This window comes from Bombina bombina, chromosome 7 (assembly GCF_027579735.1).
Source record: "Bombina bombina isolate aBomBom1 chromosome 7, aBomBom1.pri, whole genome shotgun sequence".
Taxonomy (NCBI): domain Eukaryota; kingdom Metazoa; phylum Chordata; class Amphibia; order Anura; family Bombinatoridae; genus Bombina; species Bombina bombina.
In genome coordinates this window covers 432821893-432893981 of record NC_069505.1, presented here as the reverse complement: position 1 = coordinate 432893981, position 72089 = coordinate 432821893, and positions in this window count along the sequence as shown.

The following is a 72089-nucleotide window of genomic DNA, read 5'->3' as shown; positions in this document are numbered from 1 at the left end:
GCTCAATAACATAATAACACTCAGTAATAATGTGTAATACTCGGTAACGTGTGACAGTGTAACATACATGTTCTATTGCTTAGTAACATAATAACCCTCAGTAATGTGTAATACTCAGTAGCATGTGACACTGTAACAAACATGTTCTATTGCTCAGTAACATAATAACACTCAGTAATAATGTGTAATACTTGGTAACGTGTGACAGTGTAACATACATGTTCTATTGCTTAGTAACATAATAACCCTCAGTAACGTGTAATACTCAGTAGCATGTGACACTGTAACAAACATGTTCTATTGCTCAGTAACATAATAACCCTCAGTAATGTGTAATACTCAGTAGCATGTGATACTGTAACATACATGTTCTATTGCTCAGTAACATAATAACACTCAGTAATAATGTGTAATATTCAGTAATATGACACTGTAACATTCATGTTCTATTGCTCAGTAACATAATAACACTCAGAATTAATGTGTAATACTAAGTAACGTGTGACACTGTAACATACATGTTCTATTGCTCAGTAACACAATAACAATCAGTATTAATGTGTAATACTCAGTAATCTGTGACACTGTAACATGCATGTTCTATTGCTCAGTAACACAATAACACTCAGTAATGTGTAATACTCAGTAGCATGTGACACTGTAAGATACATGTTTTATTGCTCAGTAACATAATAACACTCATTAATAATGTGTAATACTCAGTAACATGTGACACTGTAACATACGTGTTCTAGTGCTCACTAACATAATAACACTCAGTAATAATGTGTAATACTCAGTAACGTGTGACACTGTAACATACATATTCTATTGCTCAGTAACATAATAACACTCAGTAATAATGTGTAATACTCAGTAATGTGTGACACTGTAACATACATGTTCTATTGCTCAGTAACATAATAACACTCAGTAATAATGTGTAATACTCAGTAACATGTGACACTGTAACATACATGTTCTATTGCTCAGTAACATAATAACACTCAGTAATGTGTAATACTCAGTAACGTGTGACACTGTAACATACATGTTCTAGTGCTCAGTAACATAATAACACTCAGTAATAATGTGTAATACTTAGTAACGTGTGACACTGTAACGTACATGTTCTATTTCTCAGTAACATAATAACACTCAGTAATGTGTAATACTCAGTAACATGTGACACTGTAACATACATGTTCTATCGCTCAGTAACATAATAACACTCAGTAATGTGTAATACTCAGTAATCTGTGACACTGTAACATACATGTTCTATTGCTCAGTAACATAATAACACTCAGTAATGTGTAATACTCAGTAACGTGTGACACTGTAACATACATGTTCTAGTGCTCAGTAACATAATAACCCTCAGTAATAATGTGTAATACTTAGTAACATGTGACACTGTAACATACATGTTCTAGTGCTCAGGAACATAATAACCCTCAGTAATAATGTGTAATACTCAGTAATGTGTGACACTGTAACATACATGTTCTAGTGCTCAGTAACATAATAACACTCAGTAATAATGTGTAATGCTTAGTAACATGTGAAACTGTAACATACATGTTCTATTGCTCAGTAACATAACACTCAGTAATGTGTAATACTCAGTAACATGTGACACTGTAACATACATGTTCTATTGCTCAGTAACATAATAACACTCAGTAATGTGTAATACTCAGTAACGTGTGACACTGTAACATACATGTTCTAGTGCTCAGTAACATAATAACACTGAGTAATGTGTAATACTCAGTAACATGTGACACTGTAACATACATGTTCTATTTCTCAGTAACATAATAACACTCAGTAATGTGTAATACTCAGTAACATGTGACACTGTAACATACATGTTCTATTGCTCAGTTACATAATAACACTCAGTAATAATATGTAATACTTGGTAACGTGTGACACTGTAACATACATGTTCTATTGCTCAGTAACACAATAACACTCAGTAATGTGTAATACTCAGTAACGTGTGACACTGTAACATACATGTTCTATTGCTCAGTAAAATAATAACACTCAGTAATAATGTGTAATACTCAGTAACATGTGACACTGTAACATACATGTTCTATTGCTCAGTAACATAATAACACTCAGTAATGTGTAATACTCAGTAACGTGTGACACTGTAACATACATGTTCTAGTGCTCAGTAACATGATAACACTCAGTAATGTGTAATACTCAGTAACCTGTGACACTGTAACATACATGTTCTATTGCTCAGTATCATAATAACACTCAGTAGTAATGTGTAATAGTCGGTAACGTGTGACACTGTAACATACATGTTCTATTGCTCAGTAACATAATAACACTGAGTAATGTGTAATACTCAGTAACATGTGACACTGTAACATACATGTTCTATTGCTCAGTAACATAATAACCCTCAGTAATGTGTAATACTCAGTAACATGTGACACTGTAACAAACATGTTCTATTGCTCAGTAACATAATAACCCTCAGTAATGTGTAATACTCAGTAGCATGTGACACTGTAACATACATGTTCTATTGCTCAGTAACATAATAACACTCAGTAATGTGTAATACTCAGTAACGTGTGACACTGTAACATACATGTTCTAGTGCTCAGTAACATGATAACACTCAGTAATGTGTAATACTCAGTAACCTGTGACACTGTAACATACATGTTCTATTGCTCAGTATCATAATAACACTCAGTAATGTGTAATACTCAGTAACATGTGACACTGTAACATACATGTTCTATTGCTCAGTAACATAATAACACTCAGTAATGTGTAATACTCAGTAACGTGTGACACTGTAACATACATGTTCTATTGCTAAGTAACACAATAACACTCAGTAATGTGTAATACTCAGTAACATGTGACACTGTAACATACATGTTCTATTGCTCAGTAACACAAAAACGCTCAGTAATAATGTGTAATACTCAGAAACATGTTACACTGTAACATACATGTTCTATTGCTCAGTTACACTGTAACATACATGTTCTATTACTCAGTAACATAATAACCCTCAGTAATCATGTGTAATACCTAGTAACATGTGACACTGTAACATTCATGTTCTAGTGCTCAGGAACATAATAACCCTCAGTAATAATGTGTAATACTCAGTAACATGTGGCACTGTAACATACATGTTCTATTGCTCAGAAACATAATAACACTCAGTAATGTGTAATACGTAGTAACATGTGACACTGTAACATACATGTTCTATTGTTCAGTAACATAATAACACTCAGTAATGTGTAATACTCAGTAACATGTGACACTGTAACATACATGTTCTATTGCTCAGTAACATAATAACACTCAGTAATGTGTAATACTCAGTAACGTGTGACACTGTAACATACATGTTCTATTGCTCAGTAACACGATAACACTCAGTAATGTGTAATACTCAGTAACATGTGACACTGTAACATACATGTTCTATTGCTCAGTAACATAATAACACTCAGTAATAGTGTGTAATACTCAGAAACATGTTACACTGTAACATACATCTTCTATTGCTCAGTAACATAATAACACTCAGTAATAATGTGTAATACTCAGAAACATGTTACACTGTAACATACATGTTCTATTGCTCAGTAACATAATAACACTCAGTAATAATGTGTAATACTCAGAAACATGTTACACTGTAACATATATGTTCTATTGCTCAGTAACATAATAACACTCCGTAATAATGTGTAATACTCAGAAACATGTTACACTGTAACATACATGTTCTATTGCTCAGTAACATAATAACACTCAGTAATAATGTGTAATACTCAGTAACATGTGACACTGTAACATTCATGTTCTAGTACTCAGGAACATAATAACCCTCAGTAATGTGTAATACTCAGTAGCATGTGACACTGTAACAAACATGTTCTATTGCTCAGTAACATAATAACACTCAGTAATAATGTGTAATACTTGGTAACGTGTGACAGTGTAACATACATGTTCTATTGCTTAGTAACATAATAACCCTCAGTAATGTGTAATACTCAGTAGCATGTGACACTGTAACAAACATGTTCTATTGCTCAGTAACATAATAACCCTCAGTAATGTGAAATACTCAGTAGCATGTGATACTGTAACATACATGTTCTATTGCTCAGTAACATAATAACACTCAGTAATAATGTGTAATATTCAGTAATATGACACTGTAACATTCATGTTCTATTGCTCAGTAACATAATAACACTCAGAATTAATGTGTAATACTAAGTAACGTGTGACACTGTAACATACATGTTCTATTGCTCAGTAACACAATAACACTCAGTATTAATGTGTAATACTCAGTAATCTGTGACACTGTAACATGCATGTTCTATTGCTCAGTAACACAATAACACTCAGTAATGTGTAATACTCAGTAGCATGTGACACTGTAAGATACATGTTTTATTGCTCAGTAACATAATAACACTCATTAATAATGTGTAATACTCAGTAACATGTGACACTGTAACATACATGTTCTAGTGCTCAGTAACATAATAACACTCAGTAATAATGTGTAATACTCAGTAACGTGTGACACTGTAACATACATGTTCTATTGCTCAGTAACATAATAACACTCAGTAATAATGTGTAATACTCAGTAATGTGTGACACTGTAACATACATGTTCTATTGCTCAGTAACATAATAACACTCAGTAATAATGTGTAATACTCAGTAACATGTGACACTGTAACATACATGTTCTTTTGCTCAGTAACATAATAACACTCAGTAATGTGTAATACTCAGTAACGTGTGACACTGTAACATACATGTTCTAGTGCTCAGTAACATAATAACACTCAGTAATAATGTGTAATACTCAGTAACATGTGACACTGTAACATACATGTTCTATTGCTCAGTAACATAATAACACTCAGTAATAATGTGTAATACTCAGTAACATGTGACACTGTAACATACATGTTCTATTGCTCAGTAACATAATAACACTCAGTAATAATGTGTAATACTCAGTAACATGTGACACTGTAACATACATGTTCTATTGCTCAGTAACATAATAACACTCAGTAATGTGTAATACTTAGTAACGTGTGACACTGTAACGTACATGTTCTATTTCTCAGTAACATAATAACACTCAGTAATGTGTAATACTCAGTAACGTGTGACACTGTAACATACATGTTCTATCGCTCAGTAACATAATAACACTCAGTAATGTGTAATACTCAGTAATCTGTGACACTGTAACATACATGTTCTATTGCTCAGTAACATAATAACACTCAGTAATGTGTAATACTCAGTAACGTGTGACACTGTAACATACATGTTCTAGTGCTCAGTAACATAATAACACTCAGTAATAATGTGTAATACTTAGTAACGTGTGACACTGTAACGTACATGTTCTATTTCTCAGTAACATAATAACACTCAGTAATGTGTAATACTCAGTAACATGTGACACTGTAACATACATGTTCTATTACTCAGTAACATAATAACCCTCAGTAATAATGTGTAATACTTAGTAACATGTGACACTGTAACATACATGTTCTAGTGCTCAGGAACATAATAACCCTCAGTAATAATGTGTAATACTCAGTAATGTGTGACACTGTAACATACATGTTCTAGTGCTCAGTAACATAATAACACTCAGTAATAATGTGTAATGCTTAGTAACATGTGAAACTGTAACATACATGTTCTATTGCTCAGTAACATAACACTCAGTAATGTGTAATACTCAGTAACATGTGACACTGTAACATACATGTTCTATTGCTCAGTAACATAATAACACTCAGTAATGTGTAATACTCAGTAACGTGTGACACTGTAACATACATGTTCTAGTGCTCAGTAACATAATAACACTGAGTAATGTGTAATACTCAGTAACATGTGACACTGTAACATACATGTTCTATTTCTCAGTAACATAATAACACTCAGTAATGTGTAATACTCAGTAACATGTGACACTGTAACATACATGTTCTATTGCTCAGTTACATAATAACACTCAGTAATAATATGTAATACTTGGTAATGTGTGACACTGTAACATACATGTTCTATTGCTCAGTAACACAATAACACTCAGTAATGTGTAATACTCAGTAACGTGTGACACTGTAACATACATGTTCTATTGCTCAGTAAAATAATAACACTCAGTAATAATGTGTAATACTCAGTAACATGTGACACTGTAACATACATGTTCTATTTCTCAGTAACATAATAACACTCAGTAATGTGTAATACTCAGTAACGTGTGACACTGTAACATACATGTTCTAGTGCTCAGTAACATGATAACACTCAGTAATGTGTAATACTCAGTAACCTGTGACACTGTAACATACATGTTCTATTGCTCAGTATCATAATAACACTCAGTAGTAATGTGTAATAGTCGGTAACGTGTGACACTGTAACATACATGTTCTATTGCTCAGTAACATAATAACACTGAGTAATGTGTAATACTCAGTAACATGTGACACTGTAACATACATGTTCTATTGCTCAGTAACATAATAACCCTCAGTAATGTGTAATACTCAGTAACATGTGACACTGTAACAAACATGTTCTATTGCTCAGTAACATAATAACCCTCAGTAATGTGTAATACTCAGTAGCATGTGACACTGTAACATACATGTTCTATTGCTCAGTAACATAATAACACTCAGTAATGTGTGTGACAGACCCTTCTGTCAGGACTGAAGGAGTTAATTGTGTTTAGCTAAGAATCTAATTTCTAAAGACAGAGTTGATGGCCTCAGCTATTGTGTGCTATAATTACATTTAAGTAATAAACAGGCCATTGTTTAATCACCCTCAGAGAGCAGACGCTAGGTGATAAGACAAGCCAAATGTGTTTAAGTTGTTATCTGCCTAAGTAAAGTATTTAAGTAATGTAATTCTACTGTTTCATAAAAGGGCGTCTTCCCCTTTTTATCTAAATGTACAAGAGTCTTTCAACCCCCCCATCTGGGGTCAAACCTGTATAAATACTAGGCATCTAGCCTTTAATAAATGACATTCTGTTTTAAACCTGAAACTGGCTGGGTTGTGAATTGCTGATTCCCTATGCAGGACATTGTTCATCTGGTATTAACCCTTGGTACACTGTTGGTACCGTAACATTGGTGGCAAGCGACGGAATGAACCTTATCGCCCAGAAGAGCAACTACACAAGCCAGTAACCTCAGGAAGAGGGGGATTATTACAATACTGACTAAGATGGAAAGAGTACCAGGGACAGAAGGAACCAATGGGCCCAGCATAGCAGACAGAACCCCCGCAGAAGCAAGCTTTGATCGGGCGGTTAAAATAAGACTGGCACATTATGGCCCCAACCCATCTGCGGAAATTATCGACCGGGTCATAGCAGCTGTGGAGGCCAACCTACTTCGCCAAAGCGGCGCTGCAGCAAACCCAGTGGAAAAGAGAAAAGTAAATTTTGCAGCTTTTAAAAACTTCCTGGAAACAGAAGGAGAGATTGATGGGTACCTTGCGGATTTTGAGAGGCAATGTGCACTACACAAGGTACCCGCAGAGGACTGGGTCATGATATTATCCGGAAAATTATCCGGCCGGGCCAGTGAGGCTTTTCGGGCCATTCCAGATGAGGAAGTCGGGGATTATAATACTGTAAAAGAGGCTCTGCTCTCCAGGTATGCGGTTACACCGGAGGCATACCGGAGGCGGTTCAGAGACACTGTTAAATTAACTGGAGATTCCTACCTTGAGTGGGCATGTAAGGTGCACCGCACAGCAGCTCACTGGATAGCGGGGTGCCAAGCCGTGTCTGGGGAAGAGGTGCTGCAGCTATTCCTGTTGGAACATTGCTTCGACAAGTTACCCGCAGGAGTTCGAGAGTGGGTTCGGGACCGTAAACCCTCCACCCTGCATGAAGCGGCTCGCTTGGCAGATGAGTATACGGATGCCCGCAAACTGGACACTTCTACCACTAAGCCCCCTGCTAGAGTGGAGTACAGACCCCCAGTCACCCCAGCAGCTGCCAGTTACCAACCCCCGGCGCACCGCTACACCACACGGCCTCTGGCCACGAACTACCCTCAGAGAGCCCGGTTCAATTCACGGGGCTACTCACAGCCTATTTGGTGCTTTGGATGTAAGCAACTAGGGCACAAAAGACCAGAGTGTCCCCTAAATGCAGCGAACCAAGCACAGTCCTGGAGAAGACCCGCCGGCGGAATCCCACGTAACTCTCAGCCTGCGGCCCGCTACGTAGAGGCGCAAGAATGCTGGAGCATCCTACATGAGGCAGACCTTGTGCAAGCTGCCCACCGGAATAACCGGCAACTGGTTAAAGTGAATGGGAAGAAGGTCAGTGGTCTACGGGATACTGGTGCTACCATGACCTTGCTTCAAAAGAACTTGGTGTCTGAGAAACAGTACACTGGAGACACTGTGGCTGTGAGGGTAGCAGGGGGCGATGTGTTCAGCCTACCTGTTGCCAGGGTACATTTGGATTGGGGAGTGGGCGCTAGACCTGTGAATGTGGGGGTCAAGAAGGACTTACCTGCTGATGTTCTTCTTGGAAATGACTTGGCTCCCCTTGTTTCTGCCTATGCTCCCATGGGTCCCGCTGATGTTAACCCTGTGACTACCCGTGCTCAGATCCGTGCAGCAGAGACTGACCCCCCTGCTGCTAAGCCCCAGGACGCTGAGCTCAGTAAATCTCTATCCGCTATTGATACGTGGAAGTCCCGTTACAATGCGCTGATGAAGGAGAAGAGGAGCGCAGAGGAAAAAGCACGTTTAGAACGTGAATCTCTGCTAGACAAGCTGCACCGACAGACTGCAGAAAACACCAGCTTGAGAGTGGGACATGAAACATTAAAGACAAACTTAGCGACACTTGAGGAGAAGCTGACGCTGGCTCATAGTGAGGTGCAGCAACTCAAGGGCACCCTATGTCAGTATGAAGGGATTGTGGATACCTATAAAGAGCAGGTACAGAAAACTCGTAAAGAAGCTGATGGGATTTTGAAGGACTGTTTAGCCCTAGTCTGGGCACTGAGGAAGTTGAACCCTTCTTTGTATGGACAGGAATTCTCTCTCATAACGGGAATACAGATGGATTGTCCTGGCAAACTGACATGCCTACCACCTCCTAGTCCGGTCATCCCCAGGTTGACCCGCCAAAGGGTCAAGCCGGGTCTGCCGGAGTGTTCCACAAGGGGGGAGATATGTGACAGACCCTTCTGTCAGGACTGAAGGAGTTAATTGTGTTTAGCTAAGAATCTAATTTCTAAAGACAGAGTTGCTGGCCTCAGCTATTGTGTGCTATAATTACATTTAAGTAATAAACAGGCCATTGTTTAATCACCCTCAGAGAGCAGACGCTAGGTGATAAGACAAGCCAAATGTGTTTAAGTTGTTATCTGCCTAAGTAAAGTATTTAAGTAATGTAATTCTACTGTTTCATAAAAGGGCGTCTTCCCCTTTTTATCTAAATGTACAAGAGTCTTTCAACCCCCCCATCTGGGGTCAAACCTGTATAAATACTAGGCATCTAGCCTTTAATAAATGACATTCTGTTTTAAACCTGAAACTGGCTGGGTTGTGAATTGCTGATTCCCTATGCAGGACATTGTTCATCTGGTATTAACCCTTGGTACACTGTTGGTACCGTAACAATGTGTAATACTCAGTAACGTGTGACACTGTAACATACATGTTCTAGTGCTCAGTAACATGATAACACTCAGTAATGTGTAATACTCAGTAACCTGTGACACTGTAACATACATGTTCTATTGCTCAGTATCATAATAACACTCAGTAATGTGTAATACTCAGTAACATGTGGCACTGTAACATACATGTTCTATTGCTCAGAAACATAATAACACTCAGTAATGTGTAATACTTAGTAACATGTGACACTGTAACATACATGTTCTATTGTTCAGTAACATAATAACACTCAGTAATGTGTAATACTCAGTAACATGTGACACTGTAACATACATGTTCTATTGCTCAGTAACATAATAACACTCAGTAATGTGTAATACTCAGTAACGTGTGATACTGTAACATACATGTTCTATTGCTAAGTAACACAATAACACTCAGTAATGTGTAATACTCAGTAACATGTGACACTGTAACATACATGTTCTATTGCTCAGTAACACAAAAACACTCAGTAATAATGTGTAATACTCAGAAACATGTTACACTGTAACATACATGTTCTATTGCTCAGTTACACTGTAACATACATGTTCTATTACTCAGTAACATAATAACCCTCAGTAATCATGTGTAATACCTAGTAACATGTGACACTGTAACATTCATGTTCTAGTGCTCAGGAACATAATAACCCTCAGTAATAATGTGTAATACTCAGTAACATGTGGCACTGTAACATACATGTTCTATTGCTCAGAAACATAATAACACTCAGTAATGTGTAATACGTAGTAACATGTGACACTGTAACATACATGTTCTATTGTTCAGTAACATAATAACACTCAGTAATGTGTAATACTCAGTAACATGTGACACTGTAACATACATGTTCTATTGCTCAGTAACATAATAACACTCAGTAATGTGTAATACTCAGTAACGTGTGACACTGTAACATACATGTTCTATTGCTCAGTAACACGATAACACTCAGTAATGTGTAATACTCAGTAACATGTGACACTGTAACATACATGTTCTATTGCTCAGTAACATAATAACACTCAGTAATAATGTGTAATACTCAGAAACATGTTACACTGTAACATACATCTTCTATTGCTCAGTAACATAATAACACTCAGTAATAATGTGTAATACTCAGAAACATGTTACACTGTAACATACATGTTCTATTGCTCAGTAACATAATAACACTCAGTAATAATGTGTAATACTCAGTAACATGTGACACTGTAACATACATGTTCTATTACTCAGTAACATAATAACCCTCAGTAATAATGTGTAATACTCAGTAACGTGTGACACTGTAACATACATGTTCTATTGCTCAGTAACATAATAACACTCAGTAATAATGTGTAATACTCAGTAACGTGTGACACTGTAACATATATGTTCTATTGCTCAGTAACATAAAAACACTCAGTAATGTGTAATACTCAGTAATCTGTGACACTGTAACATACATGTTCTATTGCTCAGTAACATAATAACACTCAGTAATGCTGTGTAATACTCAGTAACATGTGACACTGTAACATACATGTTCTATTGCTCAGAAACATAATAACACTCAGTAATGTGTAATACTCAGTAACGTGTGACACTGTAACATACATGTTCTAGTGCTTGTTAACATAATACCCCTCAGTATTAATGTGTAATACTCAGTAAACTTTTGACACTGTAACACACATGTTCTATCGCTCAGTAACACAATAACACTCAGTAATGTATAATACTCAGTAACATGTGACACTGTAACATACATGTTCTATTGCTCAGTAACATAATAACACTCAGTAATGTGTAATACTCAGTAACATGTGACACTCAGTAATAATGTGTAATACTCAGTAACATGTGAAACTGTAACATACATGTTATATTGCTCAGTAACATAACACTCAGTAATGTGTAATACTCAGTAATGTTCAGTAACGTGTGACACTGTAACATACATGTTCTAGTGCTCAGTAACATAATAACACTCAGTAATAATGTGTAATACTCAGTAACATGTGACACTGTAACATACATGTTCTATTGCTCAATAACATAATAACACTCAGTAATGTGTAATACTCAGTATCATGTGACACTGTAACATACATGTTCTATTGCTCAGTATCATAATAACACTCAGTAATAATGTGTAATACTCGGTAACGTGTGACAGTGTAACATACATGTTCTATTGCTTAGTAACATAATAACCCTCAGTAATGTGTAATACTCAGTAGCATGTGACACTGTAACAAACATGTTCTATTGCTCAGTAACATAATAACCCTCAGTAATGTGTAATACTCAGTAACGTGTGACACTGTAACATACATGTTCTAGTGCTCAGTAACATGATAACACTCAGTAATGTGTAATACTCAGTAACCTGTGACACTGTAACATACATGTTCTATTGCTCAGTATCATAATAACACTCAGTAGTAATGTGTAATAGTCGGTAACGTGTGACACTGTAACATACATGTTCTATTGCTCAGTAACATAATAACACTGAGTAATGTGTAATACTCAGTAACATGTGACACTGTAACATACATGTTCTATTGCTCAGTAACATAATAACCCTCAGTAATGTGTAATACTCAGTAGCATGTGACACTGTAACAAACATGTTCTATTGCTCAGTAACATAATAACCCTCAGTAATGTGTAATACTCAGTAGCATGTGACACTGTAACATACATGTTCTATTGCTCAGTAACATAATAACACTCAGTAATGTGTAATACTCAGTAACGTGTGACACTGTAACATACATGTTCTAGTGCTAAGTAACATGATAACACTCAGTAATGTGTAATACTCAGTAACCTGTGACACTGTAACATACATGTTCTATTGCTCAGTATCATAATAACACTCAGTAATAATGTGTAATACTCAGTAACATGTGGCACTGTAACATACATGTTCTATTGCTCAGAAACATAATAACACTCAGTAATGTGTAATACTTAGTAACATGTGACACTGTAACATACATGTTCTATTGTTCAGTAACATAATAACACTCAGTAATGTGTAATACTTAGTAACATGTGACACTGTAACATACATGTTCTATTGCTCAGTAACATAATAACACTCAGTAATGTGTAATACTCAGTAACGTGTGACACTGTAACATACATGTTCTATTGCTCAGTAACACAATAACACTAAGTAATGTGTAATACTCAGTAACATGTGACACTGTAACATACATGTTCTATTGCTCAGTAACACAAAAACACTCAGTAATAATGTGTAATACTCAGAAACATGTTACACTGTAACATACATGTTCTATTGCTCAGTAACATAATAACACTCAGTAATAATGTGTAATACTCAGAAACATGTTACACTGTAACATACATGTTCTATTGCTCAGTAACATAATAACACTCAGTAATAATGTGTAATACTCAGTAACATGTGACACTGTAACATACATGTTCTAGTACTAAGGAACATAATAACACTCAGTAATGTGTAATACTCAGTAACATGTGACACTGTAACATACATGTTCTATTACTCAGTAACATAATAACCCTCAGTAATCATGTGTAATACCTAGTAACATGTGACACTGTAACATTCATGTTCTAGTGCTCAGGAACATAATAACCCTCAGTAATAATGTGTAATACTCAGTAACATGTGGCACTGTAACATACATGTTCTATTGCTCAGAAACATAATAACACTCAGTAATGTGTAATACGTAGTAACATGTGACACTGTAACATACATGTTCTATTGTTCAGTAACATAATAACACTCAGTAATGTGTAATACTCAGTAACATGTGACACTGTAACATACATGTTCTATTGCTCAGTAACATAATAACACTCAGTAATGTGTAATACTCAGTAACGTGTGACACTGTAACATACATGTTCTATTGCTCAGTAACACGATAACACTCAGTAATGTGTAATACTCAGTAACATGTGACACTGTAACATACATGTTCTATTGCTCAGTAACATAATAACACTCAGTAATAATGTGTAATACTCAGAAACATGTTACACTGTAACATACATCTTCTATTGCTCAGTAACATAATAACACTCAGTAATAATGTGTAATACTCAGAAACATGTTACACTGTAACATACATGTTCTATTGCTCAGTAACATAATAACACTCAGTAATAATGTGTAATACTCAGTAACATGTGACACTGTAACATACATGTTCTATTACTCAGTAACATAATAACCCTCAGTTATAATGTGTAATACTCAGTAACGTGTGACACTGTAACATACATGTTCTATTGCTCAGTAACATAATAACACTCATTAATAATGTGTAATACTCAGTAACGTGTGACACTGTAACATATATGTTCTATTGCTCAGTAACATAAAAACACTCAGTAATGTGTAATACTCAGTAATCTGTGACACTGTAACATACATGTTCTATTGCTCAGTAACATAATAACACTCAGTAATGCTGTGTAATACTCAGTAACATGTGACACTGTAACATACATGTTCTATTGCTCAGAAACATAATAACACTCAGTAATGTGTAATACTCAGTAACGTGTGACACTGTAACATACATGTTCTAGTGCTTGTTAACATAATACCCCTCAGTATTAATGTGTAATACTCAGTAACCTTTTGACACTGTAACACACATGTTCTATCGCTCAGTAACACAATAACACTCAGTAATGTGTAATACTCAGTAACATGTGACACTGTAACATACATGTTCTATTGCTCAGTAACATAATAACACTCAGTAATGTGTAATACTCAGTAACATGTGACACTCAGTAATAATGTGTAATACTCAGTAACATGTGAAACTGTAACATACATGTTAAATTGCTCAGTAACATAACACTCAGTAATGTGTAATACTCAGTAATGTTCAGTAACGTGTGACACTGTAACATACATGTTCTAGTGCTCAGTAACATAATAACACTCAGTAATAATGTGTAATACTCAGTAACATGTGACACTGTAACATACATGTTCTATTGCTCAATAACATAATAACACTCAGTAATGTGTAATACTCAGTATCATGTGACACTGTAACATACATGTTCTATTGCTCAGTATCATAATAACACTCAGTAATAATGTGTAATACTCGGTAACGTGTGACAGTGTAACATACATGTTCTATTGCTTAGTAACATAATAACCCTCAGTAATGTGTAATACTCAGTAGCATGTGACACTGTAACAAACATGTTCTATTGCTCAGTAACATAATAACCCTCAGTAATGTGTAATACTCAGTAGCATGTGATAGTGTAACATACATGTTCTATTGCTCAGTAACATAATAACACTCAGTAATAATGTGTAATATTCAGTAACATGACACTGTAACATACATGTTCTATTGCTCAGTAACATAATAACACTCAGTATTAATGTATAATACTCAGTAACGTGTGACACTGTAACATACATGTTCTATTGCTCAGTAACAAAATAACACTCAGTATTAATGTGTAATACTCAGTAATCTGTGACACTGTAACATACATGTTCTATTGCTCAGTAACATAATAACACTCAGTAATGTGTAATACTCAGTAATGTGTGACACTGTAACATACATGTTCTAGTGCTCAGTAGCATAATAACACTCAGTAATGTGTAATACTCAGTAACCTGTGACACTGTAACATGCATGTTCTATTGCTCAGTAACACAATAACACTCAGTAATGTGTAATACTCAGTAACATGTGACACTGTAACATACATGTTTTATTGCTCAGTAACATAACAATACTCATTAATAATGTGTAATACTCAGTAACATGTGACACTGTAACATACATGTTCTACTGCTCAGTAACATAATAACACTCAGTAATAATGTGTAATACTCAGTAACATGTGACACTGTAAGATACATATTCTATTGCTCAGTAACATAATAACCCTCAGTAATGTGTAATACTCAGTAACGTGTGACACTGTAACATACATGTTCTAGTGCTCAGTAACATACTAACACTCAGTAATGTGTAATACTCAGTAACATGTGACACTGTAACATACATGTTCTATTGCTCAGTAACATAATTACCCTCAGTAATGTGTAATACTCAGTAACATGTGACACTCAGTAATAATGTGTAATACTCAGTAACATGTGAAACTGTAACATACATGTTATATTGCTCAGTAACATAACACTCAGTAATGTGTAATACTCAGTAATGTTCAGTAACGTGTGACACTGTAACATACATGTTCTAGTGCTCAGTAACATAATAACACTCAGTAATAATGTGTAATACTCAGTAACATGTGACACTGTAACATACATGTTCTATTGCTCAATAACATAATAACACTCAGTAATGTGTAATACTCAGTATCATGTGACACTGTAACATACATGTTCTATTGCTCAGTATCATAATAACACTCAGTAATAATGTGTAATACTTGGTAACGTGTGACAGTGTAACATACATGTTCTATTGCTTAGTAACATAATAACCCTCAGTAATGTGTAATACTCAGTAGCATGTGACACTGTAACAAACATGTTCTATTGCTCAGTAACATAATAACCCTCAGTAATGTGTAATACTCAGTAGCATGTGATACTGTAACATACATGTTCTATTGCTCAGTAACATAATAACACTCAGTAATAATGTGTAATATTCAGTAACATGACACTGTAACATACATGTTCTATTGCTCAGTAACATAATAACACTCAGTATTAATGTGTAATACTCAGTAACGTGTGACACTGTAACATACATGTTCTATTGCTCAGTAACACAATAACACTCAGTATTAATGTGTAATACTCAGTAATCTGTGACACTGTAACATACATGTTCTATTGCTCAGTAACATAATAACACTCAGTAATGTGTAATACTCAGTAATGTGTGACACTGTAACATACATGTTCTAGTGCTCAGTAGCATAATAACACTCAGTAATGTGTAATACTCAGTAACCTGTGACACTGTAACATGCATGTTCTATTGCTCAGTAACACAATAACACTCAGTAATGTGTAATACTCAGTAACATGTGACACTGTAACATACATGTTTTATTGCTCAGTAACATGATAACACTCAGTAATGTGTAATACTCAGTAACCTGTGACACTGTAACATACATGTTCTATTGCTCAGTATCATAATAACACTCAGTAATGTGTAATACTCAGTAACATGTGGCACTGTAACATACATGTTCTAGTGCTCAGTAACATACTAACACTCAGTAATGTGTAATACTCAGTAACATGTGACACTGTAACATACATGTTCTATTGCTCAGTAACATAATTACCCTCAGTAATGTGTAATACTCAGTAACATGTGACACTCAGTAATAATGTGTAATACTCAGTAACCTGTGACACTGTAACATGCATGTTCTATTGCTCAGTAACACAATAACACTCAGTAATGTGTAATACTCAGTAACATGTGACACTGTAACATACATGTTTTATTGCTCAGTAACATGATAACACTCAGTAATGTGTAATACTCAGTAACCTGTGACACTGTAACATACATGTTCTATTGCTCAGTATCATAATAACCCTCAGTAATGTGTAATACTCAGTAGCATGTGATACTGTAACATACATGTTCTATTGCTCAGTAACATAATAACACTCAGTAATAATGTGTAATATTCAGTAACATGACACTGTAACATACATGTTCTATTGCTCAGTAACATAATAACACTCAGTATTAATGTGTAATACTCAGTAACGTGTGACACTGTAACATACATGTTCTATTGCTCAGTAACACAATAACACTCAGTATTAATGTGTAATACTCAGTAATCTGTGACACTGTAACATACATGTTCTATTGCTCAGTAACATAATAACACTCAGTAATGTGTAATACTCAGTAATGTGTGACACTGTAACATACATGTTCTAGTGCTCAGTAGCATAATAACACTCAGTAATGTGTAATACTCAGTAACCTGTGACACTGTAACATGCATGTTCTATTGCTCAGTAACACAATAACACTCAGTAATGTGTAATACTCAGTAACATGTGACACTGTAACATACATGTTTTATTGCTCAGTAACATAACAATACTCATTAATAATGTGTAATACTCAGTAACATGTGACACTGTAACATACATGTTCTAGTGCTCAGTAACATAATAACACTCAGTAATAATGTGTAATACTCAGTAACATGTGACACTGTAACATACATATTCTATTGCTCAGTAACATAATAACCCTCAGTAATGTGTAATACTCAGTAACGTGTGACACTGTAACATACATGTTCTAGTGCTCAGTAACATAATAACACTCAGTAATGTGTAATACTCAGTAACATGTGACACTGTAACATACATGTTCTATTGCTCAGTAACATAATAACCCTCAGTAATGTGTAATACTCAGTAACATGTGACACTCAGTAATAATGTGTAATACTCAGTAACATGTGAAACTGTAACATACATGTTATATTGCTCAGTAACATAATTAATTAAATGCCCTATCTTCCTGGCTTGCTGGAAAACTTTAATAACTGGAGCCATAAAACTGGCTCAACACATAACTATGTACAAATAATAACTGGAGCCATAGAACTGACTCAACAACTTAACTATGTACAACTATAACTCTTAAATAACTTTGTATAAAACTGTAATACTTGTATAACCACGCAGACACAGATATATGGGAAAAGACCCGAAGGTCGCATTTATTGTAGAACGTGAGAACCGGCTGGACTCAACGGGGCCAGCTAAAACATGTGGCGGCAATCTAGTTAGGAGTAGGAACCCCCTGCTAGGAAGAATGGACCGCGCCCGTGAATGCCCACACAAGCGGAGCTCAGCTGCCGCAGAAGCTTAGGGAGTTCTCGGCATCTTAGAATGGGAGGGACCCCAGGCGCGCGCCTGCAGAGATCACCCTCCCCTGGGCAGCCGTCACTCTACCTCTGATGGCAAACCGGGGCGCGGACCAACCGCCTAACCAGGGTGTAAAGTAACGATCTCCGAACCAGTAGGACCAGGTGTGACTAGACGCGTCTCCATGCCACTACCTGGGGACTCAAAAACTACCGTCCTCGGACTTAAGGAAACAAGCCGCGTAGCTCTCATCCGGCCTCGGACACCTAGCTGAAACACCCTGGTGATGTAGCAGCCTAAAGATTGCCGTATGAACAAGTGCAGGGAGGGAGGGAGGGACGCTGTGAAGACGAGCTGGAAAAGAGGGTTTGGGCCTTGGGAGCTGACTACTTAAAGGTAAGCTAAACCCCACCCTCACTAATGCAACATTGTTGCAACCTTCACAGCAGCACACTCCTAAGGGCCTTAATTATTATGGTCGTTCTGGGCTATGCTGCCCTCCACTGTCTTAATTAATTAAATGCCCTATCCTCCTGGCTTGCTGGAAAACTTTAATAACTGGAGCCATAAAACTGGCTCAACACATAACTATGTACAAATAATAACTGGAGCCATAGAACTGACTCAACAACTTAACTATGTACAACTATAACTCTTAAATAACTTTGTATAAAACTGTAATACTTGAATAACCACGCAGACACAGATATATGGGAAAAGACCCGAAGGTCGCATTTATTGTAGAACGTGAGAACCGGCTGGACTCAACGGGGCCAGCTAAAACATGTGGCGGCAATCTAGTTAGGAGTAGGAACCCCCTGCTAGGAAGAATGGACCGCGCCCGTGAATGCCCACACAAGCGGAGCTCAGCTGCCGCAGAAGCTTAGGGAGTTCTCGGCATCTTAGAATGGGAGAGACCACAGGCGCGCGCCTGCAGAGATCACCCTCCCCTGGGCAGCCGTCACTCTACCTCTGATGGCAAACCGGGGCGCGGACCAACCGCCACAAGAGATAGCCCAACAGGCTTACCTCTTGCCGCCACACCTATAGATGATTAAGTATAGCACGCCTCAAATTACAAAGGAACAGGTCAATGCCCCTCTCAGAGAGGTGCACCGCGTCCCTTCTGTAGAGGCACCTCTCAGCCGTTGATATGTTCCCATGTTCCACAACAAACCCTCCTGACTGCCCTAAGAAAATCCTCACTTCTCTGTTAATTTTCTTGCGGACCTGAAAAGCCGCGCGATGAGACTGCATATGGCGCCATTCTATCCTGGGGATGATGTTAGACCATCCTATCCTGACTTGGGGAATCCATGCCTGAATCGTGCGCAGATCCGACTGAATAACCGCACTGAGCTGTTTGCACGGTAGGAGCCCCATATCATTTCCACCTGCGTGGATGATAAGTACATGGGGTTTCTCCCACCTGCGCAAGGCCCCCTGCAGCAACTCAGGCAGAGCCTGCCACGTAAGCCCCCTGCGCCCTAACCACCTAACAGTGACTCGGGAAGAGGGGAACCCCAGCTGACGCCCATCAGGTCTCGCGATCGCCCGAAGCTCCGCCCAGTGGATGTACGAATGCCCCGTAATCCATACTCTCAGTGGACCGCTCCTTGGTCCTAAGAAAAGAAACAGAGGTTATCCATTGCATCTGCAAAACATAATCATTTCTAAACAGTCAAAGGCCTAACGTATAAAAGATACCTTTGCGACCTCCATCTCCCCAGAGCTCTAATATGGTCAGCCGACCATCCTAAACTAGCGGCAGTGGTGGCCGCGCCCACCCTAAAGGAATGGGGAGCAATCACCCTGGGATCAAGACCTGCCTTTGATGCTGCCCAGGCCAACACCTTCCTAAACTGGAATCTAGTCAACGGGGAACCGTCCTCGTGAACTAGAAATTGTGAGAAACCCTCAGGACGCACGTCCATATAGGCTTTAACCAGTCTGACCAGGCAGCAAACAGATTCAACATGGGCTGGCAAAGCCAACCAGGCACCTCTCCCTTCCTGGTCAGTTTTGGATCTGGGAAGAAAAACCAAGATAGACGACCCGTCGTCTCTGACATGAGGCAGCAAAAGGCCGCCCGTCTTGTTCTTAGAGGGCGGGACAATTTCCCCTACCCTAAGAGCCCCGTGAAAAGCCAGCCCAAAGGCGGCTGAAAATAGGGCAGTTTCGTAGGCGGATGAACAGACCGCCGGCAAAACTCGGCACAACGTTACCAGACGCTCCATGGAAACTGGTTCCCTGAAATCCCTGACCCTGGGGGCCATACGCCCCCAGCCTCGAAGTACCTGCCTAACCAGGAAGGTCTTCGAGGCGTCAACAAGCCCATACAACTTGCAGAAAAAGGACACTGCCGCCAGGCGTGAACCCATCGCAGTCTTCGAAACACCATTACCTTTAAGTTCGGTAATCCATTCAAGCAAGCCCCACTGGTCCCCGTCACAGGAGGGACGGCACCTGAAGTCACAAAAGGCGATCCACTCCGTCCAGTATTTCACATACGTAGCCCAGGTAGACGGAGCGAGGGAAGCCCGCACCATCGCAATCAAGGGGCCCCATCCAGCGCCACCTGCCATAAGTAAGTGGGACAGGACAATCCGTTAGTGTCCGCATCGGGCACCAGAGCATAAAATGCTTCCCATTGAAAACGGGAGAGCGCATCAGCAATCCTATTCTGGACGCCCGGAACATGCTTAGCACGGAACACAATATTCAGGTGCAGACACCTCAGCACCAACAGTCTCAAATACCGCACAACCGGAGGGGAACTAGATGATAATCTGTTAACAGCATAAACAACGCTCATGTTATCTGTCCAGAAAACCACCTCACGGTCGCGAAGCTGATTGCCCCAAATGTCAAGAGCAACCAGTATGGGAAACAGCTCAAGAAGGCATAGGTTCCTGACCAAGCCTCTCTCTATCCACGCGGCGGGCCATGGGCCAGCGCTCCAATGCCCGGCCAAGAAAGCCCCGTACCCGTGGGACCCAGCCGCATCAGTGAACAACTGGATCGCTGCGTTAGAAGGAACAACCTCCCGCCACAGACAGATCCCGTTAAAGTGGAGAAGAAAATCTTCCCAGACCTTAAGATCTTCCACCATTTCAGCAGACACCCGGAACCTCCGGGTCTGCGATCTTTTTCCGCACAGCTGCCTCTCGAGCCTGCGAAGGAATATTCTACCCATAGGAATAATCCTGCCGGCAAAGTTCAGCAAACCCAATAGGATTTGAAGATCTTTTACGGAGCTATACAGCTCTGCTCTCATAGCGCGTACTGACTCCAACATGCGCTGAACTTTTTCATGTGGCAGACGGCACTGCTCTGCCACCGAATCAACTTCAATGCCCAAAAAAGTAAGGCACGTGCAAGGACCCTGGGACTTGTCCTCCGCCAGAGGAACTCCCATTCTATCCATTAGAAACCTAGTGACTTTCATCAGGAAAGCACACTCAGATGATCCTGTCCGCCCAACCAGCAGAAAATCATCCAAATAGTGTGCCAGGCCGTCGAATCCGGCCACCTCCGCAATGGCCCAGTGCAAGAAGCAGCTGAAAGCCTCGAAGTAGGCACACGAAATTGAGCACCCCATGGGCAAGCATTTGTCCACGTAGTACTGCCCCTCAAAATAGCACCCCATAAGCCTAGAAGAGGAGGGGTGAATGGGCAGGAGCCGGAAGGCGGACTCTATATCCAGCTTAGCCATCAGAGCCCCGGCTCCCGCCCTGCGAACTAGCCCCAATGCCTCATCAAATGATTGGTAAGAAACTGAGCTCAGTTCAGGGGGGATGGCGTCATTCACCGAACGACCCTTCGGGAAGGACAGATGTTGGATGAGCCGGAATTTACCCGGCTCCTTTTTTGGAACTACCCCCAAGGGAGATACAACCAGCCCTGGAAGGGGAATATCCTCAAATGGGCCTGCCATACGACCCAACCCAATTTCTTTATTCAGTTTATCCCGCAAAACCCCGGGAAACTGATACGCGGATTTTAGGTTCCTGCGTGACAAGGAACCCTCCACGTGCGATCCGACTGGGATAACAAATCCCGACCGCAGACCGCCACCAAGCAGCAAGGCGGCCTCCTTAAATGGGTATAGAAGCAGCCACTTCTCAATTACGGCCACCCTCAGAGGTGTGGCCGCCCTTTCTGACAGGGAAAGGTTTGGAGCCGGCTGCTGGTCTCTCCTGGGAACGACCCGCGTCCTGGGTTCTGGTACACTCGGACCCTGAGTGGCCGCCACCGCAGGTTCTGCACGCGTGCCGAAATGCGCATGCCGCTCCCCTGGTACATGATTTGTCCTGGAAGCGCCAGCACACCCCTGTGGCCCGCCGTCGAGAGCGCTGCGAGGCCTTAACGCCCCCCGATGCTCCGACTACTGTAGCAGGCGCCGCCTGTTTTTCAGGACCCAATTGCGCCCACAGACGCGAATCAACGTCACCGAAAGTAAGAAGAGGGTTCCCAACCATCTTTCTACGGAAGGCAGCGTCGTAATCCCGCCAAGCTCCATCCCTGTACTTCTCGTACACTGTTTCAATGGAATCCTGATATTTCAGGATGTTTAAGGCTTGATCGGGAAATTTAGAGATATAACAGGACGCATAAACCCTAAAGCACTTGCGCCATTCCTCATAGGAATCAGGACGTTTAAATTTTTTCGGGCCCGTGCCATCATCCGCCATTTCTTTCTGGCGATAAGCCTCCGCAGAAAGCTCAAACATGTGCACGTACCTCCCACCCTGAATGCGCCGCACCATCTTAGATTTGAGATGTTCATGAAGGCTAAACGCAGGCCATGTGTCAGTGTCCCCATGTATAGCTGCCCTGCGCCTGTTCCCCATAACTGGGCTAACTAAGTCTGTTGACGCAGGAGGTGTCAACATAGGAACAGTGGGCTCCATGCGGGATGAACCAGGGGGGAGGGGGAGACCCATAGCCTTCCTTTCTTCCACTAACCATTTCACCATCCTATACATTCTTTTTTGCCCTTTCGCTTCCAACCCCAGGGATCTATCACTTTCCGAACCTGAATCATCCGAGGATGAACTTAAAACACTACGTTCAAAAGTAATAGTGTGCTTACCAGCTCCCAAGAGGCGTTGCACCGGGACAGGACCAGAAGAAGTGGACGGCTGTTCCTGAGACTGTGGCTCCCTTTCCACGGCACTGGGGGTGGCCTGGAGTGGCAGTAATGCAGTTCTGGGCTCCATAATGTTCTGTGGAGAAAAATGTGAAAGAGGAGTACCCAGGGAAGGGGACGAAGGCCCACCAACCACATTACCACGGGACCCTAGGGGACCGGGGCTCCTGTGATCACTGCCACACTCCTCAATACCATCATCAACCATATCAGCCATACGCACATTCATCACTGCATTAGCAAACTGCACTTGTCTATTCTGTTCAGTCGCAGCCTGCGTGCCCTGACATAGACTGGGCGTGATAACTGGGCCTTTCTTTGCTGAAGCCCTAGTAACAACACCTGGCGGAGCCCCGCTGAGGGCCACACCCGCGGGCGCCGCCCGCGCACCCTGTCGGGCGCTACGTTTGCTGCGTGACGCAGTACTACGGCGTCTGCTAGGCCGTGATGTATTCGCGGGCCGACGCTTGCCCCCGGCCTGCGCGATTGCGGCCTGAGGCCCTGCGACTTGTTGCGCAGTAGGCATATTCCCCGTCAGGCCTGCGGCCTGCTCATTAATGCCTGTTTCCCCAATCTGGGCCCTCCCGGGCAAACGTGCCCTTGTTCCTTGCCCCTCAGAAACCACTTGCCCCTCAGACACACCATTTGCCCTGATCGGAGCACCGTCAAGTGCTAACATACCCCCGGTCAGGCTTGCGGCCTGCTCATGAGATCCCTCATGCAACCTTCTACCCCTTTCAATGGCCGTCAAATCAGTGTCCCCTCGCGGGCGCTGAGTAATTGAGCCTCGCTGCGCACCCCCCGCGGGCGTCGCCCCCCCCGGGGTACCCCTCTCTTACCTGCGTACCCCGGCGGAGAAGACGATGCTGCCCGCTTGCCTCTGGATTCCGGAATGGCATTCCCGGACGTGACGTCACCGGAAGTGACGTCACCGGAAACGGCCAAACCGGAAGAGACGGGCTCTGAAGGGGCCATGGAGGCCCACGTGGACGCCGGCGCGCAAACCGAAGCCGGAGGGCCTCCCTGGGATGCCGGCCCCCCGCCGGAAAGCACCGCTGCCAAAGATTGGAGCAGCGCTACCGCCGTGGAGACCGCCTCACCGGTAAGAACGACCGGATCAGATACGGCCTCCCCCCCGCCAAGAACAGGGCCCTGCTCCCCTACCACAACCCCCTCTGCTACTTGGGGACCCACCTCTACTGAAAGGGGAATTAAAGGAGGGGAGGGAGAGACAACCATAACTTCGGGATACAGGCTAGACCCCGGGGGACGACTCACCGGGCGAGGGGGGGAAGGCTGCACCACATCTTCTCCAGAGTCAAACTCATCGATCACCAGCTCATCTAATTCCGACATCTTCTTCCACAGGACTCCTGACAGATGATCCTGACGCTGTGAAGACGAGCTGGAAAAGAGGGTTTGGGCCTTGGGAGCTGACTACTTAAAGGTAAGCTAAACCCCACCCTCACTAATGCAACATTGTTGCAACCTTCACAGCAGCACACTCCTAAGGGCCTTAATTATTATGGTCGTTCTGGGCTATGCTGCCCTCCACTGTCTTAACACTCAGTAATGTGTAATACTCAGTAATGTTCAGTAACGTGTGACACTGTAACATACATGTTCTAGTGCTCAGTAACATAATAACACTCAGTAATAATGTGTAATACTCAGTAACATGTGACACTGTAACATACATGTTCTATTGCTCAATAACATAATAACACTCAGTAATGTGTAATACTCAGTATCATGTGACACTGTAACATACATGTTCTATTGCTCAGTATCATAATAACACTCAGTAATAATGTGTAATACTCGGTAACGTGTGACAGTGTAACATACATGTTCTATTGCTTAGTAACATAATAACCCTCAGTAATGTGTAATACTCAGTAGCATGTGACACTGTAACAAACATGTTCTATTGCTCAGTAACATAAAACCCTCAGTAATGTGTAATACTCAGTAGCATGTGATACTGTAACATACATGTTCTATTGCTCAGTAACATAATAACACTCAGTAATAATGTGTAATATTCAGTAACATGACACTGTAACATACATGTTCTATTGCTCAGTAACATAATAACACTCAGTATTAATGTGTAATACTCAGTAACGTGTGACACTGTAACATACATGTTCTATTGCTCAGTAACACAATAACACTCAGTATTAATGTGTAATACTCAGTAATCTGTGACACTGTAACATACATGTTCTATTGCTCAGTAACATAATAACACTCAGTAATGTGTAATACTCAGTAACGTGTGACACTGTAACATACATGTTCTAGTGCTCAGTAGCATAATAACACTCAGTAATGTGTAATACTCAGTAACCTGTGACACTGTAACATGCATGTTCTATTGCTCAGTAACACAATAACACTCAGTAATGTGTAATACTCAGTAACATGTGACACTGTAACATACATGTTTTATTGCTCAGTAACATAACAACACTCATTAATAATGTGTAATACTCAGTAACATGTGCCACTGTAACATACATGTTCTAGTGCTCAGTAACATAATAACACTCAGTAATAATGTGTAATACTCAGTAACATGTGACACTGTAACATACATGTTCTATTGCTCAGTAACATAATAACCCTCAGTAATGTGTAATACTCAGTAATGTGTGACACTGTAACATACATGTTCTAGTGCTCAGTAACATAATAACACTCAGTAATAATGTGTAATATTCAGTAACATGACACTGTAACATACATGTTCTATTGCTCAGTAACATAATAACACTCAGTATTAATGTGTAATACTCAGTAACGTGTGACACTGTAACATACATGTTCTATTGCTCAGTAACACAATAACACTCAGTATTAATGTGTAATACTCAGTAATCTGTGACACTGTAACATACATGTTCTATTGCTCAGTAACATAATAACACTCAGTAATGTGTAATACTCAGTAACGTGTGACACTATAACATACATGTTCTATTGCTCAGTATCATAATAACACTCAGTAATAATGTGTAATACTCGGTAACATGTGACAGTGTAACATACATGTTCTATTGCTTAGTAACATAATAACCCTCAGTAATGTGTAATACTCAGTAGCATGTGACACTGTAACAAACATGTTCTATTGCTCAGTAACATAAAACCCTCAGTAATGTGTAATACTCAGTAGCATGTGATACTGTAACATACATGTTCTATTGCTCAGTAACATAATAACACTCAGTAATAATGTGTAATATTCAGTAACATGACACTGTAACATACATGTTCTATTGCTCAGTAACATAATAACACTCAGTATTAATGTGTAATACTCAGTAACGTGTGACACTGTAACATACATGTTCTATTGCTCAGTAACACAATAACACTCAGTATTAATGTGTAATACTCAGTAATCTGTGACACTGTAACATACATGTTCTATTGCTCAGTAACATAATAACACTCAGTAATGTGTAATACTCAGTAACGTGTGACACTGTAACATACATGTTCTAGTGCTCAGTAGCATAATAACACTCAGTAATGTGTAATACTCAGTAACCTGTGACACTGTAACATGCATGTTCTATTGCTCAGTAACACAATAACACTCAGTAATGTGTAATACTCAGTAACACGTGACACTGTAACATACATGTTTTATTGCTCAGTAACATAACAACACTCATTAATAATATGTAATACTCAGTAACATGTGACACTGTAACATACATGTTCTAGTGCTCAGTAACATAATAACACTCAGTAATAATGTGTAATACTCAGTAACATGTGACACTGTAACATACATGTTCTATTGCTCAGTAACATAATAACCCTCAGTAATGTGTAATACTCAGTAATGTGTGACACTGTAACATACATGTTCTAGTGCTCAGTAACATAATAACACTCAGTAATGTGTAATACTCAGTAACATGTGACACTGTAACATACATGTTCTATTGCTCAGTAACATAATAACCCTCAGTAATGTGTAATACTCAGTAACGTGTGACACTGTAACATACATGTTCTATTGCTCAGTAACATAATAACCCTCAGTAATGTGTAATACTCAGTAACATGTGACACTGTAACATACATGTTCTATTGCTCAGTAACATAATAACACTCAGTAATAATGTGTAATATTCAGTAACATGACACTGTAACATACATGTTCTATTGCTCAGTAACATAATAACACTCAGTATTAATGTGTAATACTCAGTAACGTGTGACACTGTAACATACATGTTCTATTGCTCAGTAACACAATAACACTCAGTATTAATGTGTAATACTCAGTAATCTGTGACACTGTAACATACATGTTCTATTGCTCAGTAACATAATAACACTCAGTAATGTGTAATACTCAGTAACGTGTGACACTATAACATACATGTTCTAGTTCTCAGTAGCATAATAACACTAAGTAATGTGTAATACTCAGTAACCTGTGACACTGTAACATGCATGTTCTATTGCTCAGTAACACAATAACACTCAGTAATGTGTAATACTCAGTAACATGTGACACTGTAACATACATGTTTTATTGCTCAGTGACATAATAACACTCATTAATAATGTGTAATACTCAGTAACATGTGACACTGTAACATACATGTTCTAGTGCTCAGTAACATAATAACACTCAGTAATAATGTGTAATACTCAGTAACGTGTGACACTGTAACATACATGTTCTATTGCTCAGTAACATAATAACACTCAGTAATAATGTGTAATACTCAGTAATGTGTGACACTGTAACATACATGTTCTATTGCTCAGTAACATAATAACACTCAGTAATAATGTGTAATACTCAGTAACATGTGACACTGTAACATACATGTTCTATTGCTCAGTAACATAATAACCCTCAGTAATGTGTAATACTCAGTAACATGTGACACTGTAACATACATGTTCTATTGCTCAGTAACATGATAACACTCAGTAATGTGTAATACTCAATAACATGTGACACTGTAACATACATGTTCTATTGCTCAGTAACATAATAACACTCAGTAATGTGTAATACTCAGTAATGTGTGACACTGTAACATACATGTTCTAGTGCTCAGTAACATAATAACACTCAGTAATGTGTAATACTCAGTAACATGTGACACTGTAACATACATGTTCTATTGCTCAGTAACATAATAACACTCAGTAATGTGTAATACTCAGTAACGTGTGACACTGTAACATACATGTTCTATTGCTCAGTAACATAATAACCCTCAGTAATGTGTAATACTCATTAACATGTGACACTGTAACATACATGTTCTATTGCTCAGTAACATAATAACACTCAGTAATAATGTGTAATATTCAGTAACATGACACTGTAACATACATGTTCTATTGCTCAGTAACATAATAACACTCAGTATTAATGTGTAATACTCAGTAACGTGTGACACTGTAACATACATGTTCTATTGCTCAGTAACACAATAACACTCAGTATTAATGTGTAATACTCAGTAATCTGTGACACTGTAACATACATGTTCTATTGCTCAGTAACATAATAACACTCAGTAATGTGTAATACTCAGTAACGTGTGACACTATAACATACATGTTCTAGTTCTCAGTAGCATAATAACACTAAGTAATGTGTAATACTCAGTAACATGTGACACTGTAACATGCATGTTCTATTGCCCAGTAACACAATAACACTCAGTAATGTGTAATACTCAGTAACATGTGACACTGTAACATACATGTTTTATTGCTCAGTAACATAATAACACTCATTAATAATGTGTAATACTCAGTAACATGTGACACTGTAACATACATGTTCTAGTGCTCAGTAACATAATAACACTCAGTAATAATGTGTAATACTCAGTAACGTGTGACACTGTAACATACATGTTCTATTGCTCAGTAACATAATAACACTCAGTAATAATGTGTAATACTCAGTAATGTGTGACACTGTAACATACATGTTCTATTGCTCAGTAACATAATAACACTCAGTAATAATGTGTAATACTCAGTAACATGTGACACTGTAACATACATGTTCTATTGCTCAGTAACATAATAACCCTCAGTAATGTGTAATACTCAGTAACATGTGACACTGTAACATACATGTTCTATTGCTCAGTAACATAATAACACTCAGTAATGTGTAATACTCAGTAACATGTGACACTGTAACATACATGTTCTATTGCTCAGTAACATAATAACACTCAGTAATGTGTAATACTCAATAACATGTGACACTGTAACATACATGTTCTATTGCTCAGTATCATAATAACACTCAGTAATAATGTGTAATACTCAGTAGCATGTGACACTGTAACAAACATGTTCTATTGCTCAGTAACATAATAACCCTCAGTAATGTGTAATACTCAGTAGCATGTGATAGTGTAACATACATGTTCTATTGTTCAGTAGCATAATAACACTCAGTAATAATGTGTAATACTCAGTAACGTGTGACACTGTAACATACATGTTCTAGTACTCAGTAACATAATAACACTCAGTAATGTGTAATACTCAGTAGCATGTGATAGTGTAACATACATGTTCTATTGTTCAGTAACATAATAACACTCAGTAATAATGTGTAATACTCAGTAACGTGTGACACTGTAACATACATGTTCTAGTACTCAGTAACATAATAACACTCAGTAATGTGTAATACTCAGTAACCTGTGACACTGTAACATACATGTTCTAGTGCTCAGTAACATAATAACCCTCAGTAATGTGTAATACTCAGTAACGTGTGACACTGTAACATACATGTTCTAGTGCTCAGTAACGTAATGTGTAATACTCAGTAACGTGTGACAATGTAACATACATGTTCTAGTGCTCAGTAACATAATAACACTCAGTATTGCTAGTGATATAAGCAAGTAATAGTGAGTTACATAACTATAAGGCTGAGATAACCACACAACATAATAGTATTAAGTGCACAGTGACAGAGCACATAAAAACCATGCCATGGGATTGGCTGAATGGGACCGTCTGCTGCTTACAGGAACTATAACATTAATCTTAGTTCTGTAAACTGTGTGTGAGATGGAAAGAGGGGGGATACAGATCACAGACGCCGGATACAGCTTCATCTTCTCACTGTAGTATTATATATAAATACAAAATGTCTAATATGATATTATTAAAAGGATGTTGTACAAATGTTATTCTTTGTTCCATTTAATATATATATTTATTTTTAAAACATCTCCCTTTTCTTAATAAACAAATGGGTTTTTGGGGGGTTTGCAGACAATTGTTTCTCACCACCAAATGTGAGGGTTGCTCTCATCAACCAGTGAATATTAGCAGAATGCACACCCTTATTATATCTGTATAAGATTTTGTATATCTTAAATTAGCTTTTGCTAAGGTGCTGCTTGAACGTGGTATTTTGGAAAAATAGTCACTTCATATCAGAGACCTAGTTTTGGTGTCATAGCACAGACCCTGTATAGTTTACCTGTATCAGCAGATGTGTCCCTTCTTGTTGTCAGGCTTTAGTTCTGGGTACAGGTGAGACTAGAGAGAGCTTTAGTAAATAAACTGTATAAAATAATATAGGGACAGGGGAGGCTGGAGGGAGCTTTAGTAAATAAACTGTATAAAATAATATAGGGACAGGGGAGGCTGGAGGGAGCTTTAGTAAATAAACTGTATAAAATAATATAGGGACAGGGGAGGCTGGAGGGAGCTTTAGTAAATAAACTGTATAAAATAATATAGGGACAGGGGAGGCTGGAGGGAGCTTTAGTAAATAAACTGCATAATATAATATAGGACAGGTGAGGCTGGAGGGAGCTTTAGTAAATCAGGTACATAGCATAACATAGGGACAGGTGTGGCTAGAGGGAGCTTTAGTAAATCAGGTACATAGAATAACATAGGGACAGGTGAGTCTGGAGGGAGCTTTAGTGAATCAGGTACATAGAATAACATAGGGACAGGTGTGGCTAGAGGGAGCTTTAGTGAATCAGGTACATAGAATAACATAGGGACAGGTGAGGCTGGAGGGAGCTTTAGTGAATCAGGTACATAGCATAACATAGGGACAGGTGAGGCTAGAGGGAGCTTTAGTAAATCAGGTACATAGAATAACATAGGGACAGGTGAGTCTGGAGGGAGATTTAGTGAATCAGCTACATAGAATAACATAGGGACAGGTGAGGCTGGAGGGAGCTTTAGTGAATCAGGTACATAGAATAACATAGGGACAGGTGAGGCTGGAGGGAGCTTTAGTAAATCAGGTACATAGAATAACATAGGGACAGGTGAGGCTGGAGGGAGCTTTAGTGAATCAGGTACATAGAATAACATAGGGACAGGTGAGGCTGGAGGGAGCTTTAGTAAATCAGGTATATACAATAACATAGGGACAGGTGAGGCTGGAGGAAGCTTTAGTAAATCAAGTACATAGAATAACATAGGAACAGGTGAGACTGGAGAGAGCTTTAGTGAATCAGTTACATAAAATAACAAAGGGACAAGTGAGGCTGGATTGAGCGTTAGTAAATCTGTTACATAGAATAACATAGGGACAGGTAAGGCTGGAGGGAGCTTTAATAAATCAGGTACATAGAATAACATAGGGACAGGTGAAGCTGGAGGGAGCTTTAGTGAATCAGGTACATAGAATAACATAGGGACAGGTGAGGCTGGAGGTTGCTTTAGTGAATCAGGTACATAGAATAACATAGGGGCAGGTGAGGCTGGATAGAGCTTTAGTGAATCAGTTACATAGAATAACATACGGCTAGATTTAGAGTTTTGCGGCCAAAGGGGTGCGTTAGCTACGCGTGTTTTTTTTCCCCCGCACCTTTTAAATAACGCTGGTATTTAGAGTTCTCTGAAGGGCTGCGTTAGGCTCCAAAAAGGGAGCGTAGAGCATAATTTTCCGCCACTTCAACTCTCAATACCAGCGTTGCTTACGGTAGCGGCCAGCTTGAAAAATGTGCTCGTGCAAGATTCCCCCATAGGAAACAATGGGGCAGTTTGAGCTGAAAAAAACCTAACACCTACAAAAAAGCAGCGTTCAGCTCCTAACGCAGCCCCATTGTTTCCTATGGGGAAACACTTCCTAAGTCTGCACCTAACACCCTAACATGAACCCCGAGTCTAAACACCCCTAACCTTACACTTATTAACCCCCAATCAGCCGCCCCCACTATCGCTGACCCCTGCATATTATTATTAACCTCTAATCTGCCGCTCCGTACACCGCCGCAACCTACATTATCCCTATGAACCCCTAATCTGCTGCCCCCAACGTCGCCGACACCTACATTATATTTATTAACCCCTAATCTGCCCCCCCAACGTCGCCGCTACCTTACCTACACTTATTAACCCCTATTCTGCCGACCGGACCTCACCGCTACTATAATAAATGTATTAACCCCTAAAGCTAAGTCTAACCCTAACCCTAACACCCCCCTAAATTAAATATAATTTTAATCTAACGAAATAAATGAACTCTTATTAAATAAATTAATCCTATTTAAAGCTAAATACTTACCTGTAAAATAAACCCTAATATAGCTACAATATAACGAATAATTATTTTGTAGCTATTTTAGGATTTATATTTATTTTACAGGCAACTTTGTATTTATTTTAACTATGTACAATAGCTAATAAATAGTTATTAACTATTTAATAGCTACCTAGTTAAAATAATTACAAAATTACTTGTAAAATAAATCCTAACCTAAGTTACAATTAAACCTAACACTACACTATCAATAAATTAATTAAATAAACTACCTACAATTACCTACAATTAAATCAACTAAACTAAATTACAAAAAAAAAAAACAGTAAATTACAAAAAATAAAAAAAGATTACAAGAATTTTAAACTAATTACACCTACTCTAAGCCCCCTAATAAAATAACAAAGCCCCCCAAAATAAAAAAATTCCCTACCCTAATCTAAATTAAAAAGTAACCAGCTCTATTACGTTACCAGCCCTTAAAAGGGCTTTTTGCGGGGCATGCCCCAAAGTAAACAGCTCTTTTGCCTGTAAAAAAAAACCAATACCACCCCCCAACATTACAACCCACCACCCACATTGGATCAGCCAATCCGATTGAACTTGAATCTGATTGGCTGATTCAATCAACCAATCAGATTTTTCCTAACTTAATTCCGATTGGCTGATAGAATCCTATCAGCCAATCGGAATACGAGGGACGCCATCTCGGATGACGTCCCTTAAAGGAACCTTCATTCGTCGTCTAGTCGTTGGGAGAAGAGGATGTTCTGAGCCGAGGTCTTGAAGATGGAGCCGCTCCTCGTCGGATGGATGAAGATAGAAGATGCCGCTTGGATGAAGATGTTTGCCGGTCCGGATGTCCTCTTCTGCCTGGATAGGATGAAGACTTCTGCCGCTCCTAATGTCTTCTTTTGGTCCATCGCTGCTCGGCTGAGTGAAAACGACTCAAGGTAGGGAGATCTTCAGGGGGGTAGTGTTAGGTTTATTTAAGGGGGGTTTGGGTTAGGTTAGGGGTATGTGGGTGGTGGGTTGTAATGTTGGGGGGTGGTATTATTATTTTTTTACAGGCAAAAGAGCTGTTTACTTTGGGGCATGCCCCGCAAAAAGCCCTTTTAAGGGCTGGTAACGTAATAGAGCTGGTTATTTTTTAATTTAGATTAGGGTAGGGAATTTTTTTATTTTGGGGGGCTTTGTTATTTTATTAGGGGGCTTAGAGTAGGTGTAATTAGTTTAAAATTCTTGTAATCTTTTTTTATTTTTTGTAATTTAGTGTTTGTTTGTTTTTTGTAATTTAGTTTAGTTGATTTAATTGTAGGTAATTGTAGGTAGTTTATTTAATTAATTTATTGATAGTGTAGTGTTAGGTTTAATTGTAACTTAGATTAGGATTTATTTTACAGGTAATTTTGTAATTATTTTAACTAGGTAGCTATTAAATAGTTAATAACTATTTAATAGCTATTGTACCTAGTTAAAATAAATACAAAGTTGCCTGTAAAATAAATATAAATCCTAAAATAGTTACAATATAATTATTCGTTATATTGTAGCTATATTAGGGTTTATTTTACAGGTAAGTATTTAGCTTTAAATAGGATTAATTTATTTAATAAGAAATAATTTATTTCAGAGTAGAGAGAGAGCGGAGCTGCTGCAAGTTACTTCCGCTGAGGACCGGGGGGTGAATGGGCTAGACCAAAACTGAAAGGAGGGGAATTGGTGTGGAGCCAACCAAGTAGCGGCGGACGACCGCAAAAGACTCAGCAAAAGAAAAAAATGGAAGGCTGCTGAGCAAACAGGTAGAAAAAAAGAGACTTTATTCCATTAAAATAGAGAAAACACAAAAATAACAAGGAGGGTAGTTAGCCATCTAACATGTTTCGCGCTGGTGTGCGCTTACTCATAGATGCTAAGTGCAAGTAATGGAAGCTAATGTATTTAAAGGGGCAGCAACCAATAGGAGATTGATCTTTGAATTCTGTAATTTGATCAGTTTCACACATGAATTTTCTCCTAATTAATTTAATATTCAGCCCCATTAAAATGCATTAGGTTGTGTATTTAAAAACAAAAAAGACATATTACTTGTGAAAGTATAGCAATACTTGGCTTATTAGAAAATTGCATCATTAGTTACATCAAAAAATTGTTGTAATTATTCCTAATTACTTAGAAAACAGATTATATGAAAGAAAGAAAATTGACAAAAAATAATAATGAACAAGCAGAAAATGAGAAAAATATAATAAAATAATGTAATAAATAAATAAATAAAGACACTTTGAAGTTAGTCATTTGCAGATGAATGGGAAGTGTGTATGAACACACACATACATGAGGAATATTTGCACACATACATATGAGAGAAGTACATGTAAAAACATGTGTGTAGATGTATATGAATGTCAGCAAAGACCCAATGAATACTATAACCATCCTACACGAAATAACTGCAAACATGTCTCATATCTAAATGAAATTATGACATTACATGTATGTGTCACCACACGTATGATCCTACACAATATATCTTTTCCCTATATTTGAATTATATGGACCCAGACTGAGGTGTTGTATGGATGAATAGGTAGACATATACTGAAAACATACTAATATGAAAATATATGTATGAGTGTACAGTGATAAGTATATGAAATCATGTTTACCTAATCAACAAAATATCTCATGTCCCATTCTAGGTTCATGCCCAATGGTGATTTCGATCTTAACTTATAGATCCAATATAATTCCTTCTTGTCCAGTATTTTTAACACATTGCCACCTCGCAGGGGAACTCTCGCTATGTCTATGACCTTAATTTTAAAACTAGGTACATTCGTGAGATGAAAAGAATTAAAATTTCTTGCAACCGTAGAATCCTTATTGAAATTTTTTACATCCCTCAAATGTTCCCTAGTGCGATCCCTAAGGCTCCTAGTTGATTGACCAACATATTGGGCCTTGCAAAGTTGGCAATCAAGTAGATATACTATATAGGAGGTAAGGCAAGTAGCATAGAAATCAATTTTAAAAATTTCACCTGTAACTGCACTATTAAATGTATTAGTGTAGTCCATTGTTTCACATGTTAAACAATTTGAAAGGTGTGCTTTGAAATTACCTTTACCCCTGAGCCAATTAGTGTTAGTACTTATATTAGATTTCACTAGACTAGGAGAAAGCTTAGTCGCTAGTGTTGGTGTTTTTTTTGCTACAAATTTACAATTTTTAATATGAGGTACTAAAATTTCATCACCTTTTAAAATGTGTAGATGTTTTTTGATTATACCACAAATAGAATTGTATTGAAGTGAAAATTCAGTTGAAAATACAATACTATTTTCATCAAGATAATTCTTCTTTTTAGAATCATCTCTAAGTAAGGTGGTACTACCGGTTGTCCCTGCTGGAAGGGGGGAATCTGTGGGTTTAGGCTTCCAATTTTTAATCTCTTCAAATGTTTTAAATAATTTCGTTAGATTAAAATTATATTTAACTTAGGGGGGTGTTAGGGTTAGGGTTAGACTTAGCTTTAGGGGTTAATACATTAATTATAGTGGCGGTGAGGTCCGGTGGGCAGATTAGGGGTTAATAAGTGTAGGTAAGGTTGGGGGGGCATATTAGGGGTTAATAAATATTATGTAGGTGTCGGCGGTGTTAGGGGCAGCAGATTAGGGGTACATAGGGATAATGTAGGTGGCGGCGGTGTCCGGTCGGCAGATTAGGGGTTAAAAAATATTATTAGAGTGGCGGGGCCTCAGTTTAGGGGTACATAGGTAGTTTATGGGTGTTAGTGTACTTTAGAGCAGTGATTTTTAACCTTTTTTTGCCGTGGCACACTTTGTTACATTAAAAAATCCTGTGGCACACCACCATCCCAAAATTAAAAAAAAATCACACATTGTAGCCTAATACAGCATATATATATACACATACACACAAACACACACATAATGTATGTATTGTGCTGTTATGCCATGCCTCCTACAAACTACCCCTGCACTGGGAGTAAAAAACAAGCAAAGTTTAAAAAATATGTCACACTGTTGTCAGTCTGCCGTGGCACACCTGAGGATCTCTCATGGCACACTAGTGTGCCACGGCAAACTGGTTGAAAAACACTGCTTTAGAGCACAGTAGTTAAGAGCTTTATAAACTGGCGTTAGCCCATAAAGCTCTTAACTCCTGACTTTTTTCTGTGGCTGGAGTCTTGTCATTAGAGTTCTAATGCTCACTTCAGCCAAGACTCTAAATACCAGCGTTAGGAAGATCCCATTGAAAAGATAGGATACGCAATTGGCGTAAGGGGATCTGCGGTATTGAAAAGTCGCGGCTGGAAAGTGAGCGTTAGACCCTTTCCTGACTGACTCTAAATACCAGCGGGCGGTAAAAACCAGCGTTAGGACCCCTTAACGCTGGTTTTGACGGCTAACGCAGAACTCTAAATCTAGGCGATAGGTTCTAGTGAGGCTGGAGGGAGCTTTAGTAAATCAGGTATATAGAATAACATAGGGACAGGTGAGGCTGGAGGGAGCTTTAGTGAATCAGGTACAAAAAATAACATAAGGACAGGTGAGGATGGAGGGAGCTTTAGTAAATCAGGTACATAGAATAACATAAGGACAGGTGAGGCTGCAGGGAGCTTTAATGAATCAGGTACATAGAATAACATAGGGACAGGTGAGGCTATATGGAGCTTTAGTGAATCAGTTACATATAATAACATAGGGACTGGTGAGGCTGAAGGGAGCTTTAGTGAATCAGGAACATTGAATAACATAGGGACAGGTGAGGCTGGAGGAAGCTTTAGTGAATCAGGTACATAGAATAACATAGGGACAGGTGAGGCTGGAGGGGGCTTTAGTGAATCAGGTACATATAATAACATAGGGACTAGTGAGGCTGGAGGGAGCTTTAGGGAATCAGGTACATATAATAACATACGCCTAGATTTAGAGTTCTGCGGTAGCCGTCAAAACCAGCGTTAGGGGGCCCTAACGCTGGTTTTTACTGCCCGCTGGTATTTGGAGTCAGTCATTAAAGGGTCTAACGCTCACTTTGCAGCCGCGACTTTTCCATACCGCAGATCCCCCTACGCCAATTGCGTATCCTATCTTTTCAATGGGATCTTTCTAACGCCGGTATTTAGAGTCTTGGCTGAAGTGAGCGTTAGAAATCTAACGACAAAACTCCAGCCGCAGAAAAAAGCCAGGAGTTAAGAGCTTTCTGGGCTAACGCCGGTTCATAAAGCTCTTAACTACTGTGCTCTAAAGTACACTAACACCCATAAACTACCTATGTACCCCTAAACCGAGGCCCCCCCACATCGCCGCCACTCTATTAAAAATGTTTAACCCCTAATCTGCCGAACGCACACCGCCGCCACCTACGTTATCCCTATGTACCCCTAATCTGCTGCCCCTAACACCGCCGACCCCTATATTATATTTATTAACCCCTAATCTGCCCCCCTCAACGTCGCCGACACCTACCTACACTTATTAACCCCTAATCTGCCGACCGGACCTCGCCGCTACTATAATAAAGTTATTAACCCCTAATCCGCCTCACTCCCGCCTCAATAACCCTATAATAAATAGTATTAACCCCTAATCTGCCCTCCCTAACCTCACCGACACCTAACTTCAAGTATTAACCCCTAATCTGCCGACCGGACCTCACCGCTACTCTAATAAATTTATTAACCCCTAAAGCTAAGTCTAACCTTAACACTAACACCCCCCTAAGTTAAATATAATTTAAATCTAACAAAATAAATTAACTCTTATTAAATAAATTATTCCTATTTAAAGCTAAATACTTACCTGTAAAATAAACCCTAATATAGCTACAATATAAATTATAATTATATTGTAGCTATTTTAGGATTTATATTTATTTTACAGGCAACTTTGTAATTATTTTAACCAGGTACAATAGCTATTAAATAGTTAATAACTATTTAATAGCTACCTAGTTAAAATAATTACAAAATTACCTGGAAAATAAATCCTAACCTAAGTTACAATTAAACCTAACACTACACTATCAATAAATTACTTAAATAAAATACCTACAATTATCTACAATTAAACCTAACACTACACTATCAATAAATTAATTAAATACAATACCTACAAATAAATACAATTAAATAAACTAACTAAAGTACAAAAAATAAAAAAGAACTAAGTTACAAAAAATAAAAAAATATTTACAAACATTAGAAAAATATTACAACAATTTTAAACTAATTACACCTACTCTAAGCCCCCTAATAAAATAACAAAGCCCCCCAAAATAAAAAAATTCCCTACCCTATTCTAAAATTAAAATAGAAAAGCTCTTTTACCTTATCAGCCCTTAAAAGGGCCATTTGCGGGGCATGCCCCAAAGAATTCAGCTCTTTTGCCTGGAAAAAAAAAACATACAATACCCCCCCCCCAACATTACAACCCACCACCCACATACCCCTAATCTAACCCAAACCCCCCTTAAATAAACCTAACACTAAGCCCCTGAAGATCTTCCTACCTTATCTTCACCACACCGGGTACCACCGATCCGTCCTGGCTCCGATGTCTTGATCCAAGCCCAAGCGGGGGGCTGAAGACATCCATCCTCTGGCTGAAGTCTTGATCTAAGCGGGCAGAAGAGGACATCCGGACCGGCAAACATCTTCATCCAGGCGGCATCTTCTATGTTCTTCCATCCGATGACGAGCGGCTGATCTTCAAGACCTCCAGCGCGGATCCATCCTCTTCATACGACGACTAGACGACGAATGAAGGTTCCTTTAAGGTACGTCATCCAAGATGGCGTCCCTCGAATTCCGATTGGCTGATAGGATTCTATCAGCCAATCGGAATTAAGGTAGGAAAATTCTGATTGGCTGATGGAATCAGCCAATCAGATTCAAGTTCAATCCGATTGGCTGATCCAATCAGCCAATCAGATTGAGCTCGCATTCTATTGGCTGTTCGGATTGAACTTGAATCTGATTGGCTGATTCCATCAGCCAATCAGAATTTTCCTACCTTAATTCCGATTGGCTGATAGAATCCTATCAGCCAATCGGAATTTTAGGGACGTCATCTTGGATATTGTATGTTTTTTTTTCCAGGCAAAAGAGCTGAATTCTTTGGGGCATGCCCCGCAAATGGCCCTTTTAAGGGCTGGTAAGGTAAAAGAGCTTTGAACTTTTTTAATTTAGAATAGGGTAGGGCATTTTTTTATTTTGGGGAGCTTTGTTATTTTATTAGGGGGCTTAGAGTAGGTGTAATTAGTTTAAAATAGTTGTAATATTTTTCTAATGTTTGTAAATATTTTTTTATTTTTTGTAACTTAGTTCTTTTTTATTTTTTGTACTTTAGTTAGTTGATTTAATTGTATTTATTTGTAGGTATTGTATTTAATTAATTTATTGATAGTGTAGTGTTAGGTTTAATTGTAACTTAGGTTAGGATTTATTTTACAGGTAATTTTGTAATTATTTTAACTAGGTAGCTATTAAATAGTTATTAACTATTTAATAGCTATTGTACCTGGTTAAAATAAATACAAAGTTGCCTGTAAAATAAATATTAATGCTAAAATAGCTACAATATAATTATAATTTATATTGTAGCTATATTAGGGTTTATTTTACAGGTAAGTATTTAGCTTTAAATAGGAATAATTTATTTAATAAGAGTTCATTTATTTCGTTAGATTTAAACTATATTTAACTTAGGGGGGTGTTAGGGTTAAGGTTAGACTTAGCTTTAGTGGTTAATAAATTTATTAGAGTAGTGGTGAGGTCAGGTCGGCAGATTAGGGGTTAATACTTGAAGTTAGGTGTCGGTGATGTTAGGGAGGGCAGATTAGGGGTTAATACTATTTATTATGGGGTTTTTGAGGCGGGAGTGAGGCGGGAGTGAGGCGGATTAGGAGTTAATAACTTTATTATAGTAGCGGTGAGGTTGGCAGATTAGGGGTTAATTATTGTAGGTAGCTAGCGGCGACGTTGGGGGCGGCAGATTAGGGGTTAATAAATATAATATAGGGGTCGGCGGTGTTAGGGGCAGCAGATTAGGGGTACATAGGGATAACGTAGGTTGCGGCGGTGTACGGAGCGGCAGATTAGGAGTTAATTGTATAATGCAGGTGTCAGCGATAGCGGGGTCAGCAGATTAGGGGTTAATAAGTGTAAGGTTAGGGGTGTTTAGACTCGGGGTACATGTTAGGGTGTTAGGTGCAGACTTAGGAAGTGTTTCCCCATAGGAAACAATGGAGCTGCGTTAGGAGCTGAACGCTGCTTTTTTGCAGGTGTTAGGGTTTTTTTCAGCTCAAACTGCCCCATTGTTTCCTATGGGGGAATCGTGCACAAGCACGTTTTTGAAGCTGGCCGCGTCCGTAAGCACCGCTGGTATTGAGAGTTGCAGTGGCGGTAAATATGCTATACGCTCCCTTTTTGGAGCCAAACGCAGCCCTTCTGTGAACTCTAAATACCAGCGGTATTTAAAAGGTGCGGGGGGAAACATACACGCGTAGCTAACGCACCCGTTAGGCCGCAGAACTCTAAATCTAGCCGATAGTGACTAGTGAGGCTGGAGGAAGCTTTAGTGAATCAGATAAATAGAATAACATAGGGACAGGTGAGGTTGGAGGGAGGTTTAGTGAATCAGCTACATAGAATAACATAGGGACAGGTGAGGCTGGAGGAAGCTTTAGTGAATCAGGTACATAGAATAACATGGGGACAGGTGAGGTTGGAGGGAGCTTTAGTGAATCAGGTACATGTAATAACATAGGGACAGGTGAGGCTGAAGGGAGCTTTAGTAAATCAGGTACATGTAATAACATAGGGACAGGTGAAACTGGAGGGAGCTTTAGTGAATCAGGTACATAGAATAACATAGGGACAGGTGAGACTGGAGGGAGCGTCAGTGAATCAGATGCATAGAATAACATAGGGACAGGTGAGGCTGGGTGGAACTTTAGTGAATCAGATACATATAATAACATAGGGACAGGTGAGACTAGAGGAAGCTTTAGTGAATCAGGTACATAGAATAACATAGGGACAGGTGAGGCTGGAGGGAGCTTTAGTGAATCAGGTACAAAGAATAACATAGGCACAGGTAAGGCTGGAGGGAGCTTTAGTGAATCAGGTACATAGAATAACATAGGGACAGGTGAGGCTGGATGGAACTTTAGTGAATCAGGTACATAGAATAACATAGGGACAGGTGAGACTAGAGGGAGCTTTAGTGAATCAGGTACATAGAATAACATAGGGACAGGTGAGACTAGAGGGAGCTTTAGTGAATCAGGTACATAGAATAACATAGGGACAGGTGAGGCTGGAGGGAGCTTTAGTGAATCAGGTACATAGAATAACATAGGGACAGGCGAGGCTGGAGGGAGGTTTAGTGAATCAGGTACATAGAATAACATAGGGACAGGCGAGGCTGGAGGGAGGTTTAGTGAATCAGGTACATAGAATAACATAGGGACAGGTGAGGCTGGAGGGAGGTTTAGTGAATCAGGTACATAGAATAACATAGGGACAGGTGAGGCTGGAGGGAGCTTTAGTGTATCAGGTACATATAATAACATAGGGACAGGTGAGGCTGGAGGGAGCTTTAGTCAATCAGGTACATAGAATAACATAGGGACAGGTGAGGCTGGAGGGAGCTTTAGTCAATCAGGTACATAGAATAACATAGGGACATGTTAAAAAAAAGTTTTCTTTCAAAATACCAGTGCAACCCAATTAGCGCAAAAATCTTAATTCTAGCTGAGTTTTCGCTGCAGTTAAATAACAAAATATCGCTCCAGTTGTACTCTAGTCCTTACTTTTCTTTTAACACTGGCTATGCCATAAAAGTATTTTGTGCCTTGTCCGAGGAAAGCTTTGATCTGAGAATTTCTCCATTTTCCTTGCAGATTACAGATTTTAGGCCTCTAGTTATCAACGTGTCTACTTACCTGCCATCGCCGGCCCCAATACGCCTGCCTAAGCTCGCCTACCATCGCCACTGCGGACCTGAATACGCTCGCCAAAGTTATCAATAAAGCTGTCAAAAAGCCGCGCACCAAGTACGGGGCAATGAGCAGCGGACTGTGATAGTTATCACTCATCCGATCTCACTGCTCTTCGGCTTTTCTACAGCTTTATTGATAAGCTGTCACTAAGCACCCACACTAAACTACACTGTTTTACCCCCTATACCGGCTACCCCGGAGCCCCCTGCAACTAAATAAAGTTATTAACCCCTAAATCGCCGCTCCTAGACCCCGCCGCAACTATAATAAATGTATTAACCCCTAAACCGCCGCTCCCGGAGCCCATCGCCACTCTAATAAACTGATTAACCCCTAATCCGACGCTTCCGGACCCCGCCGCCACCTACATAATACCTATTAACCCCTATCCTGCCCCCCCTATACCGCCGCCACCTATAATAAATGTATTAACCCCTATCCTGCCGATCCCATACCCCGCCGCAACTAAATAAATTGTTTAACCCCTAAACCGCCGCTCCCGGACCCCGCCGCAACCAATATTAAACTTATTAACCCCTAATCTGCCCCCCCCCCACACCGTCGCCACCTATAATAAATTTATTAACCCCTATCCTGCCCCCCCTATACCGCCGCAACCTATAATAAAATTATTAACCCCTAAACCTAAGTCTAACCCTAACCCTAACACCCCCTAACTTAAATATTAATTAAATAAATCTAAATAAATATCACTCTTATTAAATTAGTTATTCCTATTTAAAACTAAATACTTACCTATTAAATAAACCCTAATATAGCTACAATATAACTAATAATTATATTGTAGCTATTTTAGGATTTATTTTTATTTTACAGGCAAATTTAAATTTATTTTAACTAGGCACAATAGCTATTAAATAGTTATTAACTATTTAATAGCTACCTAGTTAAAATAAAGACAAATTTACCTGTGAAATAAAAACTAACGTAAGTTACATTTAAACCTAACACCACTTAAATAAATTAAATTAATTATCTACAAATACCTACAATTAAATACAATTAAATAAACTAACTAAAGTACAAAAAATAAAAAAAACTAAGTTACAAAAAAATAAAAAAATATTACAAGATTTTTAAGCTAATTACACCTAATCTAAGCCCCCTAATAAAATAACAAAGCCCCCAAAATAAAAAAAATGCCCTACCCTATTCTAAATTACGAAAGTTAAGAGCTCTATTACCTTACCAGCCCTTAAAAGGGCCTTTTGCGGGGCATGCCCCAAAGCATTCAGCTCTTTTGCATGTTAAAAAAAATACAACCCCCCCAACATTAAAACCCACCACCCACATGCCCCTACTCTAACCCACCCAATCCCCCCTTAAAAAAACCTAACACTACCCCCCTGAAGATCATCCTACCTTTAGCCGTCTTCAGCCAGCCGACCACCGATGGAACAGAAGAGGACATCCGCAGCGGCCGAAGTCTTCATCCAAGGGGCGCTGAAGAGGTCTTCCATCCGATAGAAGTCTTCATCCAGGCGGCGTCTTCAATCTTCATCCATCCGGAGCGGAGCGGAGCTATCTTTAAAGCAGCCGACGAGGAACCTTCTTCATCCACCAACGCCTACTCGCAGAATGAATATTCCTTTAAGTGACGTCATCCAAGATGGCGTCCCTCAAATTCCGATTGGCTGATAGGATTCTATCAGCCAATCGGAATCAAGGTAGGAAAAATCTGATTGGCTGATCCAATCAGCCAATCAGATTCAAGTTCAATCCGATTAGCTGATCCAATCAGCCAATCAGATTGAGCTCACATTCTATTGGCTGTTCCGATCAGCCAATAGAATGCAAGCTCAATCTGATTGGCTGATTAGATCAGCCAATCAGATTTTTCCTACCTTAATTCCGATTGGCTGATAGAATCCTATCAGCCAATCGGAATTCGAGGGACGCCATCTTGGATGACGTCACTTAAAGGAATATTCATTCGGCGAGTAGGCGTCGGTGGATGAAGATGGCTCCGCGTCGGCTGCTTTGAAGATGGCTCCGCTCTGGATGGATGAAGATTGAAGACGCCGCCTGGATGAAGACTTCTATCAGATGGAAGACCTCTTCAGCGCCCCTTGGATGAAGACTTCGGCCGCTGTGGATGTCCTCTTCTGTTCCATCGGTGGTCGGCTGGCAGAAGACGGCTAAAGGTAGGATGATCTTCAGGGGGGTAGTGTTAGTTTTTTTTAAGGGGGGATTGGGTGGGTTAGAGTAGGGGTATGTGGGTGGTGGGTTTTAATGTTGGGGGGTTGTATTTATTTTAACATGCAAAAGAGCTGAATACTTTGGGGCATGCCCCTCAAAAGGCCCTTTTAAGGGCTGGTAAGGTAATAGAGCTGTTAACTTTCGTAATTTAGAATAGGGTAGGGCATTTTTTTTATTTTGGGGGGCTTTGTTATTTTATTAGGGGGCTTAGATTAGGTGTAATTAGCTTAAAAATCTTGTAATATTTTTTTATTTTTTGTACTTTAGTTAGTTTATTTAATTGTATTTAATTGTAGGTATTTGTAGATAATTAATTTAATTTATTTAATGATAGTGTAGTGTTAGGTTTAATTGTAACTTAGGTTAGGATTTATTTTACAGGTAATTTTGTATTTCTTTTAGCTAGGTAGTTATTAAATAGTTAATAACTATTTAATAACTATTCTACCTAGTTAAAATAAATACAAAGTTACCTGTAAAATAAATATAAATCCTAAAATAGCTACAATATAATTATTAATTACATTGTAGCTATATTAGGGTTTATTTTACAGGTAAGTATTTATTTTTAAATAGGAATAATTTATTTAATGATAGTGTAGTGTTAGGTGTAATTGTAACTTAGGTTAGTTTTTATTTTACAGGTAAATTTGTCTTTATTTTAACTAGGCAGCTATTAAATAGTTAATAACTATTTAATAGCTATTGTGCCTAGTTAAAATAAATTGAAATTTCCCTGTAAAATAAAAATATATTAGTTATATTGTAGCTATATTAGGGTTTATTTTATAGGTAAGTATTTAGTTTTAAATAGGATTAATTTAGTTAATAATAGTAATTTTATTTAGATTTATTAAAATAATATTTAAGTTAGGGGGTGTTAGGGTTAGACTTAGGTTTAGGCGTTAATTAGTTTAATATAGATGGCGGCGGTATAGGGGGGCAGGATAGGGGTTAATAAATTTATTATAGGTGGCGACGGTGTAGGGGGGGCAGATTAGGGGTTAATAAGTTTAATATAGGTTGCAGCGGGGTCCGGGAGCGGCGGTTTAGGGGTTAATCAGTTTAATAGAGTGGCGGTGGGCTCCGGGAGCGGCGGTTTAGGGGTTAATCAGTTTATTATAGTTGCGGCGGGGTCCGGGAGCGGCGGTTTAGGGGGTAATACATTTATTTAGTTGCGGCGGTGTAGGGGGGGCAGATTAGGGGTGTTTAGACTCGGGGTACATGTTAGGGTGTTAGGTGTAGACAGCTCCCATAGAAATCAATGGGATGTCGGGCAGCAGCGAACATGAACTTTCGCTACTCCCAAAAGTAGTCAGATTGTGCCGAACTTGTGTTCGGAACATCTGGAGTGACGTAAGAATCGATCTGTGTCGGACTGAGTCCGGCGGATCGAAGCTTACGTCACAAAATTCTACTTTTGCCGGGCAGCAGGGCTTGGTAACTTAGGCGAATCAGCCTCGCCACAAATACGCTGCGGAATTCAAGCGTATTTGAGGTTGACGGCTTGATAACTAGAGGCCACTGTCTCCACAGACTTATTTCATTTTTTGCTGACAACTTTTTCATTCACATTGTGCGTTTTGCGATCAGTAACTAACGGGGGGTTCCAAGTTCTTATTGTTATCCTATTGCATTAGCCCAAGACATAACTCAATGACCTTTCACCATAAACTACTGACTATCCTTGTTTTCTTGTCACTGACATGATTCTTAGGTATTTTGTCTGTATTCTCATCTAGCTAGATGAATTGTATAGCATGTAACACACAGACAGACAGAAACACAGACAGTGGAGGGCAGCATAGCCCATAGCAAACATAAGAATTAAGGCCGAGTTGTGCTGCTGTGAAGTTGCATTAATAGGGGTGGGGATTTGGCTTGCCTATAGGAAGCCAAGTTACAGGCCCCAGACCCTCTTTCCAGCTCGTCTTCACAGCCTGCAGGATCTTCAGTTGTCGGTGCAACAGTCTGCTGCACCATGGATCGTTCTGCCAGAGTGCATGTGAGGATAGAAGAGTTGGAGGAGTTGATGATTGGGGATTTCGACTCAGAGGAGGACGTTATTCCACCATCTCCGGTGAGTCGTACCCCGGCCCCTTCTCTGTACACCAAGGTGCTCGTAGTTGTTCCCTCTCATGATCCTCTTAGTGGTCCTGTAGCAGTTCCCCCATCTTGCCCCCCTTCCCTTACCTCTCAAGGTCGTTCGACGGCGGGGCCCCGGGGTCATTTTTTGTCCATCCCAAATGTTGCCTCCCAATGCATCGGTGGCTGGAGCTAGTGGGAGCATGTTGGCCTTACCTCCTCCATCGGTTGCGCTGTCCGGTGATGCTGTGTCAGCCGCAGTCGTGCTCCTTCAGTCGCTGGCATCGGTTCTGTCCGGTGGCATTTTTTCTCCGGCGGTCGCAAGTTCCGGTTCTTCCCTGCCATCTTCTGGTCGTCGGATGGTTGCGGGCTCTTCGTCGTGGTCATGTCCACTTCCGATGACGTCACTTCCGGTTGGGCCACTTCTGGTGACGTCATGTGACGTCATTTCCGGTCCGGGCATTCAGGAGCAGGCATCCAAGCGTGCAGCATTGTTGTCGCCTCCGGGGTTCTCAGGTAGGAGTGGAGTGCCCGGGGGGGGGGGGGGGGACAAGGCCAGCCTGGGGGGGCACAGCTTGGCACTGAGGATCAGCGCTCGCATGGAGGCAATGTGACTGGCACTTTAGGGGGTCGAGGTTGCGAGCCACATGGGGGCATTTCTCAGGGGGGTTGTCCTCCCGATGAGACTATTTCTGGGGCTTATGAGCAGGCTGCAGGCCTGACTGGGGGTACACCAGCGCATTGGATACCTTAGAGTCTCAGCAATTATCAGGTCAGCCAGGCGGTAAAAAACGGGCCAGTGGTAACTCATGGCCTAGTAGGAGCCGTGCGGCCACATCGCGATGCACTCGAAGCGCATCTCGGGGCGCACATTGGTCGTCCGCGGGTAGGTCCCCCAGTGGGGTCTCCCTGGGTGTCACTACTAGGGCCTCTGCCAAGAAGGTCTCTAGCGCGCTTCCCAGTTTATGTCAGGGGATTGCAGTAGGCGCCGAGCAGGGCCTCGTCAGGCAAGTTCAGTTTTCCAATGCGGTGCTGGATGTGCAAGAGAGTGGTATGTCTGAGCGCATGGATTCTGTGTGTGGCGCAGAGCGCAGGAGTGATAGCCAATGGGGGGTTGATGTTATTGTTAATCGGCCCTTGTCCTCCCCCCGTGGTACTCCTCGCTCTCATTTTTCATTCCAGGATAACATGGAGTCTCAGGGAGCTGGTGTGATGAGCATTCTGGTCTAGGCGATTGCGATGATGAGGAGCAGCAGATCCAAAAGCAGCTCTCGACTTCCTCCAGTCCCCTGCCTGTGCAGCGTCCTTTGGGAAGACCACTTTGACTTCGGGGCATAAGGGGTTTAGTTCATCTTCGGATGATTCTGGGTCTGAAAGTGATAGGTCACTGGTGTTGGGGGCCAAGGGTCAGAAGAGAATGTACAGAATGATGAAATGGCTAGTTAAGGAAAGAAAGGCCATGGGTCTGCCCCTCCCCCCTGGTTCATCCCACCTGGAACCCCATGTTCCGCTGCCGTAACCTCCTGTGCCGGTGGGGGTTGCAAGCCCTCAGGCAACCTCGAGACGCAAGGTGGCTATGTATGGGGACATGTATTTGTGGCCCTCATTCAGCCTTCATGAACATCTCAAGTCCAAAATGGTTAGAAGGATTTAAGAGGGTAAATACGTGCAAATGTTTGAACTCTCCGCTGAAGCCTACCACCAGAAGAAAATGGTGGAGGACGGTACAGGCCCTAAAAAGTTCAAAAGGCCAGATACGTTTGACGAGTGGCGGAAATGCTTTCGGGTGTACGCCTCTTGTTCTCTTGTTATCTAACGAAATTTCCAAAACAGGCATTAGATATTTTGAAATATCAAGATGCGATTGAAACTGTTCAGGAGCGGTTTAGAGATGGGGTGTGGCGAGATTACGACTTGGCCTTTCATAGGAAGAAGGTCGGTAACCCTTATTTGTCCTTTGGAGATGTAGACCAGTGCCTATGGGCGCAACTGGGGCCTGAGAAACTGGTTGTGACTGGGCAGCTTCCTGCCGGGCCTGCTGACTACCGAGGTTCTCAATGTTCTCAACTGCATCCTGCAGGGGTCTGTTGGTGCTTTCAAGACAAGCTCTGTGTTAAGGGAGCAGCGTGTGCGTTTCGGCACGCCTGCAGGTACTGCGGAGGGAACAACTCTGGCTCTGAGTGCACAAGGTCCCAGGAAGCCGGTCGCTCTCAAGAGCAACAGGGTTCCGGGCCTAAGCCTCTTGCTACGGGAAAGGGCGGACACCCCACTTAGGGTAGCCACAATTTAAAAATGGCTGATGCTTTATCCTGATAGGGAGGCCACCGACTTGCTTGGCACCGGCCTCTGATGGGGATTTGTTATTCCCATCTGTTCGGAGGTTTTGGGATCCTCGGTTTGCAGGAACCTAAAATCGTCATATCAATTCCCCAGCATAGTAAGGGAGAAACTGGACAAGGAGATTGCTCTGGGATGCATGGCCTCCCCACTTGGGAGATTCTGATTCCGGGGTTGGTCATCTCTCCATTGGGGGTTGTGCCGAAGAAAGAGCCTGGTAAATTCTGGCTCATTCAGCACCTTTCTTTTTTCGAAAGGGCGGTCCATTAATGGCGCTATCTCTCCCGAACTTAGTTCGGTTCACTATCAGTCTTTTGATGATGCACTTGCGCTGGTTAGGAGGGCGGGTTTTGGGGCATACTTGGCAAAACTGGATGTGTAATATGCTTTTCGTCTCCTTCCCATTCACCCTTCATCCTTTCACTTCATGTGTTGTTTGTTTGAGGTGGAGTATTTTGTAGACAAGTGCTTGCCTATGGGTTGCTCCATTTCATGTGCTTACTTTAAAGCTTTCAGTAGTTTCTTGCACTAGTCTATCATGGCGGTAGCCGGCTTTGATGGCATGGCGCACTACCTGGATGATTTTCTGCTGGTAGGGCGAGCCGGGACACCCGAATGCACCTTCCTGATGAAGGTCACTAGACTTCTGATGGGCAGGATGGGCATCCCTTTGGCGGAAGACAAGACCCAGGGTCCTTGCACATGCCTCACTTTTCTGAGCATTGAAATCGACTTTGCCACAGGATAAGATTGCCCGCATGCTGGGGGCAGTCAGGTCTATGAAATCAGAGCCTTACAGGTGCATTAAGGACCTTCAGACCCTTCTGGGTCTTCTGAATTTTGCTGGCAGGATCATTCCTATAGGTAGGATTTTCCTCCGACGGCTCGAACGACAATTGTGCGGGGCTCGGTCCCAAGCGTGTAGGTTTTGCGTGTCGCCAGAAATGGTGAACAACCTTGCAGTATGGGAGCATTTCCTGAGTCATTTCAATGGGATCTGCTTATGAAGGAAGATGGTTTCTTCCAACACAGTGATACAGTTGTTCACCCATGCTGCTGGGTCTCATGGGTACAGTGCTTTCTTGTCCTGGCATTGGAGTGCCCGCCCGTGGCCTCAGTCGGGGATCAACAAGGGACTAGTAAGGAATCTCTGTGTTTTGGAGCTTTTCCCCATTATCGTGGCCTTCAAAATATGGGGCGAACAGTTTCGTGACCGCGAGGTTGTATTCTAGACAGACAATATGAGCGTGGTTTTCGCTATTAACAAACTCACGTCTGGGTCTCTTCCGGTAGTGAGATACCTGAGGCTGTTGGTGCTGAGGTGTCTGCACCTGAACATTGTGTTCCGGGCTAGACATGTCCCTGGTGTACAGAATAGGATTGCTGATGCACTCTCCCGCTTTCAGTGGGAAGCCTTCTATGCGTTAGTTCCTCAGGTGGATACTAACGGGTACCTTTGATAGCCATGATCTGATCTTCACTGGTCCCTCTACCTGGAACACCTACGTTAAGCACTGGTCTGAATGGATCACTTTCTGTGATATAAAAGAGTGACCGTCATGCGATGGCGACCAATGGGGTCTCCTTGACTAGATCGCGGAACTTAGAGGTGATGGGGTGTCAAAAGGGGCAGTCTGTTCTTGTCTGACTGCTTTGTCCTTCTTCTGTAGGCTATACGGTCTTGCTGACTCTTCAAAAACCTTGCAGGTCAGGCAGGTGCTGAGGGGTTGGGGACGTATGGTGCCCAGAACAAGGGATATTAGGGAGCCTGTCACTATTGAGCGATTGGTTAGCCTTTGTCACGATCTTGCCTGACATATGTTCTTCAGCCTACGAGGCAACCCTGTTCTCCGCCACCTTCGGGCTGCCTTTTCACGGGGCGCTCAGGGTGGGTGAATTGGTCCCCCCTCAAGGAACCCCTCAAGGAACAAACCAGGTGGCCTTTTGGCCTCTCATGTTAGGGACGATGAGTCATCCGTTCTTGTTTTTCTTCCTAGAACAAAGACCGACCATGCGGGGCACGTCTGTTGCCCAGTCAGGATCGTTGGGACCTACATGGATGTGCATCCGGAGGGTCCATCACAATTTATTGTTCACGTGGATGGTTCCCCATTGACAAGATTTCAGTTTTGGAGAGTCCTGGGCTGGGCAGCGTCTAGAGCGGGTCTTGACCCTAGGGTCATTGCCCCTCATTCATTCAGTGTTGGAGCGGCTACCACGGACTGGTCTGCTGATCATATTAGATCATTGGGGAGATGGAGGTCTCAAAGATACCTATTGTATGTTAGGCCTTTGACTGTGTGATTGCTTTTGGTAAGTTGCAATGTTCCCTGTTTAACTGTTGTTTCTTTATAGGACCGAGGGATGGTCCATTGAGAGTGTGGATCACGGGTCACTCCTACATCCATTGGGTGGAGCTAAGAGCGATCGGGAGACCTGATGGGCGCCAATTGGGATTCTCTTCCTCTAGGGTTACCGTTAGATGGTTGGGTCGCAGAGAATTGACTTGGCAGGGTCTTCCTGAGTTATTGTAAGGGGCGTTGCATCAGTGGGAGAAACCTCATGTCCTGATCATTCACGCCGGGGGGAATGATATGGGGCTCCTGCCGTGCAAGCAGCTCAGTGCAGTGATTCAGTCAGACCTGCGCACGTTCCATACTTGGGTCCCCAATGCTAAGTTAGGGTGGTCCAACATCATCCCCAGAATACAGTGGCACCATATGCAGTCCCACAGAGCGGCCTTTCAGGTCCATAAGAAACTGAATAGGGAGGTGAGGATTTTCCTGGCTCATTTAGAAGGTTTTGTTGTGGAACATTGAAACATCACAACGACTGAGAGGAGCCTCTACAGGAGGGACAGGGTGCACCTCTCTGAGAGGGCCATTGACCTGTTCCTGTGTAATTTGAGGCATGCTATTTTGTTACACCTATGATGGTAGCAGCAAGAGCTGTGCCTGTTGGGCTATCTCTTGTGTCGGTTGGCCTGTGCCCTGGTTTGCCATCAGAGGTAGAGTGATGGCTGCCCCAGGGGGAGGGTAGTGTTCGCAGGCACACGCCTGGGGTCCCTCCCCCATTTGACATTGCCGAGAACTCCCTAATCCTTCTGCGTACAGCTAAGCTCTGCTTGTGTAGGCATTCACGGGCATGTCCCATCTTCCTAGCAGGGGGTTGCTTACTCTCCTAGCTAGATTGCTGCCACCTGGTGTAGGTTTGCCTTGTTGCTTCCAGCCGGTTCTCTTGTTTCATAATAAACGTATAAACGTGACCCACAGGTCTTTTCCCACACTCTGTGTTTGTGTTTATTTCTAAGTTATAAGTTATATATAAATTATGGTTATAATTCAGTCAGTTCTATGACTGCTATGTTATAATATAGCAAGCCAGGAGGATAGGGCATTTAATTACTTAAGACACATGCACAAAGGTACACTCAGACACACAAACATATATGCACAAACGTACACACAGACACACAATGAGAACGGAGAGACAAATAGGCTAGAAGAGACTTAAGGGTTAAAGCCTTCAGGGAGAGGGAAAGTAAGGAGGGAAGTTTCTGGGTTTGCAACAATGTTGCTGTTTGGGGGGAGTGTCACTCCTACCTTTAAAGAAGGCTCTGCACCAGGCTTGGGGCCTCTTCTTCCTCTGGGAAAGCTGCAAGTCTTTTCCCTCCCTCCCACCCTGAATCTGGGTTGGTGGCGTGATTATTACAGCTGCCATTAGGGCGGTTATAGGTTCTAACAACAACCCCATGGTGAAGTTAGGGTTAATCGAGCCATTCTTTATAAGTCCAGGGCCTATATTGTTAGCTTCCCTTGTTAGGGAACCGGCACTAAACGGCAGGTACCAGCAGGGCCCCCTAAGTGATGAAGCGCATAATTTTACACTCTGAAGGCGGGAGGTCATGGCCTGTTCCTTTGCAGATAGAGGGGTTGGGGTGGAGTAATGGCCCGGACAGCAAAGACCGGGCAATGCCTTAGGTAATTCCGAGGAGCCCCGTCTTTGTTTTTGGGTCTTTGCAACTCCCGACAACCTCATTACCTCTATCCCGAGTGGAGTTTTCCTTCGCTGCTGCCCTTGGCCAGTTTTATGGTTGTCTGTTTTAAAGTTGTATTTAAATAAAATTGCCAGCAATGGTTTTACCCACCACTCTCGTGTCAGTGTTTTATTCAAGTTCTTAGTTAAATGTTAAGTTAACGATGTTATGAATGGCCACCTTACCTGGTAGCGACCAGCGAGGCCTTTTACCCTTAACACACAGACACATGCACAAACGTACACACAGACAGACAAACACACAGACACAAGCAAAAACTGACACACAGACACATGCACAAACGTGCACACAGACACACAAACACACAGACACATGCACAAACGTGCACACAGACACATGCACAAACGTGCACACAGACACACAAACACACAGACACAAGCAAAAACGTACACACAGACACATGCACAAACGTACACACAGACACATGCACAAACGTACACACAGACACACAAACACACAGACACATGCACAAACGTACACACAGACACACAAACACACAGACACATGCACAAACAGACACACAAACACATGGACACATGCACAAACATACACACAGACACACAAACACACAGACAAATGCACATACATACACACAGACAAACAGACACACAGACACATGCACAAACGTACACAAACACACAGACACATGCACAAACGTACACACATACGGACACATAGACACATGCAAAAACCTACACACAGACACACAAACACACAGACAAATGCACATACATACACACAGACAAACAGACACACAGACACATGCACAAATGTACACACAGACACATGCACAAACGTACATACGGACACACAGACACATGCAAAAACCTACACACAGGCACACAAACACACAGACACATGCACAAACATACACACAGACACATGCACAAACGTACACACAGACACATGCACAAACACACACAGACACACAAACACACAGACACATGCACAAACATACACACAGACACACAAAAACACAGACACATGCACAAACATACACACAGACACAGGCACAAACGTACACACAGACACACAAACACACAGACACATGCACAAACGTACACACAGACACACAAACACACAGACACATGCACAAACATACACACAGACACATGCACAAATGTACACACAGACACACAAACACACAGACACATGCACAAACGTACACACAGACACACAAACACAAAGACACATGCACAAACGTACACACAGACACACAAACACACAGACACATGCACAAACATACACACAGACACATGCACAAATGTACACACAGACACACAAACACACAGAAGTGTTAATTATGTTGACTAAAACTAGACTAAAATGAGCATAAAACTAAAGAAATTCTGATGACTAAAATACAACTAAAACTAAAATGGCATTTTAGTCAAAAGACTATGACTAAAACTAAATCAAAATTTCCTGTTAAAATTAACACTTTATAGAATGTGTTATAATCAATCCAAAAAACTTGGTTTATCATTTTACGATAAAGACGTTTAAACCTTAATACCATAAATAAAAACAGGTTAATAAACCTTTACTCCATGAGTATACAATGAGAACGGAGAGCCAAATAGGCTTGGAGAGACTTAAGGGTTAAGGCCTGCAGGGAGAGGGAAGTTAAGGAGGGAAGCTGCTGAGTCTGCAACAATGTTGCTGTTTGGACAGAGGGCAGAGGCAGCTGTTTAAGAGGTTAAAAAGCCTTATAACTGCGCAAAGTAAAATAACAAACCCAACCCCTTTTCCAAGTGCGCCAGCCCCTGAGGTAGTCACCAGCATGGTTGTACCCTTTAGTAAGGATGTTGGGTTAGTCAGCAACTCAGTTACTGTGAGTCGTAGAGTAGCAGTGCAGGGAGATACCTTACCAGGCCTCATCCACTCCCTACATTCCCATCTTAAACCAAAGATGGTTAGAAAGATCCAGGAAGGAACGTTATGTTAATGTCTTTGAATTGTCAGTGGAAGCACACCGTCAAAAAGAACGCAGTTTGGATGGAACGGGCCCAAAGCGAGTGAAGCGCCCAGACACTTTTGACGAGTGGCTGAGATGCTTCAGAGTTCTATCCACCTGCTATATCGAAAAACACCCCTCTCAAGCTATAAATATCCTGAAGTATACGGACACTATACACTGGATACAGAAGCATTACCGTGATGGTGCTTGGCGTGATTACGATGCTGAATTCCGTAGAAAGATGGCGGGTAACCCAGTGTTAACATTTGGTTGCACGGAGACACACCTGTGGAATAGACTAGGTAGGGAAAGGTCCCCTTCACCGCCCCCTTCGGTCAGGAGCACTCCAGCCCGCTCATTTCCTCGCACTAGGAAAAGGGGAAGAGAGTGCTGGAAATTTCAAAACAAACAATGCGACAAAGGGAACTCCTGTTCCTTTCGGCATGTTTGCAGACACTGCGGTGGACAACACACAGGTTCTCACTGTACAAGAGGTGGAGAGCAAACTCACAATAAATTTGCTTCTAAAACCACTCCTGTGGGCAAGGGCTCCCACCCCACTGAAAGTGGACGCCCTTAAGCCTTGGTTACTCCTTTATCCAGACAGGGTAAATGCAGATCTGTTGATGGCCGGCCTCACCGCTGGTTTTCTTATCCCAGTTACCAACTCGGTTAGCGGGTCTAGCTCCCATAAAAATTTGCAATCGGCTTACCAGTTTCCCAAGGTAGTACAGGCTAAATTAGACAAGGAGCTTTCCCTGGGTAGGATCCTTGGCCCGTTTAAAAATCCACCTTTTCACAATTTAGTTGTGTCACCTTTAGGACTGGTCCCTAAGAAAGAACCTGGCAAGTTTCGTCTGATACAGCACCTATCTGACCCCAGAGGACACTCTGTCAATGATGCAATAGACCCAGCCTTAAGTTCAGTGCATAATCAATCTTTTGATGAAGCGCTGAACTTGGTTAGGGCTGTTGGTAAGGGTGCACTCATGGCGAAACTTAACATTGAGTCTGCTTTTCGGCTACTACCTTTACACCCGTCAGCCTTCCACTTGATGGGGTTCAAATTTCAGGGCTCTTTCTATATTGACCGCTGTCTCCCTATGGGATGTGCATTGTCCTGCTCACTCTTTGAGACATTTAGCTCGTTTCTTCACTGGGCAGTGATGGCAGCGGTGGGTTATGATGCCATGGCTCGTTACCTTGATGATTTTCTAATTGTCGGGTCCCCCGCTTCCAATCAATGTAGACCCATTATGGAAGCTATGTGTCTCTTAATGAACAAATTTGGTGTTCCTCTAGCCGAGGATAAAACCCAGGGACCATGCTCTTGCCTTACATTTTTAGGGATTGAGATTGATTCCACTTTAATGTTGTGTCGTCTCCCTGTGGACAAGGTTTCAAAGATGTTACAAGCAGTGCAATCAGCTTTGTTATTGAAGAAAATGACTTTGAAACAATTGCAATCCCTGCTTGGTCTTTTGAATTTTGCCTGCAGGGTGATTCCCTTAGGTAGGATTTTCAATAGGTGGTTACAAGCCCCATTGAAAGGTGCTCAGAAACTACATCGGCCGGTAGTCCTGTCTCGGGACATGGTAAAAGACCTCTTAGTGTGGGAATCCTTTCTCCTTGAATTTAATGGAATTTGTCTGTGGAGATCTGATCCTGTCCCTAGTCAGTCCTACATCTCTTCACAGACGCCTCTGGGTCCCAGGGTTATGGTGCATTCTTTCAGGGGCAATGGGCGGCTGGTCCCTGGCCCACGAAGTGGAATTCAGATGGCCTCATGCGTAACCTTGTTGGAAATTTTCCCCATAGCCTTGTCACTAGAACTTTGGGGCCACACTTTACAAAATAGTGCAGTTATATTTTGGTGTGACAACTTGAGTGTGGTGCACACCATTAATAACCTATCTGCATCATCCCCCTTAGTTATTCGGTATCTTAGGCTGATAGTGCTGCGTTGCCTTAAGTTTAACATAAATTTCCTTGTGCAGTAAGACCCAGGAGTTAATAACTCCATAGCTGATGCCCTTTCTCGCTTTAATTGGCCACTTTTTAGAAAGCTAGCCCCGCATGCCGCTGCGGAAGGACTTATTAGTCCGGATTTCCTTTGGCAGCTGGCGGATCCTGGACCTCCCTTCTTCCGCTAATTAAACTTTCCCTCTCCCGGGCACATGGAGCACCTATGGCAAGAATTGGAGGGAATGGGAATCCTTTTGCCAAGACTCAGGTCAGTCGGTAGCTCAGGCGTCTCACATCACGCTGATGGAGTGGCTCTCTTGCCTGAGGGCCTGTGACATTCGTAAAGGTGCAGTACAATCTAGGTTAGCAGCCCTGTCTTATTTTCACAAATTATTACACCTGCCTGATATTTTCTCCAATTTTCTCATTAGGCAAATTGTTAAGGGTTGGGGTAGACTTGAGCATAAAGCCCCTGATGCGAGAGAACCCATCACTATAGACAGGCTTCGCAGCCTCCTATTGTCTTTATCTATAGTCTGTTCTTCCCCATTCCAAGTCCTTTTGTTTAAAGTGACATTTGCCCTGGCATTCTTTGGGGCTTTACATATTAGGAAGCTACTGCCCCCATCTAAATCTGATCGAACATCCAGAATTATGTTGCACCATGTTTCAATGTACCCGAATGCCGTATTGCTTTTCATTCCCAAGTACAAAACTGATCAGGAAGGTAACGGCACATGGCTTACCCTATCTTCACAAGCCGATAGTGTTTCCTGCCCTGTTTCCTTGTTAGTAGCCTATGCAAACATCCGCCCGAATATTCCCAGCCAGTTTTTACTTCATGCTGACCGTACACCCCTGTCCCAATATCAGTTTCGGAAGGTCTTGAAACTAGCAGTGGTGCATGCTGGCTTAAACCCCTCCAGAGTGGTCCCGCACTCCTTTAGAATTGGGACTGCCACAAGTGCAGCAGCCTCAGGCACGCCAGCAGATCAAATACAGCGCCTTGGCAGATGGCGGTCTAATAGATATCGTTTATATGTTCGCCCACTTACTTCTTCACAGGGTCCGAGTCTGCATTGCAAAAATTAACAGTTGTTTCCTTTCAGGTTTCTCCAGAAGGGCTGCGCGAGTATGGATCGTGGGCCACTACTTCGTCTATTGGGCATGTATTCGAGCCACAGCCACGCATAACGGCCAGCTAGGGTTCTCACCTAATAAAGTTTCTCTAAGGTGGTTAGACAGGAGAGGGATGAGCTGGAGAGACTTACCTACCCAAATAGGTGAAGCGCAGAGGCGGTGGAGTAAACCGGACATTCTCATTCTGCACTTAGGGGGAAACGACATTGGTTCCATTCCAGCTTTGGAACTGATTAACATCATTATAGCTGACATTGGCTGGTTGCGGGCTTGGGCTCCAGGGGTAGCCATTGGGTGGTCCAATGTTATCGCAAGGCTCCATTGGAAATTTATGGGGACAGCGGGTGCGGTCTACAGGGTCCGCAAGAAATTTAACAGAGTGGTGGGCAAAGCCGTGTCTGGTGGTGGCGGTTTTGTTGTCCGCCATGACAACATTACAGCCGGTTCTAGGCACCTGTATAGACCGATGGGGTACACCTCACGGATGCGGGTATAGATCTAATGCTCCAAAATTTTAAGAGTTCCATCTCCGGCCCTAAAAAAAAATATATATATATATATATATTTGAATTGTAACATTTACCCCTACTTTTATCTGATTTGTTTATTATCCAATTGGCGGCAAGAGTTTCTCTTGGCGGGAGGTCATGGCCTGTTCCATTTGCAAATAGAGAGGTTGTGGTGGAGTAATGCCCAGTGGCAAAGGCCGGGCAGCGCCTTAGGTAATTCTGAGAAGCCCCGCCTTTGTTTTTGGGTCTTTGCAACTCCCGACAACCTCATTGCCTCTATTCCGAGTGGAGTGTTCCTTTGCTGCTGCCCTTGGCCATTGACCTCCTGTCGTGTTGAGGCTAATTTAGATCTCACTTGCTGCCATTCAAGTTTGCAGCCGGTTTTACGGTTGTTTGTTTAAAGTTATATTTAAATAAAATTGCCAGCAATGGTTTTACCCTCCACTCTCGTGTCAGTATTTTTATTCAAGTTTTAGTTTAATGTTAAGTTTACTATGTTATATATGTGCACCTTATCTGGTATCGACCAGCTAGGCCTTTTACCCTTATGTGAACGGAGAGCCAAATAGGCTAGGAGAGACTTAAGGGTCAAGGCCTGCAGGGAGAGGGAAGTTAAAGTGAAGGTCAATTTTAACTCTCAGCCCAGCACCTATGTAAACTTTAACATATAAATATAAAAGTCGCTAACTTATTTTTTCAATAAAGTATATGAAATTATAATAAAATATATATATATATTATACCGTGTTTTCTCATCGTTACTCCTCCCCCGCTCCACTTCCTTATTTTCATGTAATGACGCATCGATCGTAAGAACAACATGATCGTGTCACTTACATGCTCGTGCACGACATTGGCTTCAATATGCGCATGCGTATTATATCCGCATTTGTGCATGCGTATAAAGGTTCTTTCCCTAGCATTGTTCATTCCGGCTAATTGTACGTGCTTTCTTCAATTGCGCTCCGTAGTGACTGATCCAATCAGAAAGACAAACGAATACGCATGCGCAAATCGTGAACGCGCAGGACGACGATGACGATGGCAGCAGTTACACGCATGCGCACTATTGAATGATGACGAGGGTAAAAAGGGGCAGGACGCCACGGGGGAAGTAAAGGGATTGGATATTAGATTGAGAAAATATGTCAATCAAATGAGGGAAAATGTCGGGCGGACAATTGCAGCAATACGGAGGGTAAATGTAAATAAGAAATTCAATCGAAATGCATAATTATATAGATTTTGATGAATGAACATAATAATATTTTCAAATGTTACATTTAATACTGTAGACTAGAGTGCCGGAGTTGACCTTCACTTTAAGGAGGGGAGCTGCTGGGTCTGCAACAATGTTGCTGTTTGGGGGGAGTGTCACTCCTACCTTTTATTCCAAGTTCTTTTTATTGAGATAGTTTCAAAAAAAAAATACAAAGTCACAGCGACAGTGCAAAACTCCAATATCATAAATATTACACTAAGATCATTCTGTCTAACAGTAGTAACTAATCTCATATAAAATTTACGAGTCACCTAAAATTTACATAAACAAAAACAAGAAAAAGCGGCCAACCAGGCCGAAGTGTTATACCAAACCAAAATAATACAGGAATGAATGAAAACAGATACATGTAATTGACAGCAAATCTATGTTTTCACAGATAAAAATGGCAAAATAAAAGGTATCTCTTTATTGTGCAGGCACAGGTGGGTCTTCAACCGAATTTACATATTGGGTCCACATATCTTGAGCAATAATATAAATGTCCCTAGTATCTAATCTAAAGGCTCTGTACTCTTCTAGTTCTATAAGGTCAGTAACCTTATATCTCCACATTGTGATGTCTGGTGGATCCTGGGCCTTCCAATTTTTGGCAATAAGAGATTTAGCACTATTTGTGAATATACGGAATAATATATTATGGGCCTTAGATGGGAGCTTAATGTGTTTGTTTAGGAGAAATATTAGGGGGTCTAGGGGTAATAAAAACTGGAAAACCTTCTCAATCTCGCCAATAAGAGTTCTCCAGAACTGGTTGATGCTGTTGCACCACCACCACATGTGGCCCATACCACTTCCAGCATGACCACATCTCCAGCAGCAGTTCTCAGTTGTGGGATATAATTTATGTAAACGTCTGGGGGTGAGGTACCAGTTATGGAGAATTTTATAGTTCAACTCCAACAAGGCTGCTGACGAAGAGGATGATTTAGTGTTAGTAAATATAGAGGATGCCATATGTGGGAGAATAATAACTCCTAACTCCCTCTCCCAAGATTCAATTGTGCTAGGCAGGTTACCAGGGGGAGGTTGAGTTAAAATAGAATAAATCTTAGATAAAGTATGGTTTAAGGGGATGGGGGAAGTCATTAATATCTCTAACTTAGTCCTGGGTCTAAGCATGTTATGGTGGGATTTGTGGGTTGTGATGTAATGGTGTAATCTCCTGTAATTAAACCAACTACGGGCCCAGGTGACATTTTGCTCTTGGAGTTTAGATTGTGAAAGTAGGTGTTCGTTCTCTGAAAGGTGATGTATAGCAAGGGAAGGGTCAGGAAAATGGGATCCCAGGTCAGTCAGAGAAAATTCTGTTATGTGTCAGCGAGGTGAGCGAGGAGGGTCTGGAAGAGAGATATGGGTTCACACCATTCGCCTTTTCCCATTGCAGAAGGGTTTCTTTAGTGATTGGGTTATCTATATCTTTAATTTTGCCCTCAAAACGAGGGGACCAGCAGATGGAGTGGAGGTTTAATTCTTTATGTAAATGTTCCTCAAGGTAAATCCACCTTTTCTGAGTCTTATGTATCCTCCAGTCAAGGATCCTTTGAATATAAATAGCAGATCTGTACATTTCTAGATTGGGAACCCCCAGGCCGCCATGGATTCGAGGGGTTAACATTATCTTTTTGTTAATTCTGGAATGCCTGCCCCTCCAAATAAAAGAGCTAAAAAGCTGCTGGATACTCATGAGATAACGAGGAGGGAGAGGGATAGGAAGGGTTTGTAATACATATAAAAGTCTAGGGAAGGCTGTCATTTTTATCGAGTTAATTCTGCCGATCCAAGAAAGGCATTTAGAATGCCAAGAGGAAAGCTCACGCTCCAGGGATAGCTTGAGGGGAATATAATTTAATTTATAAACCGATTCCAACTCTCCAGTATGGTAGATGCCCAAGTATCGTAGAGAGGTATTGCACCGCTGGAAGGGGCAGGATACTTCAATTTATTGAGCAAGGTTATCTGGCAATGAAACCTCTAGATACTCCGACTTCGAATGGTTAATGAGAAAGTTGGACAACTTATTAAAAAGCAACAGTTCCTCTAAGAGGATGGGAATCGATCTGTCAGGGGCAGTAAGTGAAAACAGCACATCATCCGCCAAGAGGGATAATTTATAGGTCTCCCTTCCAACCGCTACTCCCTTAATGTCTGTGTTTCGTCTAATTTTGGTAGTGAATGTCTCCAAGAGAAACACAAATAATAGTGGGGACAGGGGGCACCCCTGTCTGGTGCTATTCGAAATTGGGAAGGGGCGGGATAAAATCCCATTTAGTGAGATTCGAGCACTAGGGTTATTATATAGAGCGAATATTCTATGGAGCATGAGCTCTCCCAGGCCCATAGTTTGTAGAGTAGCCCTAAGGAAGGACCATCTAACTCGATCGAAGGCTTTCTCCGCATCGTGAAATAGGAGGTGGAGATTTCGGACCGTATTGTCCTTAGCCTCCCTGAAAGGGATAAAAGCAACTTGGTCTTGATGAATAAAGTATGGCAGATATTGGTTTAGTCGAATAGCTATCATTTTGGCAAAATTTTTCATATCTGCATTCAATAGGGAAATCGGTCTATAGTAAGGAATAAGGTCGGGAGGTTTATTTGGTTTCGGTATTACTGAGATGTGGGCTTGTAGGTATTGGGGGGGACATTATCGATGTCAGAAAAATGTGCTAAAAGATGGGGAGCAAGAATGTCGATGAATTTAGAGTAATATGAGTGGCCAAAGCCGTCTGGACCCGGAGCCTTGCCGGGTGGAAAGGAAAGGATGGCTTTCTGGAGTTCTTTCAATGTGAAGGGGGACTCTAAATCAGATTTCTGGTCCACAGTCAGGGAAGGGAGATGAAGGGAAGCTAAGTAATCAGTAATGTCTGTAGGTGAAGGTGGGGTGGTCTTTCTGTCTATGTTATAAAGGTCCTCATAGTAGGATTTAAAATTATTCGCGATATTTGAAGATGTGGACCAAGTTTTGCCTTTGTTATCTTTTATTGACATAACATATCCTTTAGAGGACTTGTTTCGTAGCAATCGTGCCAACAGTCTACCCTGTTTATTTCCCCCCTCGTAGAATCTCCTTTTAAGGAAAAGGGCTCTACGCTTGGCCTCTAAGCCTAAAAGAAGGGCCAGCTGTCTCTGATTATGTGTTATATGTTCAATTAAAGAATGGGCTTTTGGGTGTCTTTTATGGGTTTCCTGTAACTTTTCCAGTTCTTCTAATAGATTTTTAAGTGCCAGGGAGTTCTGTTTGTTTTTATCTGCTTTGAGTGCTATTAATTCTCCCCTGATAACTCACGTATGTGCTTTCCACACATGGAGTGGGGCAACGTCAGGGGTGGCATTTGTCAGAAAATAAGATTCCAATTTACCCTGGATGTGTATTTTAGTTATTGGATCAGACAACAACGATTCATCCAATCTCCATGTGCGTTCTTGTCTTTGGGAGGTGGGCCACTTTAGGGAGCAGCAGATCATGGCATGGTCGGACCAGGTGATGGGCAGGATACTAGTGGACTGGGCTAAGGTTTAACTAGTGACATCTATCATTAAATAGTCAATGCGAGAGTAGTTTTGATGGGGATAAGAAAAAAACGTGTAGTCCTTAACGTTTGGATGATGGATTCTCCAGGCATCATGTATGTTTAGTTTTGAAATATGGGATTTAATTATTTTTAGTGTTTTCTGGGGTACAGAGGATGTACCTGACGAGCAATCTAAGTCGGGATTTAGAGCTATGTTAAAATCTCCCCCCACAATCAAACTGCCCCTAGATAGTTCAGAAATTACATTGCAGGATCGGAGAAAGAACTGAGCAGCGCCAGAATTGGGGGCGTAAATGTTTGCAATGGTGATAACTTTATTGAAAAGTCGACCAGTGATCAAGATTAATCTGCCTTCTTTGTCTTTGAAAATATTAGTGATATGAAAAGGGATTTGTTTACGAATCAGGATTCCCACTCCATTATGTTTTGTGGAATGTGAGAACAGGAATACTTGACCAAATTTCTTAAGGGACTGTAAAGGTTCTTTACCCTTCCTAAAGTGAGTCTCCTGGAGTAGGATAATATCACATTTCAGTCTCTGGTAGTCTCTCAAAGCCTGGGACCTTTTTGGGGGGATGTTTAGTACTTTGACATTATGGGACAGTATTTTAAGAGACCTGAGTTGGACTGCCATGTTTGATTTTTTTGGCATAAATTAGAATAGGGTAGGACAATAAAATATGTGGAGATATAGACCTCTCTATTGGATAGCAGAGTCTGACTACAAGGAAGTTTCGTAATAATAATAAAAAATGGACATTGGCCCTGCACCTAAATACATTGTTGCACATTGTCTGAGAGAGCCTATAATGAAAAGGGTTAACAATTTCCTGTGAATAGACATAATGAATTATAGACAAACAGTATGCAAAAACTTGTAAGTTCGCAGTTAGGCTGGTATCTTGTACATTCAAACATTCAAAAATTGGTATAGCAATTCTAGTGAACATGAATTGTGTAGATAATAACATAGAAAAGAACAAACATAAGTAAATATACAAACTTTTACAACAACAAGTGGTGTATATAAAACTCTGGAAATACACCATTCGAGGGGGTGGAATGATTTCAGGTAATATTGAATGGCATTTAGAAAGATAGACAACTGAAAACATAGCAATCAAGTGAAAATAGAATTGAACTTCGTTGGGTACATTATAGCATAGCAACACAGTGCGTATATAACCAGGAATGTTAAATATTCATACGATACCAATGGAGTGTCGTAGTAAAGGGCTGATCCCAGGACTGTAGGCCTTAGATATCAGCAACATGTGTCCAAGTGAATGGCTGTCCTCATCCCCATAAAGAGGGAAAAAGAAAATAAGGTTGCAGAAATTGTTAGGACTCTGCCTCTGATGAAGGTAGGCCAGTCTTGCGCCTCTTAGCTGCCACCTTAGACCAGAGCAGTCTTTGATCTCTTGATGTCCCTTCTCCTGAGTGATTTGACCGAAGAGGAGGATCTATGATCTGTTCAGGTGGTGGGTCGAAGGAGAGGTTGAGTTTCTTTGAGATGTCGTCTAGATCTGAAAAACTTTTGTAGATAACTTGGCTTCCGTTGTATGAAATAATGAGGCTAAATGGAAAACCCCAACGATAGCAAATGTTTTTCTCTTGAAGGACTTTGGTTATAAAGCGAACCTCTTTTCTACGTTGGATTGTTTGAGGGCAGAGGTCTTGATAAATCTGTTGTTACGGTTACCCTTAGTCTCGCTGAGAGATGGACCGCTTAGTAGCCTGGATCCCTATTGCTGAAGAGGGGAGAAGCTGCTTTCCATAGTATTCTATATGAGTCTTGCAAATGTAGAATAACCCCCCTTAGCTGTAGTACAGCTAGGATACCCTTCTGCCCACAAAAATGAGTCAACGCTGCGATTGATCAACCAAGAACTCAGGACTGGGTTGCCTAGCCTGCTTTTTTTTTTAGGTTACATGCACACAGGGCACTCCCAGGGGGAGAAGCATAAAATCCCCCATCACACATTTAGATAGAGAGACAATGTCCTTTGACAGGCCACAATAGGATTACAGTACTTCAGATAACAAGTTACACATAAGAAAACAATGCAGTCCATCTATCAATTAGCAGTCTGACTCCGGAGGTGATTAGACAATGGGAATCTTTATCACTAAACTTAATTAGAGCTGAGGCCAGCAAACTTGTATTTAGAAAATAGTTTCTAAAAGCTGATCAAAGTTAACTCTTTATGAAATGATACTTGTTACGGTTTTCTTGGAGCCCTTCTTAGGCGCTGGCTTGGCTGGTTCAGGCATTGCTGCTGGGAAATAAGCTCTTCACAACAAAATAACTAATGCTTCTGTAACAGTGCTCCCTTTCTGTGGAACACTCTGGCAGACACGGTCTGACCCCTTTTCGGGGCAGACTAAGGCTGTCCAGACCGCTGGTTATGCGGGGCTGAGGTCGGTTTGTCTGGACAACCCGTCGGCGTTGCCATTCTGTTTCCCAGGTCTGTAAGTAATGGTGAAATTGAAGGGTTGCAACGATAAACTCCAACGTAATAGCCTGCCGTTATCTCCAGAGACCCGGTTCAGCCACACCAACGGGTTATGGTCGGTGACCAGAGTGAACTCCTGCCCATATAAATAGGGAGTCAATTTCTTTAATGCCCACACCAAAGCCAAACACTCCTTTTCGACCTCTGCATAGCTGACTTCGTGAGGCAGGAGCTTCCGGCTGATGTAGGCAACTGGATGCTCCCCTCCATCTTCGCCTACTTGGCTGAGGACGGCTCCCAGCCCGAACATGGAAGCATCTGTATGGACGATAAAACGTTTGTTAAGGGCTGGGCCCGCCAAGACAGGAGCGTTAATTAGAGCATTTTTGAGAGCCTGGAAAGCCGTTTCACAGTGGGGAGACCACAGGACCTGTGGAGGTAAGTTCTTCTTGGTCAAGTCAGTCAGGGGTTTGGCAAGTGTGCTGTAGTCTGGTACGAACCGTCTATAGTACCCTGCCGTGCCCAGGAAGGCTAGGACCTGAGTCTTAGTGATGGGGGTGGGCCAATTTGCAACAGCTTCTATCTTGGCCGGCTCTGGTCGCTGCTTTCCACACCCCACCCGGTGACCCAGGTACTGTACCTCGGCCATCCCAAAGTGGCATTTTTCTGGCTTCAGAGTCAGGCCAGCAGCCCGGATCTGATCCAGAACCATTCCTACGTGAGCTAAGTGGTCCTCCCAGGACTCACTGTGGATCGCTATGTCGTCCAGGTAGGCGCAAGCAAAACTCTGGAAGCCATCCAGGAGCCTATCCACCAAGCGCTGGAATATAGCTGGGGCATTCTTCATCCCAAACGGCATTACCTTAAACTGATATAAGCCGAATGGGGTGACGAATGCCGACTTGGGGATAGCCTCCGGGGCCAGTGGAATCTGCCAGTAACCTTTGCAGAGGTCAATAGTGGTCAGGTAATTTCCCCTGGCTATACAATCGAGTAGCTCGTCTACCCTGGGCATAGGGTAATTGTCCGTCACGGTTTTTTCATTGAGCCTCCGATAGTCTACGCAGAACCGGGTGGTCCCATCTTTCTTGGGCACCAAGACAACTGGGGAGGCCCAGGGACTATCGGAGGGCTCAATTACCCTGAGTTGGAGCATCTCATCGATCTCCTTCTTCATTCCTGTCCTAACTGCTTCGGGGATTCGGTACGGAGCCTGGCGCAAGGGAGCTTGTCCCGGAGTATCTACCTGGTGGGTGGTTAAAGTAGTGTACCCTGGCTTCGGGGAGAAGGTGAGGTGTTTGGACTGTAGGAGTTGGTTGAGCTGCTCCCTTTCAGTGAGGCTAAGTCGGTCTCCTATCTGAACCTGAGCCACTATACCTGTGGGGAGACTCTTTTCTAATAGGTCTGGAATTGGTAGACTGTCTGGGTCTTCCTGAGGGGAACAACATACGGCCGTCACGTTCTCTGGTCGCTCAAAATATTCCTTGAGCATGTTTACATGGAATGTCTTTCTAAGATTGTTGTCTTGGCAGCTAGCTATCACATAAGTGGTGTCTCCCCTTTTCTCTACAATCTGGTAGGGGCCCTGCCAGGACGCCTGCAATTTGTCTGTCTTCACCGGCTTAAGTACTAACACCTTTTGTCCTATGGTGAAGATTCTCTTTCGGGCCCCCCGATTGTACCATACTTTCTGTCTTCTCTAGGCCAACTGGAGATTAGCCCGCACGGATTTGGCTAATTGCTCCATTCGGTCCCTGAGTTGCAGCACGTATGGCACAATGGGGACACCGTCAGTCTCCATCTCTCCCTCCCAGTGCTCCCGGATCAGGTTTAGGGGTCCCCGTACCTTTCTTCCATAGAGCAACTCGAAGGGAGAGAACCCTGTCGTTTCCTGGGGCACCTCCCAATAAGCAAATAGGAGGTGCGGCAGGAAGCGTTCCCAGTCTCGGTATTCCTGAGTGAACGTCTTGAGCATTTGCTTGAGGGTCCCATTGAACCTCTCACACAGCCCGTTCGTCTGGGGGTGGTATGGGGAGCTCAGGAGGGACTTAATTTTGCAAACCTGCCAGAGTTGTTGGGTCAATTCAACCGTAAATTGGGTGCCTCGGTCGGATAGGATTTCTTTTGGAAATCCTACCCGGGAGAACACCTGTACTAGTGCATTCGCTACCGTATCCGCTTGTATGTTGGATAGGGCGACAGCCTCTGGGTACCTGGTAGCGTAGTCCACTACGGTAAGAATGTAGCGCTTACCAGAGGGACTAGGGGTAGCCAGTGGTCCCACTAGGTCAATAGCAACCCGGCTGAAGGGTTCCTCTACAATGGGCATATTTACTAGATGGGCTTTAGGGTGATCGCCTCGCCTTCCTACTCGTTGACACACATCGCAGGTGTTACAGTAAGTTCTAACGTCAGCGTGTACCCCTGGCCAAAAGAACGTGTGAGTAATGCGGTGTAGGGTACGGGTTACGGCTAGGTGGCCTGCTAAGGGGATGTCGTGGCCTATCTTGAGGATTTCTTGAGGGTATTTGTGGGGCACTACCAGCTGTCGCCTACGCTGTCCCCTTTTCTCTGTCCAGCGGTATAGTTTCCCTTTTTCCCATAAGAATGTTTCGTTATCTGCCCCGCCCCCTCCGGTCTCTGCTCGTTCCCGGTACTTTTGTAAGGTCGGGGTCAGTCTTAGACTCTGTCTCGAAAGCATCTGGGGTGTCCCAGGGTATGGGGCCTAACATGTCAGGCAAGGTCGGGGTAGGTCTTACCTGTGTCTCCCGCACTGGTGAGAGCTCTCGCTCCATCCGGGCTTGGGCCCGTGTAGTCACTGGGTCCGCCTCGTTGTTGCATACTGGAGCATAGGCAGAAGTCATGGGGCCCAAATCGTTGCCCAGTAGTACTTCGGCAGGTAAATTATCCATTAGGCCCACGTTCACAGCCCCCTTTCCCGCTCCCCAATCAAGATGCACTTTAGCTGTTGGAATTTTGTACATATCCCCCCCCACCACTCTAACGGCCACAGTCTGTCAGGATCGCTTGTGCTCCGGCACCAAATGACTCTGTACCAGCGTGATAGTAGCCCCTGTGTCTCTCAATCCCTCGGTAGATCGCCCCTCGAGCCATACCTTCTGCCGATGGTGCTGGCGGTTATCTGAGGCAGCATATACAGGGTCCGCCTCATGAAGCGGCCCCAAATATTCCTCCATAGGGGCCTCTTGGTTAACACAGAGGGCCCGGGACCGACGATATGACCCAGAGGGGTAATTGTAATTCCTGGATGTCTGGTGCGTATTAAGGGGGCAGCTAGCCATGAAATGCCCTGGTTGCTTGCATCGGTGGCAAGTCGGTCTGGGACGCTCAGAGCGGTTATTGGGTGGTCCTGAGTGTCGGACGGGCCCTGCGGGCACCGGGGCTCAGAATTCAGCATGAGGGGGTGTACGGTAAACCTCTCTGGGTTCAACCCGTGCTGGAGCTCGGTAGTTCGTGGGTTCGTGAAGACGGGAGTCATAATGTTCATCGGCCAATTTGGCTGCTTCTTCTAAGGTAGAAGGCCACCTGTCTCGCAGCCATTCCTTCCCTTGCTGTTCCATGCCATTATAAAAATGTTCTAAGAGAAACAATTGTAAAATTTCCTCACCAGTCACCGATTTACTTCCGCTCATCCAGTGATTTGCCGCTCTCCGCATTCGGTGCGCCCATTCCATATGGGTATCGTTAGGCTTCTTTTTCGTGCCCCGAAACTGTCGGCTATACGTGTCCGGAGTTACTGCGTACCGTCGCAACAGTGTCTCCTTAACTAGCTCATACTGTGTCACTTCCTCAGCACCCAGAGTACGAAAGGCTTCCAGGGCTCGCCCGGATAGTTTCCCAGACAATATCGTGGGCCACTCTCTGTTGGGAATCTGGTGCAGGGCACATTGCCTTTCGAAGTCCGCCAAATATTAATCAATCCCTGTCTCGCTCTCTAGGAAGGGTCGAAATGCCGCATAGGGTATCTTGGGCCTCCCAGCATTTTTGACAGGGATGATTACCTGCGGGGCTTCAGCATTGCGGTGTGCGTTCGCTAGGTTGAGTTCGTGGGCTCGAGTCTTTCGTATATCCTCGTCCGCTTCCGCCATCGACTGCTGTACCAATTAAATGGAGGGGTTCGGCCCATACAGTGAGAGCCTCTCCCGAACAATCCTGGTTTTTTCGTCACTAATCGTGGTCGGTGTTTCCGCCATTGTGAAGCTCTGATCCAGTTCGGTCAATTCTGCGATCAGCTCTCTCCTCGGCCGGTTGCTTGCGTACCCCCCTCTGCTTTCAAGTAAATCCTTTAGGGTTGTACGCTTCAATTTTTCGTAAGCGCTCTCCATCCGTTCTGTACCTCTCCTAGGAAATCCAGGAAAATCCCACCGCTGCCGCCAAATGTTACGGTTACCCTTAGTCTCGCTGAGAGATGGACCGCTTAGTAGCCTGGATCCCTATTGCTGAAGAGGGGAGAAGCTGCTTTCCATAGTATTCTATATGAGTCTCGCATATGTAGAATAATCCCCCTTAGCTGTAGTACAGCTAGGATACCCTTCTGCCCACAAAAACGAGTCAACGCTGCGATTGAGGGTCAACCAAGAACTCAGGACTGGGATGCCCAGTCTGCTTTTTTTTTGAGGTTACATGCACACAGGGCACTCCCAGGGGGAGAAGCATAAAATCCCCCATCACACATTTAGATAGAGAGACAATGTCCTTTGACAGGCCACAATAGGATTACAGTACTTCAGATAACAAGTTACACATAAGAAAACAATGCAGTCCATCTATCAATTAGCAGTCTGACTCCGGAGGTGATTAGACAATGGGAATCTTTATCACTAAACTTAATTAGAGCTGAGGCCAGCAAACTTGTATTTAGAAAATAGTTTCTAAAAGCTGATCAAAGTTAACTCTTTATGAAATGATACTTGTTACGGTTTTCTTGGAGCCCTTCTTAGGCGCTGGCTTGGCTGGTTCAGGCATTGCTGCTGGGAAATAAGCTCTTCACAACAAAATAACTAATGCTTCTGTAACATCTGTAAAGTGTGGCTACGAAATTGGATTGTCCGCCTGGTTCTAGCTGATTGCCATATCTCATCCTTGATGGTATATTTCAGAAACCTAAGGATAACATCCCTGGG